The sequence below is a fragment of the Benincasa hispida genome, chromosome 12 (assembly GCF_009727055.1).
Source record: "Benincasa hispida cultivar B227 chromosome 12, ASM972705v1, whole genome shotgun sequence".
Classification (NCBI taxonomy): Eukaryota; Viridiplantae; Streptophyta; class Magnoliopsida; order Cucurbitales; family Cucurbitaceae; genus Benincasa; species Benincasa hispida.
In genome coordinates, this window is record NC_052360.1 from 74,819,266 (window position 1) to 74,891,354 (window position 72,089).

General features: G+C 31.0%; 5 protein-coding genes across 7 annotated transcripts; 1 reads left to right on the top strand and 4 right to left on the bottom strand.

The window, feature by feature from the left end:
• Window positions 1–312: 312 nt before the first annotated feature.
• On the bottom strand, window positions 313–2,463 carry LOC120092564 (CRIB domain-containing protein RIC7-like). Its single transcript, XM_039050685.1, has 3 exons — window positions 2,356–2,463; window positions 1,719–1,821; window positions 313–821 (listed from the first exon to the last, which is right to left on the bottom strand). Exons 1-3 carry the CDS (start codon window positions 2,434–2,436, stop codon window positions 478–480), a joined length of 528 nt encoding a protein of 175 aa, XP_038906613.1. The 5' UTR covers window positions 2,437–2,463; the 3' UTR covers window positions 313–477.
• Window positions 2,464–5,853: 3,390 nt separating this feature from the next.
• On the top strand, window positions 5,854–18,735 carry LOC120068177 (nodulation receptor kinase-like). 2 transcript variants are annotated; one of them, XM_039019883.1, is made up of 15 exons: window positions 5,854–5,990; window positions 7,316–7,880; window positions 10,006–10,493; window positions 10,606–10,756; window positions 11,057–11,128; window positions 11,224–11,292; window positions 14,907–14,978; window positions 15,125–15,196; window positions 15,418–15,473; window positions 16,058–16,284; window positions 16,547–16,673; window positions 16,759–16,827; window positions 17,623–17,812; window positions 17,928–18,060; window positions 18,174–18,735. In XM_039019883.1, exons 1-15 carry the CDS (start codon window positions 5,888–5,890, stop codon window positions 18,513–18,515), a joined length of 2,736 nt encoding a protein of 911 aa, XP_038875811.1. In that variant the 5' UTR covers window positions 5,854–5,887; the 3' UTR covers window positions 18,516–18,735. The 2 variants fall into 2 exon arrangements, with proteins under 2 accessions (XP_038875811.1, XP_038875810.1); XM_039019882.1 differs by having other exon boundaries at window positions 5,856–5,990; window positions 15,295–15,473.
• A 1,673-nt stretch (window positions 18,736–20,408) lies between these two features.
• Window positions 20,409–22,584, bottom strand: LOC120092922 (cytochrome P450 81Q32-like). The gene is made up of 2 exons (XM_039051166.1): window positions 21,634–22,584; window positions 20,409–21,084 (listed from the first exon to the last, which is right to left on the bottom strand). Exons 1-2 carry the CDS (start codon window positions 22,537–22,539, stop codon window positions 20,467–20,469), a joined length of 1,524 nt encoding a protein of 507 aa, XP_038907094.1. The 5' UTR covers window positions 22,540–22,584; the 3' UTR covers window positions 20,409–20,466.
• A 21,407-nt stretch (window positions 22,585–43,991) lies between these two features.
• LOC120092909 (cytochrome P450 81Q32-like) lies at window positions 43,992–46,015 on the bottom strand. The gene is made up of 2 exons (XM_039051154.1): window positions 45,078–46,015; window positions 43,992–44,766 (listed from the first exon to the last, which is right to left on the bottom strand). The coding sequence occupies exons 1-2, from the start codon at window positions 45,963–45,965 to the stop codon at window positions 44,140–44,142; spliced, it is 1,515 nt and encodes a 504-aa protein (XP_038907082.1). The 5' UTR covers window positions 45,966–46,015; the 3' UTR covers window positions 43,992–44,139.
• A 12,958-nt stretch (window positions 46,016–58,973) lies between these two features.
• On the bottom strand, window positions 58,974–70,214 carry LOC120068021 (cucurbitadienol synthase). 2 transcript variants are annotated; one of them, XM_039019689.1, is made up of 16 exons: window positions 69,999–70,214; window positions 67,713–67,892; window positions 67,455–67,544; window positions 66,133–66,415; window positions 65,383–65,549; window positions 64,932–65,234; window positions 63,610–63,732; window positions 63,364–63,486; window positions 62,454–62,552; window positions 62,273–62,329; window positions 62,105–62,151; window positions 61,711–61,854; window positions 60,707–60,884; window positions 60,508–60,588; window positions 59,349–59,432; window positions 58,974–59,218 (listed from the first exon to the last, which is right to left on the bottom strand). In XM_039019689.1, the coding sequence occupies exons 1-16, from the start codon at window positions 70,212–70,214 to the stop codon at window positions 59,108–59,110; spliced, it is 2,286 nt and encodes a 761-aa protein (XP_038875617.1). In that variant the 3' UTR covers window positions 58,974–59,107. The 2 variants fall into 2 exon arrangements, with proteins under 2 accessions (XP_038875617.1, XP_038875616.1); XM_039019688.1 differs by having other exon boundaries at window positions 67,713–67,901.
• Between the last annotated feature and the right edge of the window lie 1,875 nt (window positions 70,215–72,089).

The following is a 72,089-nucleotide window of genomic DNA, read 5'->3' on the forward strand; positions in this document are numbered from 1 at the left end:
ATTTTAAATTTGCTTCATTTTATTCTTTGAACTTTAAAAAGTGATATTTTGATCCTCTTTAAGAATGGAGTAAAATGAAAATAAAGGAATCAAAATGGTTACTTTTTAAAAGTATAAGAACCAAGTATAGACACCAACAGAAATAGTATTTAACCCTATAATTTTAAAGAATGGAGCTTCTGAGACCAACTTTGTCTTTTTAACTTCATCGATGGTTGTTCCTTCATTTTCATATACGCTTTAATTTAAATTACAAATTTAGTTTAGAAACTTATGAGGTCTCTCTTTTCGAGAGACACTGGTTTTGGGTAATATAGAATGACTAGTTTGAGTTAAATATGGGCATACACTGGTCTCTGGTGGGTATGGTATGGTAAAAAAGTAAAAAAAGTAAAAAGTAAAAATCCATATGGTAAAAGATATGAATAAGAACGATAAAAACAGTTAAAATGAAAGAACTAAGGGGTCTGACACAAATCAGAGTCCTTGGATATAGATATGGATCCAGTTCCGGAGGTGGTGCCAGGATCGGAATGAGGGGACACGTATGTTTCTGCAGGCAATGTGCGGCTTGGCTCTGCTTGTTTTCTTGCGTCGCCCGTTTCTTGGGATGTCGGGTAGGCTTGAGCTGGGCGAGTGGTCGTGGTCGGAGGACGATTCCTTTGACTTTGAAGACCGTCTTGCTTTTTGTCTCTCTGACCTTTCTCTACATGTCGGAGACTCCCCTGACGATGGATGTTTTGATGTTTTTGTTATGTCCCCTAAACTTCGTGCTGCTGTTGCTGATGAATTCGAACCTTTTTCTCCTCTTCTGCTACGATCTACATTCACAAGTTTACATTTTCTTCCATTTTTATATGTTCTCATTTTGATAATGTTTACGAAAATATTTCATAAATCTATAAATTCTCAATTTTGTGTGGACTAGGTCTCCAATAAATTCAATTTCTTTAAAAAAAAATGATTAATCTGGTATAAATAAATTTGATGTACAATACAAACTTTCAATTTTCTTGTGTTTGTAGATCCATTATTTTAAAATTTTTATTGGGACTAAATTTATAATTTTGAAAGTCGAAAATCATATATCAAAATCATAAGCCTCAGAATCTGTAAGCGGGAGTAAATTAATGGGTTGTATCTAAGTTTCATGTTCGTGTCAACTGTTTCTAAAATCATCTACCATAAACTTTCAATTTTGTGTTTAATAAATCTATAAACTCTAAAATGTCTAATAATAGTTCAAATTTGTAATTTTGTATATAATAGGTCCATGATTTATTCAAGGGTTTTTTTTTTTTTTTTTTTAAATTATTGATATGTTTTATAACACTAAGCTTTCAATTTTGTTTAGTATTAAATGTCAAATAGGGGAAGAAATAAAAAATGCAAGACCTAACTATTTAATACAAAATCATTTTAGAGATTTATTAGACAATTTATAAAGTTTAGTGGATATAAATTTAAAAATTCAGTCTAAGTTTATAAAAATTAGAAAAACGAACCAACTTATTTACAAATATAATAAAATGTTACCGTTTATCTGATAAACAATAATAGACACTATTCATATTTATTATCAAAATCATCATTGACACTTATAGACATAGATAGAAAGTAATATTTTGTTATATTTAAAAATATTTCTAAACGTTTTCTATTTAATTTAAGTGAAATAATATTATAATTATAATGTATAAAAAATTGAGTAAGCGTACCTTCAGACACCCATTTCACAGAAACGCCCTCTTTGATGTCTCCAGGGGCAGGAAGACACAAAGGAGCTGATGAAAACGATGGCGCTGTTTTAAATTCATTCATCTGCAAAATTACTTACCATTTATATACATATTTATATATACACCTATGTATGCAAATAAATAAATAAATTTACAACTAATTAGGACATAAATCTCTCTCAGTTCGAATCTCCCCTTTCATATAAATGATTTTGAATTCGATAAAATAATAATATTATCATTTTGATTCATGTTTTTTTGTAGTACAATTCCATTTTAATATTTTTACTTTGAATTATCTAATTTTAATCTATGTACTGAGAATGGATCTTGAATTTAGTTCATATATTTTCAATAAATTTTAAATTTAATTATTCGATGTCATTTTTTATTAAAACTTGATAATAATAATAAAAATTTTGGTATAAGAAAAGATACAATATGTGAATAAATTTATGTAGAAAATGCTAATTGAGACTAGAACTAAAATTGAATATTGTATAAATGAAATTGAATTAAAATGATATTTGAATCTAATAAGTCAATGTAGAAATAATGTACTAAAAAGTCAAAAGGTTCGGATCTTCTATCTGGTAAATTAATTTAAAAATCTTACCCAGCTTGGAGGATTGACAGAAGGACCATCCCAACCAATATGGGCAACATGCTTTACATCTGTTGGATGCCCAATTTGCATTTCAGCTTCTTTGTCATTGTCTGTAAACCCAAGATCTCAAAAATATAATGTTGCCATTCTAATTGATTTTTTTTTCTACTGATTATTTATTCCTTTTTTTTAAAAAAAAAAAAAAAGAAAGATAAATATAATAAATCAAAAATCTTTCTACTTGCCAAATATTTGAGATATATATCTTAGGCCCTTTAGAAGCCCCTTCACTCTGCTATTTGACATTCAGAATATATATATATATGATCTTATCTCCTTTAGCACACACTCTGTCTATGAATTATGCAGCTTCTCAACCCCAGATTCAATCAAATCTTCCAGTTTAATGCTGAATTATTATCAAAAAAAAGAAAAAAAGAAAAAAAACCAGTTAAGTCAATTCAACCATTAATAATAAGATAGATAAAAGAGAAATAGGAAAAACATAACGAAATCTGCGTATTAGAGATGACTATGTGTAGACGATCATCTCTATTCTGATCTTCATTTGTGAGGGACGAGACATTAATCATAAAGGCGTTCTGAATGAATCGTACGAAAGCTCCAAATAAAAGTTGAAAATTTTGTTTTGTCTGACCTCTAAATACAAGAAAGAAGGTGTGAGGCAGTGAGAAGCCATGATTCTGACATGTTGATTTGTTGGGGGAAAAGAAAAAATGGTTCTTGAAAATTAATTGGGGCAAGATTTTTGGAAATGGGTCAAGAAGCTGAGGAAGGAAGGAAAAAGGGTATGGACTATTGATTAACTATTTGTGTTCCAGAGAAGCTTATCGATAATTTGAGCTGCAATATTCCAATTCATTATTGTTTCTTTTTTTTTTTACCTCCACCAATCGAAATTTTAGCTACAAAATGTTTACAAATTTTAACCTTTAACTTCTATAATTAGCCTTAACTTTTACAGCTCTTCTACTCTGAATTACAGCCTGTGTTAACTCATCCAATTCTTTCCAGATTTATCAAAGTTTCTTATTTACCTATATACCCAGATTTTAATTTAAACTAATTCTTGACGTTCCCTTAACTGTCAAGGATAAAAATTATTTTATGGGGTATGAATATTAAATTATTAGATTTATATGTTTGGGTTTTAAATATTTGGGACAATTAATGTCCGTGAAGTTAAATATTTGCATTTGATTTATCAATTTGGTATATGTTGGTGCCAAAATACGGACACAAAAATTACGTATTTGGCCTTCATGTGACAATGTACACCTGCAAATTTCTAACTCGAAGATAAAGGGTTTGACCTGCAAGATTAAAAGATTCTGGTGTGGTGCTTGTAATACATGCTTCAATGCTTAAGTTAGCAAGGAATTTTTAGATTATAGTATCTTAGTTCTCGACTCTACCATATATTGATAATAATGTTGGTTGAACGAGGTCGAGGACGATGGCATGGGCCGAGTCAATGCCACTTTCCTCTATCCTTAGGTCACTCCTTGTCTTGGACTTTCCCTTTTGGCCCAAATCTTGTCATCATCATCCCTATACCCTTTGATAGGGGTGTACCAATGACTCGACAACCTAATATCTAATAGATATCCCAAATATTTGATATTTATTATTTTAGTTTTGTCCTCTTACATGCTTTCGAAGAAAATTCCAAGAGATCATCCAATATAGAATTGTTCTAAGCTAAATATATTTGACTAAGAAGTTTTTATGATTGAGTCACTGAAAGGAAAGATGCATTTTATCGGTATACATAGTAATTTTTAATTCTTTTAATTTTTTTAACTATACTTTTATATCTTTTAAATATTTTTTATTCTAATGTGTTATCGATTCATCATGCACCTCTTTTAAATTTGGGGTATTATAATTTCAACCGTTTGAAAACATGTGAAACAAACCAGCTTTAAACGGATAAAATAGTAAGAGCAATTGAATTATTATTAAAAAAAAGGTGGAATTATAATGGAGCACAATATGAAAATTAACAAACAAGGTTTAATCTTCTGGCCTCAAATATTTAATATTCAACAAATGGAAATGGATACATAAAGTGAAATTAGCGAATATTTAATCTGCAATCTTCGGTATGTTTATACATTAAGTTTTGGACGTTATATATTTTGTTCTAGTTAAATCCTAATTTATGGCCATTAATTAAATAAAATATGATCAATTACGGTACAAATTAACTCCACGAAATAATTGTAAGCATTAAATAATTGATCGTTCTCTGTTTTCGATTTTATATCGTACTTTCTGTAAAAGTGAACTTGAGGAGGTTTTCTAAAAACCATTTTATTATTTAAAATTTCAATGTATTTTATATTGGTTTAGTGATTTAATTTTACTTTTATATTATTCCCTTTATTTCAAATCAAATTACAAAACAACAATAATAATAAATCAATTCAAATTACTAAATGGGCATAGATGCAATTAATCAAACTATGTAAGCACGTAAAGAAAAATTACTAAAAGGGCATAGATGCAATTAATCAAACTATGTAAGGACGTAAAGAAAATGACGTTCAACAGGGCATTAATGGTGTGTTTGGCCCAATAAATTGTGAAGTAGGACGTCTGGAAGTAGGAGTCGTGAACTCCACTCCTTGTTTGGTCTAAGGAGTTAGTGGGTTCCACTATTAAAAAACATTAATTTTATATCTTATCAACTTCTTACATTGTGAGTCTCAAGAGTTCACAACTTCTTAGACCAATTAAGTATATACACACTACAATTGTTGTAAAGAAAAATTTAGACAAATTATTACAAATTGCAATGAACTCGAGAAAAGAAATCAAAATATCAAAAGAGAGGGAAAGGTAGGAAAAGAGAAATAAAAGAATTAAAAAAAAAACCACATCAACTAAATTTTATAAAAAAAAATTAATGAAAATTGTCACCTTATCACATTACACATCTCCATTAGTTGAACTAATGTTCTACCTAATCAAGTATTCATTTAGAGATATTTTTTAAATCCCAATATTAAAATATCACATTCTGTATTTTAAAATTTTAGATACTAAATAGATAACCAACTCAAATCTCAAGGAGAAGAAAAAATGCATTAGTACTCTTCCTTGTAGCATGAAGATGAAGGGTTATCCACCCAATATATTATTATTATTATTGTTTGAAAAAAGCCAATATATTATAAACTATAATTAGTCTAAACAATGTTAATTTATGTCTTTATCACCAACCCAAATTAATAATACTAGTCATACAAATAATTATAACTAAAAAATTGATTACAACCTTTGTTTTGATTCTAATAACCAAAGTTGTTGTAGGATGGATGCAAATTCCTTTATTCTCCTTGTATTTGCTCAATTTGAGGTCAACTCAACCTAACCCATTACCTTCCATCTTCTAAATCCTCTCTGAAAATCCTGTCCCTAAATTTGAGTCCATAGAAATATATATTGTGTAGATTATGATCAAAACAGTTGATTAAAGGTTTTGTTAGTCTCAAATGGAGATCAAAGCTTGGTTATGGAAGAGATCAAGATGATGAGAGGATTCTATAATTGGGGTTCAACCATTGCTCAGCTGCTTATTATCTTCATTCTCCTTCATCCAACTACAGCACAAGAGGGTTAGTAGTGTATTTTGGTTGGAAATTTTAGTCATTAAATACTTCCAATCTCATGAATTTCTTTTTTTTTTTTTTTTTTTTTCTTTTCAAAATTTCATTTGATCATGATTTTAGGTGAAGATAAAATGATAATTTTGTTTGTTTAAGAAAGTTGATGATTGTGGGATTAAATTGATCCGTGGAATCCTAGATCCATATAATGATTATTTGTGTTTAGTCTTGGAGGTTTGAAGGTCAAGAATTAGTAAGGTTATGATATTATATAAGATAAATGAGTTCCATCCCAAAATCAATTGACAATGAAAATAATAATTCATGCATCTTATAAAAATTGTGATGTTTATTGATTCTTTTGATATGGGATCCTCACAGTTATATCAAACGATTCCATCCTCTCTTCTAGAAACTAAGGGGTTTGTTTAGGAGGCTAGCATGGAATCATGATTACGATGAAATGTTTAAACGACGTTGGAATGAGATTGTGAAAAGTGAAAACAATAGAAAAGAAAGTTGGATTGAAAACGTGAGAATGGAATGTAATAGGGGTTACAAACCGAGCCCAAAGCCCTAAGTCTAAATTGGGCTTCGAATTACAAATCCATCACATTCTCGCTTCCTAAATAGGTCTTAATAGGTTAAATTGTAAATTTGGTCCTTTTAATTTAGAGAAAGTTATAATTGAATCCCTATGATTTATGATTTGAATTTAGTCTTTATCGTTTGATAAAATTCTCATAAATAATTTTTAGGGCAAATTGCAAAAACCACCTCTAAAAAATGGGGGTATAGTTATAATTATACCCTTAAACTTTCAATTTAAAAAGTTGAGCCATCAAATTTAACCTAGTGTTAAAATTAAACCTTCAAAATTACATAATTGTATAAGTTTGAGAGTTCAATTTTTATCATTTATGAGTCTAATTTCTATAATTATTATAAGCTTGAGGGTTCAATTTTTAACACACTTTTAGAAGTTTAGGAGACCAATTCTTGTAATTGAAAGTTTAAGAGTGCAACTAACACCATACTTCAAGGGTAGCTTTTGCAATTTGTTCTAATTTTTAAGATAGAAATTATTTATTGAGCAATGATTACACCTAACCCATATGCTCTTCACTTTTTTACCACGCAAAAAAAAATAAAAAAATATTTTTTTAAAAAAATAAAAATGCCACGTGACAATATTTTATTAAACTGTACTTTGAGATGCACCAAAATAGATGCATCCAAGGAAGCACCCAATTTTTTCTCTTATTTATAATAATTTTACCTAAATTAAATTAGAAGTTCAAATCCTGATATTCCACTCTCGTAAAATTATACAGGTTTTGTGAGCTTAGCATGTTGTGCAGACACAAACTACAAAGACAAAAACACAGGTATTGAGTGGAAACAAGATTCCCAATGGTTGTTCCCAAATGATTCATCAACTTGTGGAAACATAAACAACAATAATAATGAGAAATCTCGAATGTTTGGTAGTACTGTCATAGGACAAAAGAGATATTGCTATCATTTAAGCACTGTAAAAGGGCAAGAATATTTGATAAGGGGTACGTTTCTGGTGAACGAATCAAGTAGTAGCGGTGGCAGGGGCGGTGACGGTGACAGCCGGGATAATTGGTCGTCTTTATTTGGTGTTTATATTGGGAAGACGGTTCTGGGTTGGGTCAAATCCTTCCAAGACTCGGTGGTGATTGAAGGAAGTTTTAAAGCTGAAAGAAATTACATAGATTTTTGCTTGGAGAAAAACAATATACAAGATGAGGCTTATATGTCATATCTTGAGCTTCGACAACTACGGGATTTTAGTTATCTCTCAAGATTTCCATCTCACATTTTCAAACTCATTTCTAGACTTAATTTGGGAGAATCCATATTGGATATCAGGTATTTTATTCCCTTCTACTTTTTTTTCCCTGTGTCGATCGTGTATTTAAACTGTATCTATCTTTTCATAATCTATGGTAGAAAAAAATTCAAAATATTTAAGAAAATAAAGAAAAAATGGTCACAAAAGCTACGAAAAGATAGGTTTAACTTATGATGATGCTCAAGTATTTTTTTCTTCTAATAGGTTGGGCTAAAAACTATTTATTTTATCATTAACGAATTAAATCTTTTATTAGGTGCTTTATATATTTTTTTAAATTAAAATTTGGTATTGAGTAATTTATGTCGAGTTGCATTAATATATATCTAGATATAGTCAAACAAGTATGATTAAACTGATATTCAATATGTGTAAACAAGTAAAAGGTTTGTAGCTCAACAAGTAGGGATTATATATATATTATATATATATATATATATATATATATATATATGTTTTTTTTTTTTTTTTTGAGTGGGTCAGGAGAGTAAAAGAATTATATCTCATATGTTAAAGAACATTTGAGAAAAGAATTATATCTCATGTGCTAAAGAACATTTAAGTAGATAAAACATCAATTGCAATCTCAAATGACCAATGATTTGATCTCAAACCTCCCGTTGTTACTCAAGAAATTAACTCTATTGATTAGAGATTAACATGTATATTTTAATATTTTAATATCTATTTGATACAAAATTAAAAATATAATGTTAATATTTCGAAAGTTCATGGGCATATGATTAGATTAAAATTTAATTTTTAAATAAGCAAGTTGATGATGAGTTGTGATAAACAAGAGAAAAGAATTTTTTTTAGGCAATGAAAAGAAAATTTAATATAGGAAGGAAGGAGTTTATCTGATTTTACATTTTTTATTGGTCAAATTAAAAAGTTTAGTCCATTAAAATGGTGTCTTTTACATATCTAAACATGAAATAGTTTTTAGAATAGGTTGAGAGCAGTTTAATAAATCTCTAAATTCTAAAAATTCTGAGTAGATTGTTCCATTTTAATTTTGTATCAAATACATCTCTTACCTATTAGATATTTTTAAAAAAAATTATCTATTATACGTAAAATTGAATTTTTGCATCTAAAAAGTCCACAACCTTTCAAATCCGTGTTTAAAAATTTGGTGAATTTTAAAAACTATCTAATAACAATTAGACACAAACTGAAAATTGATATTAAACCATTTTAAAACTCTAGAATCTAGTAAAAACAAAATTGAAAATTAGAGCCCATTTGATAACTAGTTGATTTTAAAATTTTAGTTTTTGGAAGTTAAGCCTATAAACACTTATTTCTCCTCTAAATTTCTTATTCTACTATCTATTGTTTACCAATGTTTTCAAAAATCAAGTAATTTCTTTTAAAAAGTAATTTTTAAAAACTTATTTGTTTTTTTTAATTTAGCTAAAAATTCAATTATTGCATTAAAAAATACTAATCGTGGAAAGAAATTAAGAGAAAATAGACTTAATTTTTTTTTATATAAAAAATTCATAAACAAAAGGATTACCAAATGGTAGAGAGCGTATTTGGAATACCAACTTATAATTGGTGTAAAATAACTAAACTTCAATGATGTTTACTATTAAAGTTTGTACATTTATTGAGGATCTCTATCTTCTCCTCCTCCATCTGCACATTTATAAAAAAAATTCCATCTTACAACTATGCACCCCAAATATGAACTTTCAAACTCCAACATATTAACTTCGGTCTTTATAATTCAACTCAAGATCCCGAAACATCCCCTTAAGGATAAGTGAACTTGAAAATTCTAAAAGTAAACCATTTCTTATAAAAAAAATGAGGACAAATTATAAAACTATCCATAAAGTATGATGGTAGTTGCAACTTACAATTACACTTTCCAACTTTCTATTATAAAATTTGAGTACTCAAATTTATACAAATGTTAAAATTGAATCTTTAAACTTATAGTAATTATACAAATTTGTACCTGTTACAATTTTTACTATCATATTTTAAGGATGTTTTTTTGTAATTTGTAAAAAAAAAAAAAAAAAAAAAAAAACAAACAAACAGTGACTATAACTCTCTTGTCTACATTATATTCTGATATTTCACAGTCTCACAAAAAATTTACTAGAACGGTGTTGCAAATTTCAGATACCCAAATGACCCGATCGATAGAATTTGGAAAGCATCACCATCTTCCCAAAATGTAGGTCGATTCTTATCACAGCCTAATATCAACATCTCTTCCAATTCCAACTACAATGCCTCGCTTGGCGTTCCTTTGGAAGTCCTTCGAACTGCTCTTACACATCCCAACCACCTGGTTTTCCTCCACGATGACCTGGACACAGCAACTTACGAGTATCGTATCTTTTTTCACTTTGTTGAGCTCAACCAGACTGTTGAATCTGGCCAAAGATTGTTTGACATTTACATTAACAATGAAAAGAAAGCAATAAATTTTGACATTCTAGCTCATGGGTCCAATTACAAATGGGAATTTTATGACGTTCTGGCTAATGGGTCACTTAATTTGACCTTGGTTAAGGCTTCAGTCGGGTCTGAGTTAGGACCCATTTGCAGTGCTTATGAGATTATGCAGGTGCGCCCATGGATTCAGGAGTCTGGCGAGAATGATGGTAAGATTACGTTTTATTTGGCTATGAAAGCAAATAATGTTCGAGTTTTGGTTTTGGAACTTTGTTACTAATTGGCCAATTTTTCTCACTTAATTCATTTTCTGCTTCCCAGTTGAAATAATTCTGAAGGTGAGAGATGAATTGTTGGTTGCTAACCAACAAAATGAAGTGTTGGGTATTTGGTCGGGGGATCCTTGTCTTTTGATTCCATGGAACGGTCTGGCTTGTGACTCCATCAACGGATCCTCTGTTATCACCAAACTGTTAGTGGTTCCATTCTATTGTTCATGAGTTGTCTTGTGCTCACTTCAAGTATGTATTTAATTCACTTGAAATTGGAACAAACAAAGGGAAATTGTTGTGTTGGCAGGTTTTGAACTCAGATTCTCTTACCATACATGTTTAATAATTAACATTACAAACGTTTGAGCTATTATTGGTTCATTAGATCATCTAAGTTACTTCTTAATAATTCTCCCTAGTTAATGAGATGCTGTTACTATTTCCAGTGATTGATTGTTTTGGTGTGGGCCTTTATTCTGTTCGTTTGTGCAATTTTCCAGGGACCTCTCTGAGCATGAATTCAAAGGATTGTTTCCTGGCAGTTTACCTAAGCTGGCCCATTTACAAACTCTGTATGGTTAACTCACAATTTATTGTCTTTTCATCATTAATATTTAGGTGAGTAGTCTAAGTTTAACTTCAAAATGATTCTTTTTGTGGTATGCAGGGATCTCAGCAACAACGACTTCACTGGAAACATTCCATCATTTCCCACTTCTTCAGTGTTGATATCAGTGTAATAAGCTGATGTTTCTTTGTTTGATTTTGAACTTTCCCTTAACTCCCTCGATATAGATTTATGTTTTCTAATGAAGAAGTTATGTAACATTTAACTTTGTTGAATATAAAGTGTATCAAAATCTATATGCACTACAAAATTTCCCTTAGTGGTTTCCCTTGAAACTAAGGGACTTAGGTGATTGTTTATAGGCCTGGGGGTATGATAATAATTTACCTTACCCTAATTTTCTTTCATTTTTTTATTAAGGTTTGTTGGAGCCTATAAATAAGAGCCCTCATGTATCTTTCATATTATGTTAAAAAATATTAAAAAGGAGACTCTCTATCGTGGTTTTTCTTCCCTATTCTAGGGTTTTCCACATAAACCTTGTGTCTTCTATTTCTATCTTTTAACATGGTATCTGAGCATGGTGACGGAATCCTAGCCATCGTTGGCGAAAACCAACTAGTGCAAGATAACATTAGGTCTTCACCACCCCTGCTTCCACCATCGCCGCAAATGGAACCTCCAACTGCAGCCACCATTGCTGAGAACGCCATCGTTGCTGCCGCCGCCACTGCTGTCCAAGCCGCCATTGACCGATATCTTCAATCCCTGCAGATACGTCTGTTGCAACACCTGATTGGAAACCCTAGTGCGACCGCTCTCTTCTCCAATGCTGCCACCGTTGATTTTGGTCCTGCTGTCGGTAGCCGCTTCATCCAGCCACCGAAATTTGAAGCCGGTGCTCTTGAGTCTTCCGCCCACCACAGAGGCAAGTCACTAGCCGCGTATGATGTGCCGGCTACGAGCTACGGTCCAACTCCTAAATAGCCGCCAACTATATACATGCCGTCGTCGGGATTTCTTTCTCCTGCGCCACCGAGCTATGAACACCAAGGATCGATTTCCGACAATGGTTCAATAACAATTGGCTAATCTTCATGCAAGTTTTCAACAATAAATCGCTGCTCTTGGGGTAGCCCTAGGCACTTCCACAAACTTAAATTCAAGTGTTATTGAATTTAGACGTTCCTTTTAGTCTACCTCCAGAGAATCCGATAACCTCTTTATCTGCTTTAACTATTGCAAACTATTTGTTTGGATCTATGGGAAATTCCACAGACTTAATTGTAGGAGAAAAGTTAAATGGCGAGAATTATTTCTCTTGGTCTCAGTCCATTAAAATGGCTCTTGAGGTGCGTCACAGGTCTGGGTATCTAACTGGTGAGATACCTAGACCTAGACCAAGGGACCCTCAAGAGCACATTTAGAAAGGAGAAGATTCCTTGCTACGATCACTGCTGATTAATAGTATGTAGCCTCAGATAGGGAAACCATTGTTGTATGCTGCAACTGCTCGAGATATCTAGGATGCAGTTCAGAAATTATATTCTAAGAGGCATAATGCATCTCGTCTTTACACTTTGCATAAACAAGTTCACAAGTGCAAATAGGGGATGATGGATGTCACTTCATACTTTAATAAACTGTCCCTAATCTGGCAGGAGATGGACTTGTATCGTGAGATTATCTGGGATTGTCCTTGTGGAGGTGTCCAATATTCCAAAATTGAGGAGGTAGATCGTGTATATGATTTCCTAGCTGGTTTGAACTCCAAATTCGATGCAGTGTGAGATCGTATACTGGGACAAAGACCTATACCCTCTCTTATGGAAGTGTGTTTTGAGGTTCACCTTGAGGAAGACAGATCCAGTGCTATGAACATCACAACTGTGTCTGCTACTGATTCAGCTGCTTTTAGCGTGAAATTATCTGGTAATGATGGTGACAAGCAAAATGGGAAACAGACCTTAGTGTGTGAACATTGCAAGAAACCCTGGCATACAAAGGAATAGTGCTAGAAATTATATGGTAGACCACCGAATGGCAGACGATGCCCTCCAAATGACAAGCCCAATCCTGGTCGGGCTCTTGTGAGTGAATCTGCAAGTACTTTTCAGCCACAACCTCAGAAGAATTGTCAAAATGACTCTGCTATCTAGTAGCGAAGTTAAACACGATTCGGGTGCTTCTCTCTGTTGTAGTAAATAAAGATTGGCCTCTCCACCAACTTGATGTGAAAAATGCTTTTCTAAATGGTGAATTAGAAGAAGAGGCGTATATAAGCCCTCCTCCAGGTTTTGAAGTTCAGTTTGATCATCAAGTGTGCAAACTCAAGAAGTCTTTGTATGGTTTGAAACAGTCCCCGAGAGCTTGGTTTGACAGGTTTACTACCTTTGTTAAGTTCCAAGAGTTCACTCAGGGACATTCTGATCATACATTGTTCACAAAAAGGTCAGTATCTGGAAAAATTGTTGTCTTAATCGTGTATGTGGATGATATTGTCTTGTTAGGAGATGATATTGTTGAGATCACCAGACTGAAAAAGAAAATGGCAGACGGGTTTGAAATTAAAGACCTCGAAAATCTAAAGTATTTCCTTGGAATGAAAGTGGCTAGATCAAGAGAAGGGATCTCTATCTCACAGTGGAAATACACTCTTGACCTTTTAAAAGAAATAAGCATGATTGGATGTAGCCTGCTGACGCTCCTATAGAATTCAATGCTAAACTGGGAGATTCTGTTAACAAAGTTCCTGTTGATAAAGAGAGGTATCAGCGTCTAGTGGGAAAGCTAATTTACTTATCACATATCAGACCAAACATTTCCTATGTTGTCAGCGTAGTTAGTTAGTTTATGCAGGCACCTTATGAATAACATATGGAAGTTGTGAATCGAATCATGAGATATTTGAAAAGCACTCATGGTAAAGATTTAATGTTCAGAAAAACCGACAGGAAATGCATTAGGCCTATACCGACTCTGAATGGGCAGGATCAGTTATTGACAGAAAGTCTTCCTTAGGATACTGTACCTTTGTGTGGGGTAACCTAGTCACTTGGAGAAGTAAGAAGCAAAGTGTTGTTGCTAGAAGTAGTGCTGAGGTTGAATACAAAGCTATGAGTTTGAGAATCTATGAAGAAATCTAGTTGAAGAAAGTACTGTCTGATCTTCATCAAGATGGTGTTTTACCGACGAAACTCTATTTGTGATAATAAAACGGCTATTTGCATAGCCAATAATCCAGTACAACATGATCATACGAATCATGTGGAGATCGACAAACACTTTATAAAAGAGAAACTGGACAATGACAGTATCTGTATTCGATATATTCCATCAAATCAACGAGTTGCTGATGTTCTCACTAAAGGGTTATTGAGGTAAAATTTTGATTCATGTGTTAGCAAGTTGGGTCTGATCGACATCTACGCCCCAACTTGAGGGGGAGTGTTGAAACTAAGGGACTTAGGTGATTGTTTATAGTCCTGGGGGTATGACAGTAATTTACCTTACCCTAATTTTCTTTCCTTTTTTTTATTAAGGCTTACTGGAGTCTATAAATAAGAACTCTCGTGTATCTTTCATATTATGCTAAAAAATAATAAAAAGGAGACTCTCTATCGTGGTTTTTCCTCCCTGTTCTAGGGTTTTCCACGTAAACCTTGTATCTTCTATTTCTATCTTTTTAACAGTTTCAATTAGTTTCTTTTTCCATTATTTTCTCCCTAAATTGTAGTCAGGGTTTACAAGCTAAGAGGAATTTTAATTTTATTCATATCCAGGGATCTGAGGCACAATGATTTTACGGGAGAACTCCCTGAATCTCTTGCTTTGTTGCCACATTTGATAACCTTGTAAGTTGTTTCAGGATATTATGCAATCTTTTGGTATCTAAAACTTGTATAATTTAAACTGTTTCAGACTAGAGGCATTTCCCTAACCAAATCATGAACATTGTTATGAGTCTGCCAACTTTATCAGTGTTCTGATATATATGCAGAAACTTTGGCTGCAATCCTAACTTTGGCAAGGAGCTTCCACCCAGCTTCAACATGTCAAGACTTACTACAGAGTAAGAGTCCTTTCATCCACACTTGTATTGGTCGCATTTATGAATTGAAATGTATGCTAGATAATTCAACCGAAACTAAAGATTCTACCTCATTGCAGCTATGGAACATGTGATCATTCAGAATCAACATTTCCGAGAAAAGGAATTGTTATAGGAACAGTTGCGAGTGGATCAGTTCTATTTACCATTATTTTTTGTGTCATTTATGTGTACTGTTGCAGACAGAAATTTGTGTTTAGGGGAAGATATGACTTGAAAAGAGAGCTTATGATGAAAGGTGAGGTACTTTCTGATGACTCTCGCATCTTAAGATTCCCACAGAGAAAAATGATTTTTTAGTTTTTAATTTAAAGAAAAATTAATTTACCATTTTCAAATTCATGATCTGATTAGGTAGAGTTTCTACCATGATACTACCAAGAGATGGCATTTAAATTTACTTGGAATACATGTTAATGAATCACATTACGTGTTCTTTATATTTTCATCTGTATTCAATGAATTTAGGATTGTGATGAACAACTTCCAAGGTTCATCAACCTTCAAAGTTTGAATAATTTGACGTCGCCCCAAATCCCCCCCACCCCCACCAAAAGAAAAAAAGAAAGAAAAAGAATATAACAGAGTATGTTTTCTTTTATGATGCAAAGTTCCTTAAGAAAGTTATGCATGAATTAAAAACAAGGTTCTACGCAAAGATCATTAGACTCTGACTATCCATTATACTACATTGTGAGGAAGTGCTTCGCCATAATCCATCTACCTTTTTTCTTTTAAATATAAATCATCGGGGTGATATTCATCTGTGTATTGCGTTTGTGAAATACAGTAGTTACTAAGTGAAACTGACTTCAAATGCAGATATAATCATTTCTCTACCCAGCACAGATGATGCCTTTATAAAATCAATATGCATACAGTCATTTACTCTCAAGTACATTGAAGCTGCTACCCAGCAATACAAAACCTTAATAGGTGAAGGAGGGTTTGGATCTGTTTATCGTGGTACTTTGTCTGACGGTGAGGAAGTGGCTGTAAAGGTCCGTTCTGCCACATCTACTCAGGGAACACGAGAATTTGAAAATGAGGTTCGTATTAGAATCCCAATTTCTTTACTGTTATTATTATTTTTTCTAGTTCTCATAGAAAAACATCATTCTTTATTCTTTTTTGTTACTCGTCTATTTTTAACATTCATTCATTTAGTTGGATCAAGTATTGGACACAATTAAGTTGGTATATTTCTACAAAAAAAAAATTCATTACTTTATGTCGTAGATAGCTTCTAGAAAGCTTTCAATTATAGATGGCTTCTTACACCGCCTGAATTTGCTCATTTCTGAATTACAGCTAAACCTGCTTTCAACTATTAGGCACGAGAACCTGGTACCACTTCTTGGTTATTGCTGTGAAAACGACCAACAAATTCTTGTTTACCCTTTCATGTCAAATGGATCACTGCAAGATCGTCTTTATGGTAACTTTCATGTTAAATCATTTCCACCACCACCATATCCTCTTTCTTGTATGATATTATAAAACCAAAATTTTCAATCTACCAGGTGAGCTGGCGAAGAGGAAGACACTGGACTGGTCCACTAGACTTTCAGTTGCACTTGGTGCTGCCAGAGGCAAGTTGTATTGTAGTCATACATGATCATTTAATTTCCAATTCGTACTTGGACTTGACTTTGATATTACCGTTGCATTCTAATTTTTTTTGTTAGGTCTCTAATAGTCCAGACTTATATGACACGGGGAAAATGGGGCTAGTTAAAGCTGGTTAGAGAAGAGAGAATGTAAAGTCCCATGTTCAGCAATGTTATACAAAAATGGATTTTTTTATTATTATTATATTATTATTATTTTTTTTTGTGTGTGGTGGTGGTGGGAGGGGGGATTGGGCAATGGGCACTGTCAGAATGGCAATATCAAGAGAATAGTTGTTTGGAACAGAGGACTTGGTTGTCACACATTTCCAGTTCTAAGAATGCCTCGTTGTTAATGTTTAAACCCCTGATGATTGGATGGATGATGTAATTTTTGTACCAAGCTGCGGCAATGACCCGTGCAGTTATGTGCGAATGCCAATGTGGTGAATTGACCCACATGAGATTATTTTGCTGATGGCTAAAGAAGGAAGATGGCCAGAAGTATCGTAAAGTAATCCTACTAAATAAATTGTGTGACGAGGAATGGTCATCGCAGGATTGTTGCCTTTTCATAGTTATGGGAATTTGAGTTTGAAATCAAACGATCGTCTCCAATTCATTTCATCTTTAATTGTGGATTTTAGTGTAGAACATTGCCACCTTTCCTCAAAGAGAGAGCTTTTGAGTTGGAAACCATATCGATATCTTATATTTAACAGTTAACAAAATGGATGACGGGGAATTTCATGGGGAATTATCTCTTTACTTTTTCAGGTTTGACGTATCTTCACACATTTGCTGGGCGATGTGTTATACATAGAGATGTAAAATCAAGCAATATACTTCTAGATCATAGCATGTCTGCCAAGGTTGCAGATTTTGGGTTTTCAAAATATGCACCTCAAGAGGGTGACAGTGGTGCTTCCCTGGAGGTCAGAGGAACTGCTGGATATTTGGATCCTGAGTAAGCTTTTTGTTCCACTTTGGTTTTTGTTCACATCTTAATCACTCCAGAAAGAGATGAAAAATGGTTGATTAGTTTTATTTTTGTCAACTTGCAATTCATATTTGTTGTTCAGGTATTATACGACCCATCATTTGTCTGCTAAAAGTGACGTGTTCAGCTTTGGCGTTGTTCTCCTTGAAATCATATGTGGTCGGGAGCCTCTGAACATTCATAAACCACGCAATGAATGGAGCTTGGTTGAATGGGTATGGCCCAATTCAGAGATATCTTTATAAACTTTGAATTTGAAGTGTTTCTTAGTATTTGAAAAGTCATTCCAAACAGACCCTTCAAACTTATGAGTGGCTTTGAAATGCAGGCCAAAACTAATATAAGGGAGTCGAAGATTGAGGAGATTGTGGATCCTTCCATCAAAGGAGGCTACCATGCAGAGGCAATGTGGAGAGTGGTGGAGGTGGCATTGGCATGTATTGAACCTTACTCAGCCTATCGACCCTGCATGGCTGACATTGTGCGCGAGCTAGAGGATTCCTTAATCATAGAGAACAATGCTTCAGAATACATGAGGTCCATAGACAGTTTTGGAGGTTCCAATCGTTTTTCAATGGTTGTGGACAGAAAGGTAGTTCAACCACCCACTCCAACTCCGACAGAGCCATCACCAATCTCTCATGAGTTGGCCCCGCCCGAGCCAAGGTAGTCTTTGATGAAACTAGATAACTAGGTATTGCTAGGCTAGTTTAGTCTACAGATAGTGAGGATTCATGGACACCATTTGAGGAATGCTGAAAAAGTATGTTCGCACTTTCATGAAGTCTACTTGTTAGAATATATATGCGAGATGCATGATACATGATGCATTCCATGGTACATTTGTTTAGTACATTTCTAGTGAAGCTTATTTTATTAAGGTGCAAAAATGGTATGTATACATGTTATTTACTTTGTCCTTTTCAAGCATCCACTGTGATGTATAACAGGATAATTCCCTCCTTTGTAAGCGATTTGAGAAGAAATATATATATATATATATATATATATATATATATATACACCACGAGTTAAAAAGGTAATAACATTATAAAGGACAATATGATAAAAGATATTTACAATGACCTTACTTGAACATGATCTATTATATATGTTGTACAACATGATTTACTAGATATATTTTGTTGTCATTTTTTGACACTGTCTATTCCAAAAGAAAGCCCAGTTGTCGATCTACAGGATCCTAAAATTTTGGTGTTTGTATGACTAGCACGTAAGGTTCATGTGTGTGGGCGCGTGTGCTACCGTTTTTCATCCTTTTTTCCGTGGGTGTGGTCGGAATTTTCTCCTCTCTTGTTTGATCGTTTTGGTCACATAATATCTAATTTGTGGTTAGGTGAAAGAAGACTCGTGGGAATATTAGGGTTTTCTTTGGTTCAGATTTCTTTTGGTTTTAAATCTGATTTTGTGTATGTTTTAACCATAAAACAATAGTGGTGTCCAAATTGATTCCAATAGTATCGAAAGTGACTAAACACATGTTGAATGAATCTAACTATTATGCATGGAGAATAAACATTCATTATTTTATTAGGAGCATTAAGATGGATGATCACATAACTGAATAACCATTGATCTATGCTACTAAAATAACTTGGTTGTAGAAAGATTCAAGAATGATTATACATATAAAAAAATTGATTGAACTTGAGATTATTAGGTTAGTTAATCATCGAAATCTGTCAAAGAACTATTGAAGTACTTAGATTTTCTCTATATAGGAAAAAGAGAACATCAATAGAGTGTTTGGAGTGTGAAAAACTATTTATTAACCTGATTAGGGAGAGAAGTATCTTACAAGTTATTTCATGAAGGTGAAGATTACATGTGAAGAGTTCAATGCTTTGATATCATGTAAATGCAAAGGGTTGAATTTTCTCTATTATGGGAAACAAATTATTGAAGTATTTGGATTTTCGTTATTATGGGAAAGAGAACATTAATAGAGTGTTTGACAAGTGAAAAACTCTTTATCAACTTAATTAGGGAAAGAAATCTCTTGCGAGTTATTTTATGGAGGTGAAGATTACATGTGAAGAGTTCAATGCTCTGATATTATGTAAATCCCAAGGTTTGAAAGAATCAAAATAATCTATATCATTCACTGAAGAGATAAATATATATAATCTATAAAGTAACTAAGTAGGATAAGGTAAAAACAATATGATAAAGATATTTACAATAATGTTATAATGCAAATGTTAGCACTATAATATGCAACAAAAAAACAACTTAGCAATAATTGCATACTTCAAGTGACAATAAAAGCAATTGGTTTTTAATTTCTAATTAATTTTATTTTTTTGAAAATTAAACTCATTTTAACATAGGAGTTTCTTTATTCTATTATCTTCAACGGTGTTTTAAAAATCCATCCTAAGTTTCAAAAACTAAAGAGATAATTTTTTAAAAACTTGTTTTTACTTCTGTAATTTAACTAAGAATCCAAATGTTATCTTAAAAAAATGAAGTCTTTGGCAAAGAAATTGTGACAAAATATTAAAACAAGCATAAAGGAATAGCCACAAACCCATACAACACAAAACTTAAGGAAGATCTCTTTGCATAAGAGTTGTTATTTGATTGCATTTCAAAAAGTTTCAAAGCAGCTTGGTTGCAATTTCTCTTGCTTTACATAATGCTTCAAGTGGTTGAGCTTTAGGCATACTAACCCCAATTCCTTCAGTCATATCTACTTCCTTACCTTCAATACTCTTCCAATCAAAACATTGAATCAACAGTCCAAGACTCAAACCCAGCACTCTATGTGCCATTCCAGTTCCTGGACAAGCTCTTCTTCCCAAACCAAATGCTATCATTAACTTACTACTTCCATCCCCTTCCCCATTATTATTCTCAAACCTCTCTGGTTTAAAACTCATTGGATCTTCCCATAATGTGGGGTCCCTATGGATAGCCCAAGCATTTACCAATAAGATTGTGTCATGTGGCACGTCGTATCCTAATATGGTACAGTCGGCTGAAGACTTATGTGGCAGTAGGAGCGGGCCAGCCGGGTACAACCGAAGAGTTTCTAGGACTATACATCGTAGGTAACTTAATTTTGAAAGATCGGTTTCTTCAAGCAATTGATCTTCACCCAGTTGAGACTCTAATTCAGCTCTTGCCTTCTTCAATACTGATGGATGGTTTAGGAGATTTGACATTGCCCACTCTATTGTCACCGCAGTAGTGTCTGAGCCACCGAGTATCATCGTCTGTAAGATGAAATATGTTTGTTAGATGAAAAGACGATATGTATTCTTTCACGAATCGTATAAGTCTAGAATTGATGCAAGCCAGAGGTTCAAATCTCCTACCCTACATGTTATTGAACTCAAAGAAAAATACTTAGGTGCTTTTTAGTGTTGAAATGCTTGAATATGTCATTTAGTGCTCTGATTGACGAAGCATGGGATCTCATTGCTTTTGTTTTGAGCTTTTATTTTGGGTTTATTCTGTTTAAGGTTTAAGAGGGATGCTATATATAAACGCTCTATCTGTAATTTATTTTCTATACTTAGTTGCTCCTCAAGATAATAAAATAGTACACACCAATAGTGATCTTCTTGTTTGATTATTTATTTGTTGATTGTTTCTATCATCAAATTTAGGCTACACTCATGTTTGTGCATCCTACTCAATTGCCTAATCGCAGTTTGTCTTGCGACAGAGTCAAGATATTCCAACGAGTTGAAAACCAAGAAAAAGAATAGCCTAGAAAAACAGAATTTACATAGAGAAAGAGAAAGATGAGATGAACTAACCAAAATCAAGCCTTTGATAATATCATCTGTATAATACTCGGGCTGTGACTCTTGCAACTTAAGGAAATGAGCAACCATAGAATTCTCCATTTCTTCATTACTAATTTCACCTCTTCTATGCTCATCAATCAATCCTTGCCAAAATGCATCAACCCTTGTGATAAGCTTCTTTGCCCTCTTCATAAAACCTTGAATATCAATATACTTCAAAATGGGCAAGAAGTCAGCTGGATATGAAGACAAAGTAAATTCAAAAAGCTCATTCACAATAGCTTGAAATGTTCTTGCTTCACTACTTTTAGCTGCTTCTTCACCATAATATCTCTTCCCTGCCACCATTCTCATTGTTATGTTCAATGTCAATTCCTTCACCATTGATTTGAACTCCACTTTGCCAAAATCATCTCTCGAAGCTTCATATATCTTCCTCATTACTCTTCTCACTTCGTCTCTCCGAATCCCGGAATTCGTGTTAAGACGATTTGAAGACAATATTTCGAGTGCGCTGACACGACGAAGCTTACGCCAGTGATCACCGTAGGGAGCCGCTCCAAGGGTGGTGTGGTTGTAACTCAAGCACCGGCTCACGGCGAAGTCCGGACGGTTTGCGAAAATGATGTCGTTTTTGGTGAAGCATTCTTCAGCAGCCTGCATGGACGAAACCACGACGACTAAACGAGAGCCGAACCGAAGAGAAAGTACTGGACCATACTTTTGTGAGAGAGTTTGTAGTGTCCTATGAACTGGGAGTTTAAGGAGATGGAGGTGACCTATAATTGGAATTGAGGGTGGACATGGAGGGAGATTCTTGTAGCAATTTGATTTCAACAAATGCTTTATGATTCCCAAAACTATACCAATACTCAGAATTGAAATCGCTGAATATGCTAAGATGGAGTCTTCCATTTCCCTCTCGTTGTTGATCTCTTTCTCAGCTACCCTCCTTCATTCAACACATATATATAATTTGGCTTCATCATACTATTTTTAAATTTTGGGTCCAAATTATCTTTTTCATGATTGCAATCTGATTTCGGAAAATATATAAAATCTCGGTATTAATGTGTCCAATAATTCACTGATCTTGGTGTTAATCTATCCAAGATTTTATATGTTTTCCATATTTTACTTTTTTTTTTAAAAAAAATTTAATCTTTCCAAAAATTTAAAAATCAAAATCACATCATTGATAAATTGATTTGAAAATTTGAAATTTGGTTAAAGATTTTAAAATTTCATAAGATTTTGATATAATATTTGGTAAATATAAAGAAAATTTGAAAATATATCAAATTTGGTATATGATTTAGGAAGATCACATAATATTTTAGAAAAATTATTAGAATCTCTCCTAAAATGTACCAGAAAGGCTCAAAAGGGTAAAAAAACAATTGAGAAAAGCTATTTGAATGAGTTTTCAAAAAGAGTGGTGAAAACTTGGTGTTATTTCTGACAATTTTCCGAGCTTATAAAGCCTAAATAGGTATTTGATTCAATAAAAAAAAAAAATTGAGATCGAATCTAAAAATGATGAATAAAAAAGAACATATTTACTAATTAATTTTGAGATAAAATTCCAAGTTATCTAATAAGATTCACGTAGTATGCTCCTCTAAGTTATCTGTTTGTCTCTTATATAATAATAATAATAATAATGTGTTTGTCTGAATCTCGAAAGGGTAGTGATTTGGCGTGTATCACGTGTGTAGTGAATACCGATCATATAATGAAATATACAACAAGAAACTAAAATGGAAGGCTTGGTTAAGGTAATCGACGAAGAATGACCTCACTCATAAACCATTCACTATGTATATTTTTAATATAATGTTGGAACATTTAAACAAAATCTTGGTAAATGTCAAAATTAGTGAGTTGCACTATGAAGACTTATTGAATAATAAGATGTCACGATGTGACTGACTTATAATTTAATAAGTGGGTGTAGATTGAAAAATTTAATCATGATTAGATATAAATTTGAGTTACTTTTACCATTCCTTTTTAACTTGTCAAACTACATAGTTTATCATTACTTACCATAGAAAATTTATATAATTAAATAGTTATATATATTTTTTTAATTTATGATTTTAGAAAGATATACCATTTTGGTCTAATTTAACTTGCATAGTATTTATAATTTCAACCTCGAAATCAAACGTTCAATTCACCCTCCCCACATATTATCATCTTAATCTGATACTTATATGTTACCGATATAATATGGTTCTAGATAAAAGGGGTAAATGGTTCTAGATAAAAGGGGTAAATGATGGAAAGTTAGTAAAAAAACATATTTTATTTTATTTTTTTTTTTAAAATTAGCCTTGTTTTCTAATTTTTTTCTTATTCTTTTTTATTATGATTTTAATCCTTCTTAATTACACACTTGATTAGCTATTTTTTTTTTTTTAAAAAAAAAATTCATAGAAGCTAATTTGGTTCCTAAGTTTTTGGTCTAGTTTCTATTTAGTCCTTAGGTTTCAAAATGTTATACATTTAGTTCTTATGTTTTGAGATTAGTTTCAATTTAATACATAAGTTTCAAAATGTTACAATTTTACCCTTGACATTTGAGTTTTGCTACATTTTGATCCCTAAGTTTCAAGATTTACACTTTTAATATCAATTATTCACTAATTACTCATTTTCTTTCTTTAGTGTTAATTTATGTTAATAAATTAAAAATCAGAAAACGAATTATAATGAATTACTATATTTAATTTATTACGGAATCCCCACCTTTAACCCATTAATGAAAAAGAAAAAAATCAAAAGATAAGGCCATAGTTTCACTATTTTTTTTTTATCACTTTTAAAATTAAATTTAAAATTTCACTTCATAACTAATTTTAACTAATTAATAGAAATTGACGTCAATGAATGAAAGTGAATATTTAATGAAAAATTAAGATTAAAAATATAAAATCTTGAAACTTAGAGACCAAATTGAAACAAAACGCAAATTTCAAGAGTAAAATTATAACATCTTGAAATTCAAGGACGAAATTGAACATACGAAAACCTAGGGATCAATAGATCCAAAACTTAGGGATGAAAAGTAATTTTTCTTTTTATTTTTTTCCTAGTTTGAAAATATAGATAACACAAGACAACAAAGAAACTAAAATTATAAAAACCAAAAATTAATTTTAGTTGGGCGTGTATCACGTGTGGTGTATCATACAAAGAAAATATCACAATAATATTCGCATATTGCTGAATGGCCAAATCAAATGGCTACTCCATCTTTAAAAAGCTCAACACTAACACGTGAATCATGCTGAAGCAGGGGAATAATTGTTAATACCATTATTCCAATATTTACAGACAGTAATATTAATACCATTCAAATTAATCTTTAATGTATAATCATCTCGCTTTTTAAACTTTCGTTAAGGTAACAATTTAATTAAAATATAAAATTCAAACCAATTTTAGTATTTCTACTTACAAGAATTTTCAAAACCACTTCGATAACACTTTTTTAACCCTTTAAAATCGATTTTCATAATATGAAAATTACTTAGAAAAATGTGAAATTAAACCAGTATATTTTAGAGTGGTTTTATATAGACCACAAAAATGATTTATTTTAATCATTTCAAAATTGCTCCTAGATATACACTTATTCTCTATACTTAAAAAATTTGTAACTATTTCGAAAATGATTTTCAGTTCTTATGAAAATAAGTGTTAATTAAAATATAATTAGATTTCCTAAATATGTACATAAATTAGCCAACAGGTGAAGCTAGATTTAGTCGTGCTAAGCATGAAGTAAGTCATTCTCCACAAGATTGGAATCTCAAACTGGTGTCCCTCATCACATAAGTCAGGCCTCTCTATTTCTCTGGCTACTTTGATTTATCAAATTGGGACTTGGGCTCAGTTCAACTATGGGTTGTTTGTTATAAATTAGATAAAGTGCCACAATGGGTCAAAAGTCCTTCGATTACCGATTTACAGTTGATCTGTGGCATTTTTATTATCTCATAAACCTGACTTAATTACACCTACTGAACTCATTGGTTCTCCTTCTAGTATTTTCTCTATTCATCCTAAGCTCTTGCAAAGTCATCATGTATCTACATTGACAACACAACCATGACTCCACATCTTAATGGCCCAAGTCAAACATTAATTGAATCTTCATTTGGCAGCCGTATTCTTCGCCTGTTATCAAATGAGTTTCATGACATTGATATTCGTTATGCAAAAACTTCAGGAACGTAAGATTGAGATTGATGAAGTGTTACATGTGATGCGGGTAGTCCTATCCAGGACTAGTGGGGGTTTCTCCTCTCAAAGGTGAGAATGATTTTTTTAAGCCAGAAAGGGGGAAGACAATGGTGAAAACTGGAGACGGAGACTTAAAGGGGAGCTCCTTTTTTTTTTTTTTTTTGCCTGTTGGTTTTGTTTCGGTTGTGTTTGACTAGTTAAATGGTTTTGTTTGTTTGCTTTCAGTTGTAAAGACTTTTGTACTTTTAGTTGTTACTGTTGTTGTTTAGACTTTATTTCTAACAACTCTTTTGTTGTTTGGTTATCGTATGATTATTCTGTCTTAAGAAAATCTCAACCTAAGGGGAGAGCATGTTGGAGATTTGTTGGTTGGCTCTATATTTTGTCTAAGGCAGCTTGTGATGGTTTTTGCTATTGTCACAAATGAAGTTTTTGTTGGGGTTGATGCCCTAAAGTCTCGTGTCCTGTAGTTTGTAAAATATATACGAACATCTGTGATTGTTAATATATGATATTTACTTCACATCTTGTTGTTTTGCTCGGTTATTTGTTTTATTTGCTTTACCACAAACCAATAAACATAAAATCCCTAGTTATCTGTATGTGACTCAAGCATGTATGTGGTGACATATACGTGGATCATGTCTTGAGTGATAACAAAAAATGGTCTGTAGTATATGGATAAATGAGGGAAACCTTATTTTGGTAACGCTATGAATGTGGCCCGCTTTGTGGAATGATCACAAGTGTTGTGACTTGTCACAGATGGTCTGATCCTGATCATTCGTGTTGGGGACATGCGAGCGGGGGCGTCCTATATAAAGAATTTGTATAAGACCTGACCACGAAGTGTTAATGTCTCGTTATATAACACCGTTCATGACAAGAGACCTTCACTTCACTAGGATAACCATAGGTAACATGGCCTCAATCCTGCAGTGAGTTGAGAACTCTTACCATTGAGAAGTGGTCTTGAATTTGTATGGTGCGAGTGGCCAGGTCGCGATTCAAACCTTACCATTTTTGGGGATTCGTCTGATTTGGGAGTGGGAACTCAGCTACACAGATGGAATTTATTCCTTCTCTAAGGCGGGGTAAGTATGATAGATGACTCCTTAAGGCTGATTCCGGGCTGAAACGATTGTTGGAGCCTACACATTTCTCTTGGCCCGAAGTGTCACAATATTGGACTATGTGATTATTCATAGAGAGAAATCGGTGGTACTTAAGAAGTGGAATTAACTATAGGACAAAACGGTAAATTGGCCCCCAACTGTACTTACGGCATCTGTGAAGGTCACTATCATGATTGAATTATATCCCGAGGAGACACAGAATATATATTCTGGGTAAGAAGAGTTCAACTGTTGGTCTTTAGTGAACATAGCTTACAGTTAACGGATGGTAGATTCTCGTTACTAAAGAGTTAACAGCTATTCACGTACGTTGAAGAACTTCAAGCCACAGCTCCATTAGGATCACCTGGGTAGCTTGGATAAAGTCAGAGAACCAGTGTTTGGGTTTAATTTGAAATGTTCAAAATGACAAGAGAAGTTCAATTATATATGATAATTGGATTGATTAATTATATATGATATAATTGGCTAAATGTATGTTGATACTTATTTTGAGGAAATTAGATATAAATATGATTTATATCAAGTAGAGGAGAAAATACTATAGTAGATATATGATATCAAACTATAGGATATAAATATAATATGATTATATTTATTAATTAAATTAATTGATTAATTATTTGATAATTAACGGATTTATCCACGTTCGGATGTGGGAAGTGGGGCTGCGATGGTTATGGAACGGACGGATTAAAACAATGAAAATCATTTTCATTTTTATTCAATTCATGCATTCGTATTATCGTGCCCCAAAAAAATCCATGAAAGCAATCGCGAGAGCCTATACGTTAGAAGCTCGTCAATCTAAACGATCATCTGCCTCACGTTTTCTCTAAACGATCATATACATTTTTTCTAAACGATCGTCCAGTCTTTTCTACATGATCGTGTAGCTCTATTATACGATAAGAATTTCCGCTATATGATAGCAGAATTTCATCTTCCACTTGCTTATCGTCTACACGACGCGTTCGCCTCCGTCCTCTACCAAACTCACCAAAGCCCACTCTTTGGGCTTTTGACGCCAAGGATACCCGGATTTCTCTTGTAGTGGTGTTGTCCCCGCTGCAGTGTTCGTGTACTTTCTGATCGTGCTGTTACAGTTGACATACTCCCTGGGTGCTGGTAGATCCGTTGGAGGTTTCCGCTACTTAAGGTTCAGATGTTCGAAGAGTATCTTCATCTGATATGAACCCCTTCCATGATTTTTATTGTATTATGAGCATGTTGATAATTAGATTATATGCATAGCTGTATGTCTTGAATGTATGTCGTTTGTGTTTCGGTCACTGTGAAATCGGAGCGATCTAAACCCGCTCATGAAACTCTCGTTATGAGATCCTTCAGTTTCAACATCTGTCTCAGACAATACTATTTCCTGCAAAATATATTTCTTTCCTACTCTGAATAATCTCAACAGATGTATATTGCCTAAAATTTTTCTTATTTATGGCACAACTTATTTTAACTGAAGGGGAAACATATTTAACAGAAATTCTTTCCTTAATTGGCCACGGTTTTTAAAAGGAGAATAATGGGTTTCCTTTAGGGCCGCCCCATTTGTTCATTGTGAGAAGAGTGTCTTTATTTTTAATGGCTGAATTATGCAACATTGTGTTTTGATCTTTGCTTACTATATTCCGCTGTGTAAAATTCATCAATTGAATCATTCAAAAACTTGAAGATACCTTATGTCTTAGGGGAGCCTAAGACATCACTGAAGAGAATGGATTCTTGATCTTAGGGGAAGTCTAAGACTTCATTCTCGAGAAGGATTTCCATATCTTAGGGAGGGCCTAAGATTCATCAGTGAAGGGAGTTCTCTGAGTTACAAGGAAGATAATCAAGCTGAGAAGAGTCTCAGACATTATCAGAAGTCGAAGTGTTCAACACTAATATTATCATACTTACAGAGAACCTAAGTACTATAGAAAGAGAGTCTCACTCACACCTAAGGGGAGCCTAAGTGACTTATGAGTTGAGCCCTACATGAGTCACTGTAGTAGTCGTTGAATTACAAATAAGTACTACGTTATAATTGTTTGATTTTGTAATATTATTTGGATTGTCTTTCTTGGAACACTGCCCCGCAGATGTAAGTGGTTTATCGTCGAATTGGGTTATCAAATCCTGTTTGCCTTTACTTGTATTCTTACAATTAGTTTTGTTTGTTATTACCATGCTTGTTTGTGCTTTATATTTAACATCCGTGTTTTGAGTGACAAGTCATCTTATAGTTTATTTACAATCTATGAAGAACCTTGAGAAATTGACCAAGAACCAATAAAAGTTTTATGATGAGGTCTTAGTGGGTTAGATCTGTGAGGATTGGTCGCTTGTCGTTCGCCCCAGGACCATAAGTTTTGGAAAATCTCCAACATGGTTGAGCCAGTTTCTATGAAAAGATTTCAGAAAAAACTAGTTTCAGTTGAATTTTGTCACCATCCACCATATAGTGTATCATCATTTACTGCCATCAAGGTCGTACTAGCCATAAACTGTTGTCGGCCATCGTTAAAAATGATGCTCTCGTCGTTGGAAGTAATTCCAATGCATTATGTGAAGGATGAAAATCAAGAGTGTTGCATGGTAAAGTGAATGTGAGAATTGAAGTAAAAAACTACGATGACGGATTCACCTTTTTCAAAATGATGTTGTTTCAGGCTTTAACTTCTTTTCAACTTTTTATGATGGCGAAAAATGCCATTGTAGTTCCCTTTTTGGTGACCAGTTTTACTCGTTATGATATGGCTTCTTTTTGCATTGGTTTATAATTTACATTTTTGACATTTGATGATGGTTTAGAACTAATATTATAGTTTCATTTTTTTTATGACAGACAGGAACTGCCATCATAAGTAAAAATACAAAAATTGTCCTCAAAAGAGGCGTTTTTTCAAAACCGACATCTAAAGTCCATCCGTAATCATTCATAAAATGTCAACTAACATCAAAAGCTAAAATTTTTATAATGGAACTATTTATTATTATACAAGGACTAAAAAAATATTACTTTATATATTTATAGCTATATTACTTTTTAAAATAAAAAAAGAAGGGTTATTATTTTAAATGTCAAAGTTGCTAAAATATTCACATATAGTAAAATGTTACTATCTATCAGTAATAAATATTGGTAGACACTGATAGAGTCTATCACTAATACTGATAGATATTTATCACTGTCTATCAATTTCTATCATTGATAGACAGTAACGTTTTGTTATATTTCTAAATAAATTGGCTCATTTTGCTATATTTTAAAAATAATCCGAAAAAGAACCTCCTAACTATCTAAATGAATATATATATATATAATATATATATATATATATATATATATATATAATAATATAATATATAATATATATAAAACTTGAAATATTTATTAAAAGTTTTCTAAATTTGAGTTAAAATTCTTTAAATGCAAAATTAATTCAATTTCTAAATAGAATTTACCAAAATTCCAAAGTCTCTTTAGTAGTCATTTGGTTTTTTAAAAATTAAGTTTATAAACATTACTTAAAATTATAAGTTTCTTTGTTTATTACCACTTTCTACTAATTATGTATATAAAAACTAAGCTAAATGATAAAAACTAAAAAAAAGTTCCTTAAACACAATCGTTTTTGTTTTTGGAATTTGATTAAGAAATCAAGTGTTTATTTTTAAAAAAAATGTAAAATATTATATTTAATTTAGAAGAAAATAAGTAGAAAAATTTCAAAAACATGAAAAGTAAAACAAAAACGTACAACGAGATTTAAAATATCTACCTCTATTTCTATGTGTTGTTGATACTATATAATATAACAAAATATTAATTCATATTAGTTATGGAATTTAAATTCTGTTAAAGAAATGAAAACCGTATTTACCATGTAAAGATAACCTTAATGGAGAAAAAAAGTCTAGCTAAATTATTTACTTTAAAAATTTAAAAAAAAAAAAAAAAAAAAGAATATGAGTTATTTTATAAAAAATTTTTCAAACTCATTTAAAAAAACTGATTTTATAGTGGTAAACTTAGAGATGTTCAAAGGGAAGGGATTGGGATGGCTTCCCGGTCTCCATTTTTCATTCACTTATTTTTCTACCAATATTTTCATTTAATTGTGTAAGAATTGAAAACGGAGATTCAAGTATAAAATTAAATTTATTTTTCATTTAAATATTCTAGAAAAATTCAATTAAATTATTTTTTTAAGATAATTTTCAATTAAATTAGTTTAGTTTTTCCTTTTTATAATTTCATTTAAATCTTTAATTGCTAATGAATCTTCCTTAATTTTTCAGGAAAATTCTTTAAATTTTTTTTAATGAAAATTCAATAAAAATTTATATTTAAGTGAAGAATTTTTTAGACAATCTCAATTTCGTGAATGATGAATTTTTCCCATCAATATATTTAGTTATTGAGAATTATGAAAATATCAGATAAAAATGGTGATGTTAATAAATATTTTAGAAAAATGTATAAAACAAATAATTTAAAAAAAATTTAAATTAGTAAATAGATAATTAGCTTCGCGAAAGAATCGTGTGGCGCGGTGAAAGGTTTCCCGTTGGGCGGAGGTTTCTCGATCAACTATCTTACTTATCAAAGCAAAGGGCGGAACGCATCTTGGGTTTCGGGCGGAGAAGAGCGGACATGGGGACTCAGCAAAAAGAGGGACCCTTGAGCATATTCTTATAGATTCGTTAGAATGATTGGCTCCGTCAGTATAGTATCTCTGACGCTGCCAGTATATATAAAACGTAGTTAGCAGAGGTCAGTCTGTCTGGCGTCTTCCCATTCTGACTTCTGTAGGTTTCCCGGTAATAGGGAGGTAGAACCACTCTATTGTCCACTTCTAATAAACGTGATTGACCGAATTCTAGATCATCTTCTGGAATCGTATAACTGTCAAAAGTGAGTGACTGTTCATCTAGCCGGGAAGAGCCTTAGACTTCCGCCGGAGTTCCCGCAGGGACAGGCCAAACCAACCCAGGAACTTCACCAGCAAATCGGAATTTCGTACTTCTGTCGGATCCTCCCTATCTCCTGATCGAGCTTGTTTCAAAGATGAGGGAAGGCACGGGGAAGAAGGTACTTCTGACCAACCCGCGAAGGGTTGTGAAGTTGGACCAGGTACGAAGAATGAATCTATATCTGTGTACGGAAGTTGCTGGCCGGCGGCCGCTCAACTGTTCGAGCGTTTTCCTTTCTCCTCTTTGGCTTTGAAGCTATAGAAACAAAAAGGCTACTTACTAGCTTTTCGGGAAGCCCAACGAATGTCAGATGCAAAGCCCCGAACCTCTCCCTTTTTTTTATTTCTTTTTCATATGATCCCGGGAACGATGACCCAATGCATGAGATGATAGGATAGCGTATTTTTTAAAACAAGTGAAAATGTTTATTATTTATATTATATTCAGACATTTTGTTACTTTTTTTTTGTTTAATTCTTATTTTGGTCTTTGAACTTTGAATAATGTTCTATTTTGGTTCCTAAATTTTTAAAAATATTCATTTTAGTCTCTAAACTTTGAATATTGTTTTATTTCGATCCCTAAACTTTTAAAATTAATCGTTTTAGTCCCTGGACTTTTAAAAAGTACTTATTTTGGTCTCTACTATATTAAGATTTTGTCAACTTTTTAACCGAATGGCGAGGTAGTTTATATTTTTGGATGATTAGACTACCAAGTAAGTTAGCTACGCTAAAAAATCTAGAGTTTTAATTTTGAATAAAGGTGGTAAAGCAGGAGAATATAAAAGACATTTTTAGTTCAAAATTTTAGTCGTTCAGTATTTTGGCATGTTAATGGTTGACATTTTACTTCACTTTCATATTGTTCGATACATCCAAAAATACAAGTTCCGTTACATTTTATCATAGTTAACATAATTTTTAATATAGTAGGGACCAAAATAATTTTTTTTTAAAAGTTCAATGACTAAAATAAATGTTTTAAAAGATCATAAACTAAAATAATATTTTTTAAAAGTTCAATGACTAAAATAAATGTTTTAAAAGATCATAAACTAAAATAGAATAAGATTTAAAGTTAGTCGTTGGACAATCAAAAGCAAATCAGTTGGTTCACGTAGTGTGGGATTTTCGATGATTGGTCCTGAAAGCAAGTGGTTTGGCGTGCATCACGTGTGGCCGATACAAACACATATTATAGAAATCCATTATTGTAAATAGCTGCGGCTGAAAGAGAATCTAATAACTTTATTAATAATTAGGTTTAAAATCATGTTTTAAATTATTTAAAATTAACTTAATATTTATTTTTAAATTTTTAAGGATAATTTTCATATCATCAAAATTAATTTTGAATGATTAAAAAGATATTTTGATGTGAGTTTGAAAATGTTATGAATTATTTTAACAATCACGCTCAAACATATCATAAGATTTTTTAACGAATCTATTTACATGAAATTGCAATATTTTTTCTTCTAGTTTAATAATTGTAGGGTAAAAATCAATATTGACATTTAAAATAGTAATTGATATTTTATACATTCAATTATGTTTGGATTGATTACCATACTAAATTAGTGTATGTTTGAGAGTGATTTTGAAATTATTAAAACTAGTCACTTCGAAACATATTATTAATCAATTTAATATTTCATTTTACATTTTTAAATGTAATTTGTATATTATTTAAATTGATTTTAAATTATTAAAAATATGTTTTAGAACGATTTTAAAATGAAAAAAAGTGATTTTAATTATTTCAGAATCATTTCCAAACATATCCTAAAATGCATAGTTGATTATTCGATCGTGCTCCACATTTTTCCACTTCCCTTCAAACTTTAATTCCACCCATTATATTCAAGTGTAATTTAGAAGTCAATTTTGATCAAATTGACTCACATTTGACTAATAATATAAAATTGTTCATAAATTATATAGATTATAACTACACATCCAACTTCTTAAAGCAAGAATAGTTTAATTGTAAGTACATATTATAGTGATGAAATGAAGTACTTTATTTTAGATTGTGTTTCTAAAAGATTATTTATTATAGAGTTTCTGCTTCACTTAATCAACGCTATAAAAAAAAATAGCTTTCAATGATTAGATGATTATAGATTTTTCTTCTCTCTGTAAATTATTTTTGGACACGCTCACGCACATGGAGGTCCATTTTCAATGTACTATTGGTCTTTTGCCCGGTTCTCTCTTAAATCCGTACAAAAATTTTGGAAGCAATATTTTTTGTCCTATAAAAACTTTGATTAATGTAGTATTTCACATTATAAATTATTTTTTTTGTGTTAAATTAAAATATACTTAATATAGTAAAAAGAATAAAGTAATAAAAAAGAAAAAGTAATAAAGAATCTAATAATTGTATTAATATGAGCGATTTTGAAATCGTTAAAATTACTTTTATCAGGTTTAAAATCACTAAAAAAGAAAAATACATAATTAAAAAAAATGTAATTTAAATTTTGATTTATATTATACTGTAAAATAATTATTTTACAAAATTTATAACATAAAATATGTTCACAAATTAATTAACAATATATAGTTAAGATTCAACCTAACGTTAAGTTGATAAATAAAACTATTTTTATAGTTTATAAATAGTGTAATTGCAATGGATGAAATTTTTAGGGATGATAACTAAGTGTATAACACCATTTTTAAAAAATTACAAATATAGTAAAATTGCTGATAAACTCTTACTAACAATATGATCTATCACTGATAGATTTTTATCAGCAATATGATCTATCACTGATAGATTCTTACTGGTGATAATTTATCACTAATAAACTATCTAAATTTTGCCATGTTTGTAATTTTTTACATTATCCTATATCTACTTATACTTTGGGCTTAATTTTATATATTTGCAACTGTCCCTTATAAATATAAATTAAATTACAAGTTTAATTTCTAAACTTTGAGCTTTGTGTCTAATTTGATCTTTGAATTTTCAAAAGTGTCTAATAGATCCTTAAAATTTTAAACTTTTGTCTAATAGATTATTTAAGCTTTCAATTATTTGTCTAATATGTTCTTGACAAATTCAAAAGATTTTAAAATTAATTAATCTATTAGATATAAATTTGATCTTTATGTCAAACTAAATCTTATACTTTCACTTTTTTGTTGGAGTAAATTTGTGATTTTTTTAAAAAAAAACTTTGAATATTAGAAAATTTTAATAGATTAGTGACCAAAATTTGTTATTTTGGAAGTTAATGAACCAAATAGATATAAAACTCTAGTGAAACATATATATAAAAATATATGCTAATTTTTAAATATGCTAGGAAGCACATGAAAATATCTAACCATAAAAACATATTATCTTTGAATCTAAAATCTAAGTATGCTATATAAACACATAAATGCAATATTGAAAACATAAACTCGAATATTTCTTTGGTTGAGTACTTTGTTTTGAAATATATGTATATCTAATTTACTCGATTACAATATTGCAAAAATATGATTTACTTAATTAGCACATATACAATTGTTTTAATTTTATTTAATTTGGAAAACAAGTTATATATAAAATAAAATAAATATATATCAACGTAAATAATAATCAGAAAAACTACATAGTGAAAAAAATTAATTAAATTACTTTCATCCCCTACTTTTGATTTGATTCATTTTAGTCTTAATACCTTCAAATTGTTCATTTTGATTTCTATACATTTAAAATATTTATTTTAGTCTTTGTACTTTCATCTTTGGTTTAGTTTGGTTATCGAATCTTTTAAAAGTAGCCATTTTTATCCCTTAAAAATGAAATTACAATGAAAAGGGAAAGTACCAAAATGGACACTTTTTAAAAATACAAGGACCCAAAATGATCATTTTGAAACTATATGGTAAAATGAACTAAAGTTAAAATTATAGAGATCAAAATGGATATTGAAATTAATGGATCAAAATGAACCAAAACTAAAAGTATAGGACAAGAATTATAGTATTAAACCAAATATTAATAAATGACAAAAAAATTGAGGAGATATCATGCGAAGAATATTATAAGGAATTGATTTTATCAATTTCATACCAAGCTTACACTTTGTCTCAAACTAATTTGTGGCATAAATCAATCTTTTACATTGTCTAAGGTCAATTTGTGACCAAATTTCTATTGACCAAATTTCTTTGGACTATAAATAGGGTAGAGACCCTTATTAGCATAATTACTTTATATCTATATTGAATAGATAAACCTTAGAATTATTCATGCTAAATTGTCAATAATAAATAACATATTGGATTCCATTGAGAAACTGATGATAGCTTTAAGATGACGATAGATGACTATGGTCTTCCTCAACCAAAACTCTGAATGCCCTTAGTGGGGTCTCTTTCTAGATGGAATTCAAGAAAGACTGAGTGCTTATTGTTTTGGTATATTGAGGATCATAGCTCTAAGGTCTCTTTATATATTAGTTTAATTAGGGTTCAAACCTTAATTAATTAGGAATGAGCTTCTACCCATTAAGTCCATACTCAATTAGGAAACTAGGGCCTTAATTAACTAGATCACATAATAGGGCATAATCTAATAAAATAACCCAATGTGATAAAATATTAATCCACATACATAGCCCATACTTTAATTATACGTATTATTATTTAAATAGTCTAACAATCTCCCACTTAGGCTATGTCTGTGCATCTAATGTAATTAAATCACATAAATCTTAAGCATGCATAAACATGTTATTTCAATAATAGAATTTTCCTTTAATTCAATCTGGTCCATCTTCTGTATTAGCACAAAATCAAGGCGGCTTTTATCTCTATCCTTATAACTAAACCTTCTTTGATCACCAATTTCAATACATTCAATGACATAGATCAAGTATGGATGGATAGCGTGGAAACTACATGAAAAGTGATGTAGATCATGCCTGTTTTCAACTGATCCAAATTCCTTAGTGAGATCATTCTTAAAAACTTTAAGCTAAACCACATGCATGATAAACAAGTTCAGATAGTAAAGCATAAACCATCAACTATATTCTATATAGAAAATAAATTAAGGTCAAAGAACATCCTCAATAACAAACCTGTATTAAGCCATAGAATCAGAAAAGTGACTAACACCAATGTGAGCAACATGCTCATGAAAATTTTTAAGTGATAAACCTTCAGTCAATGAATCTGCCATCATAGAGTTTGTTCCTATGTGTCCTATCAAAATTTGACTATCCTGAACTCTTTCTTTTACAACCAGAAACTTCATGCCTACATACTTTGACTTCGTATTGCTTCTATTGTTGTTGGGATACATCACTGCAGACTTATTGTCACAAAATAATTTTAGTGGTCTTTCTATGCCAACCACTATTCATAGCCCAGTGACAAAATTTTGCAACCATATTTCATGATTGGACGTCTCATAACATGCTACAAACTCCATAGCAATTGTAGAAGAAGGCATAAGTGTTTACACTTTTATAGGATACAGCTCCTCCAGCCAACATGAAGATATAGTCTGAAGTGGATCACAAAGTGTCTTGGCATTTAGCATAATCGGAATCAGAAAACCCAATGATCTTTAAAACTTCTGATCCCCGATAAGTAAGTATATAATCTTTCATTCTCTGCAAATACCTTATAACCTATTTGGCTGCTTTTCAATGATCCATTCCTGGATTGCTCAAATATCTGCCTAACACTTCAATTATGAATACAATATTTGGACGCGTACATACTTGAGCATACATTAGACTTCTAACAACTGATGCATCGAAAACCTTCTGCATCTCCTTAGTCTTGGGTGTGGTCTTGAGGCATTGGCCTAAATGAAATTTATCACTCTTAGCGACCAGGATATCTCTTGGTGCACAATCTTTCATGTCAAATCTACTCAAACTCTTTTTAATGTAATTCTTTTGTGACAATCTCAAAATACCTTGAGAACGATCTCGTAGTATTTCAGTTCCTAATATAAAAAAAGCATCATCAAGATCCTTCATCCCAAAATTTCATTTTAAAAATCTCTTAGTGTCATACAATAAACCTACATCATTACTTGCTATGAGTATGTCATCGACATATAGCACCAGAAATATTGATTTACTCCACAAGCATCACTTGGCCGCTGACTCCACAGGCAACTCTGCATTGATATACTTGTGTGAGTAATAGCACCAGAATCTACCCGCCAAGTTGTTAGGGTTGATGTCCTAAATCTTGTAGGGTCCTGTAGTTTGTAAATAACTATATGAACAAACTATTTGTGATGTAATAATATGAGATATTTTATTCACAACAGTCTATCAAATATGAGATATTTTAGTTGCATTAACCACAAACATATAAACTAAAATCCCCGGTTATCGTTGTAACTTAAGCATGTATGTGGAGACATACAAGTGGATCGTGCTTTAAGTGATAACCTAAATGGTCTGTAGTATATGAATAAATGAGGAAAACCGTATCCTGGTGACGCTCGAGTGTGGCCCGCTTTGTAGATATTACAAGTGTTGTAAAGTGCTACAAATGGTTTAATTCTGACCATTCATGTATTAGACATGTGAGTGGGAATGCTCTATAAAAAGAAGTTTGTATAAGACCGGACTATGAAATGTTTAGTCTTGTTATATAACGTTGTTCATGACAGAGACTTTCATTTCAATAGGATGACCATAGGTAACATGACCTTAATCCTAAGTGAGTTGGGAACTCTTGCCTATGAGGGCAATCCTTTGATTTGCATGGGTGCGAGTGGCCATATCGCCGACTCAAACTTACCACTTTGGAGATTCGTCTGATTGGGGAGCTGGGAACTCAGCTACACAAGACGGAATTCACTCATTCCCTAAGCAAGAGAAAGTAGATAAATTGCTTCCTTAAAAGTTGATTCTAGGGCTTGAATAATGTGGTGCCACACCTTCTCTTGGTTCGAGAAGTATTTACTCATAGTAGGACTATGATGTATTGTTCATTAAAGGAATCAGTGGTACTTAAGGAGTTAGATGTAATTACAGGGGCAAAACAGTAAATTAGTCCAACTGTATTTACGAGCGGTTTGTGAAGGGTAATTGTACTGTTGATTGGTTATATTCAATGGACACAGAAATATATCTGTAGCGCGAAGAATATAACTGTCGATCTTTAGTGGACTGTCCGATAGTTAACGGATGGTGGATATCGTGATCAAAGAGTTTAGTCAGTTATTCATGCACCGTTGGAGCTTCAAGCTATAGGTTCATAAGATCCCCTTGGTAGCTCAATATATTCATATTGAGAATCAATTTTTGGGTTAGTTTAAAGTGTTCAAATTAACAAGAGGGAATTTGATTATATATGATATAATTAAATTGCTTCAATTATATGTGATATAATTGAATTGATGTATTAGATACATTAATTGGAGGAATTAATATTAAATGCCATAAAAGAGAAAAAGAACTATGGTTTATATATTGCGTGAGATGTGATATTAAAACTATAGGTTATAAATATATTATTTATTTATAATTAAATCAATTATGGGATAATTGGTCTTGGATTTTTCTCTTAATAACCAACTTAGTGGGAAGTTGTAATCAGTTATGGTAACTGATGGATAAAATGAAAGTCGGTTTCATTTTTTTCAAAAAAAAAGGATTCATAATTGAACGATAAGTGAATGCGCATTAAGAAAAAGATAGCTATACGATAGCTTGAGAGAGTAAACAATCGTGCTTTGAACTTTTCTATACAATAGTCGCTCACTTCTAAACAATCGAGTACTTAAGACTACATGATATTCTCTTGTCTGCTCCCACTTACTCTATCGTCTACACGATTGTGCAATTCCTCCTTCCCTCTACCAAATCCATGCCGAGCCCACAACTCCTGGATTCTCACACCGAGAATACCAAGGTAGCCTCGTGGTGGTGTCTGCTTGCTGTTCGAGGGTTGAGTGTTACTTGTTTCTGTTCGAGGATATTGTTGTGCTATTGAACGTTTGTGCTGTTAGATCGAGGGATAAAAGAAAAAAAGTTCTTCAAGGGTATGTTCACTCGATCTTTAGTATTTTCCTTTGTAAGCATGTTGTAATTTAAAGTTTATGCATAACTATTCTTGTTTGATTGTAAATGTGTATGTCCTGTCACAATGGGGTTGGAACGATCTTGTTTCCGCTCACTGGTTTTCTTTGTTAAGAGTTCTTTAGTATCTGTAGGTAAAGAAGCTAAGTTAACTTCAGAATAAACCAAAGTAAAAACTTTACCCTTCTTTGCACGTCGTTTAGCGTATTTGGGACAATCTTTTTTGAAGTGACCTTCATTTTTGCAGGAAAAAAACAAGGATTTTTATTATCCTATTTCTTGCTCTTATTCTACTGAGATGTCCCTTTTGTAGCACCCGTAGACTTTCTTTTCTTCTTATTACGAGAGCTAGTTGCCAAATGAGCACTTTCTGTTCTTTCTCTCTTAATCTTATCTTTTTCTTGTACACATTATGAGATAAACTCATTAATGCTTCATTTATACTTCTGAGTATTATAGCTTATCTTAAGTTAAGTAAATTGTGCAGGAAGAGAAATAAAATGCCTTTAATTTACCTGCGAGGTTAGACATTTTTATAATGTACTCCCTTATGTTTCCATTGCCCTTATATCTCATAGTAGTTAAACAAGTCAAAAGACTACTTACTTCCTTTTTTTTTTTTTTTTTTTTTTCATTTTTAGCAAAATATTTCTTAATTTGAGCAAGAAATTTATTGGCATTTTCACTTTCCATGGTAGAGCCCCGAAAAGACTCAAGAATGGAATGCCTAATGATCATTAGACACAAAAGATTTAATGATTCCCACTTCTCTATATTAGTTATATTCCACTATAGAAGTAGGTTTATCGGTCCTTAATGCAAAGTTCAAATCCATACATTTGAGAAGTATCTCTAGGCTTTTCTTCTAAATCTTGAAGTTCGACCCATTTAACTTAGGGATTGAACCCACCAGATAATTGAGTAAGACCAATTGAAACAGAAAACAACAAAACATATACTCACAATTAAAATATAACTAAATAATTTCACATATTTGGTAGGCTCATTTTACAAGATACCTAGCACTGAATGGAAACCATCGAAGATTTCACAAGCGAGGATTGTTCCCATTTTAGTTTTCACAAAATTCATAAATATTACATATCAGAAAAATATGCATTAAGAAACATAAATTACAACATGCTTTTGAGGGAGAGAATTAGGGAAGAAGAATTACTTACCCTTGAAGAACACATTCTTCGCTTAAATCCCTCGGTTCACGATTATGAACGTTTCGACCTAGACCTTGATCTCCAAACTAAGACACCATTACTTGAGAACCCTCTATATTCTCTTGGGAATGAGAATATGCAAGAATGGTGGGCTCTGTACAAACTTTTGGAAGAGGGAAAGAGAATGAGAAGAAGAAAGTTTTTCCCAGAGAGCTTTTCTTTGTGACCCTGAGGAAGAAGATGATCTTCTAAATTGTTTTACCACTACATGTTTTTTGCTGAAAGAAATTAGGGGGAAGGAGTTGTAACTCTCTCCCTTTAATTAAATAAAAAAAATTAGTTTAATTAAATTAATAACGATATATCTATAATAACTACCTTATTATATATATACTATATGTTATATCAAATATGACACATAATCTATAGTTTTATATTGTATAAAATACAATATAATATGTAGTTTTATTTTCTCTCAACAATGCATGACATTTAATATAAATCAGATTTATACTAAATTCAGTTATATGAATCTCATCCATATAATTAATATTCGAATCATATTCAAATATTTGATTCCTCTCAACTATTTATGGTATTTAACATAAATCATATTTATATTAAATTTAATTATATGAATCTCATTCATATAATTATTATTTGAATCATATTTAAATCCTTTCAAAATCCTTTATATTATAATGTATCCAATACATTATATTAATTATATCACATATAATTAATTTAAATAATTATATCAAATGTAATTAATTTTCCTCAATTAATTTGAACAATTCAAATTAATCCAAAATTAATTCTCAATTAAATCCTTGTTAAGCTACAGAGGGGACCTTATGGACCTGTTCAATGAAGCTTCAATGGTACTTGGATAATTAATTAAACTCTTTAATTAAATTACCCAACATCCATTAATTGTCGGTCATTCCACTAAAGACCGATAGTTGTACTCTTTGCAATACAGTGTCCACCGGATATAACCAGTCAACAGTGCAATGATCCTTCACAAATTACTCGTAAGTACAGCTGGGCCAAAACCACTGTTTTGCCCCACTTACATCTAACTCCTAAAGTAGCATTGATTCTTCTAATAAACAATAAGTCATAGTCCAACTATGACCAAGTCTCTTTAAGGCCAAGAGAGAGTATGGCCACATTGTTCAAGTCCAAAATCAGCCCTTAAAAGAGCAATTTATCTACTTACCCCGACATTAGGGAATAAGTGAATTCTGTCTTTTGTAGCTGTGTTCCCAGCTCCCCAATTAGACGAATCCCCAAAATTGTAGGCATATTAAGTTGGTAATCTGACCATTCTCACCCATACAAATCAAAGGACCGTCTTCATAGGTAGGAGTTCACAACTCACTCAAGATTCAGGTCATATCACCTATAGTCATCCTGGTGAAATATAAGTCTCTACTATTAACGGTGTTATATAATAAGGCTAATCATTTCGTGGTCCGGTGTTATACAAACTCTTTGTATAGGATATCTTCGTTCACATGTCTCTACATGAATGATCAGGATCAGATTTGTAGCACTTTACAATACTTGTAACATTTGCAAAGCGAGCCGTATCCGTAGTGTCACTCGGATAAGGTACCTACTACATATCATTTAGGTTATTATTTAAATAAAATTCACCTCTATGTCTCTACATACTTGTTTAAATTATATAAAATAACCTAGGATCTTAGTTTATTGGAATAAGTGTATACTCATAAAATAACAATTATTTTATATAATGTTTACAAACTACGAGAATATAAGAGATTTAGGACATCAATCCTAACAAGCACAACATTGGTGTCTAGCCTTTGGGTAAAGACACCAACTGTAAATAGTACTCTCAATGTAATAATCAAAGTATTGACAATAAACTTTGTCAAAAAATAACATTTCTTTGGACCAACTATTTTTCACATGAGCAATCTTTATAATTGTCACATACACATTACCACATGCATACCCACAATTTGGTCAAATAATTATCTTCCTTTGGACCGATAATTATCTGCATAAATCTATGAATATGCACATCTTATATTTTAGAATTAAACTAATCTAGATAACAAAGGCTACTTTAGTAACATATTATTTTGACAAATCAAATCTAAAATATAAGACACAATAATATAATAATATTATTGTATAAAAAAATAATGGAAAAAGAATACCAAATAATCTTTACCAAAAAATACCCAATAATTGCATACACATAATACAATTATTTCAATACAAACATGTGAATATCACCAAATGTCATCAATCAAATTTAAATTCACCAAAATATCAATCAAATTTAAATTTAAATTTACCACATTATCAATCAAATTTAAATTTAAACCACAACACAACATGATTAATCAAATTTAAACTTAAATACACAAATGATTAATCAAAATTAAATCGGATTCAAAATATAATTAATTTTATCTAAATTTGAATTATCAATCAAACTTTAGATTCAAATTCACAAACTTATCAATCAAGAACTAAGAACCATTGGCAAGAACACCAAACTATTGATCAAGAAGACTTAGAAACAGGAACAAGAAATTCAATTGGCAATTGACCGAAAAACCGAGGTTGACGAGATCCTCAATTGACAATTAATCCAAATAGTTGAAAAAATCAATATTATCAAACTATTTAAAAATAAAAAACCACAAAATATTTCAACATGAAATCGATAAATTCAATATTAACCTCAAATCGACAATTCAATATCACTATAGAGTTGCAATATCACTCGATTCAATCAGAATCCTTTGGCAGCAAAGACATCTCATTAGAATTCAACAAAGTGGTTCCCATTCCTCACTTGACTTGCAACATTAACAAATTATTTTCAACATGAAAAGTGTCTAACATTCAAAAAATACACCAACAATTAATCTAATGCAAGGTTTTTCATGATGGGACGAGCTCTACACAAGGCCTCCAATGGCTCAACTTTAGGCATAGAGATCCCTTGACCTTCAGTCATGTCAATCTCCTTTTCACTCACTCTCTTCCACTCAAAGCTCTGAATCAATGAGCCCAAAGTCAAGCCCACCACACGGTTGGCCATCCCCATCCCAGGGCAAGCCCTCCTTCCCAATCCGAATGGCAAGAATCCGTAGCCATTGTTGTTGCTGCTACCTCCTCCCTCACTTTCAAATCTCTCAGGTTTAAAGCTTGTTGAGTCCTCCCAAACTTTGGGATCTCTTTGAATGGTCCATGCATTGACCATCAACATAGTGTTGGCAGGAATATGGTATCCTCCTAGACAACAACTACTCGATGAAAAATGTGGAGCTAAGAGCGGAGCTGGTGGATAAAGGCGTAGTGTCTCTGAAATTACATTTTGAAGGTATGGTAGATTACAGATATCTTCTTCATCTAAGAGTCTGTCTTGTCCAATTTGTTTGTCAAGTTCATTTTTTGCCTTGTTTAATACTTCTGGATGGTTGAGGAGATTTGACATTGCCCACTCTATTGTCGCCGATGATGTTTCGGTTGCTGCTGATAAAATTGTCTGCAAATTCAAAGAAAAACAGAATATGTTCAATGTCTTTTTTTTCCGTAAATTTTCAAAACTATCCACGTTAGACAAAAATTGTAATCTACATTAAAATTAAAAATATTAAAATTAAAACATAGAAACTTTGTATTTAATGTGACTTAAATATTAAAGTTGGAAGACTATGTTATTTTGAAAATCGAATAACCAAATATATATAGATCTAAAAGTTGAACGACTAAATTTGGAATCTAGACCTTTTTATTTTTTCTTTAGATTAGCCAAATTTTTACTTAGCAAAAGAAGAAAAAAATCTCAAGACTTACAACGATAAGGCCTTTGATAATTTCATCGGTGTAATAATCAGGCTGAGTCTTCTGCAAACAGAGGATATGGCTAATCATTGTATTCCCCTGTTTCCCATCCCCTTGATTTCTTCGATGTTCATCCACCAAATTCTGCAAGAACAAATCCATATCTTTCCCAAGATTTTCCAATCTTTTGGCATATTGCCAATCAACCCATTTCAAGAATGGCAAGAAATCCCCTGGATATGATCCCAATTGAAACGATTTCTGCATAATTTCTCTGAATTTCTTCGCCTCTTCCAATTCACTCACCTCTTCCCCATAATACCTTTTTCCAGCCACCATTCTCATTATCATGTTGAACGTCAACTCCGAAAACGGAGTTTTCAACTTCACTTTTCCATACTCTGTTCCTGAAACTTTGTACAATTTCCTTAGCAAAATCTTGATCTCTTCCTTCCGGATTCCGGCTGACATGTTCAACCGAATGGACGACAAGACTTCGGTTGCGCTCAACCGTCTTAGGTTGCGCCAGTGATCGCCGTATGGGGCGGCTCCAAGAGTGGTGTTACCGTAGCTGAGGTACTTGCCGGAAACGAATTGAGGGCGGTTTGCGAAAACGATGTCATTTGTTGTAAAGCATTCTTCGACGGCGGAGGTGGAGGAGACGACGACGACAGGACGAGAGCCGAGACGGAGAGTGAAAATGGGGCCGTGGTTTTGGGCGAGAGAGTGAAGAGTTCTGTGGATTGGGTGTTTGAGGAGATGAAGATGGCCAAGGATGGGGAGAGCCAGAGGACTTGGAGGGAGATTTGTTTTGGTTGTGTGTTTTCTGTTTTGGAACAAGAATATGGAAATCAAAGCCAAGAAAGTAATCAGAACTGGAAAATAGGTGGTGGTTTCCATGGAGTCTCAAATGAATTTGTGAGATATTGAGGATGAAATGGGTTATTATTGATAAAGGAAGCATATATAACAAGATAGTATTCATTGCTCCATCTCCACTTAAAAAAAAAAAAAAAAAAAAAGTAATTAATTCCCGCCTTTGATAAACAACGAAAAAAATAAAAACAATTCGATTTTTGTAAAAAAATAATAATAATAAAAATTGTTGTTTTTAAATAATACGAGATTGTATCCGAAATTATGTAAAAAAAACATGAGAATATTTTCTGGTGTTGAGGGAATTGCACGTATCGAGATTCAAAAAGGAATTGATCGGAAAGAATTATTATTCAAACATTAATTGGTCGTGTAATAAAAAAATGAATCAAAATATTTACAAAAAACATAACAAAATTTTAGAACTATCAATGATAGACGCTGATAGTCTATTAGTGTCTATCAACGTCTATCATTCATAGTTTCGAAATTTTGTAAATATTTTCAGCAGTTTTACCATTTGAAATATTTTCCCTTAAAAGATCTCTCTACAAAATTTTATTTCATTGCAAAGGGATAGGCACCAAGTTTTTTTTTTTTTTTTAAAAAAATAATAATAACTCTTTTTTCTTGAATTAATCAATGATAATAATTGCTTAAAATATTATTTTGGTTATGTATTTTGGGTTTTATTTTCTTATGAAAAATTTTTGCATATGGAAAAAATGTCAAACTATTTAAAAAAATAGAAAAAAAAGGAAACACTAATAGACATTTATAGACTTCTGTCAATGTCTATCACATAATATGAATGATAGAGTTCTATCAATTTGTATCACTCATAGACTTCTATTAACCTCTATTAAGAAAGATTAAATTTTGTTAATTTATATAAATAGTTTTTCTTATTTTTTTATTTATGAAAATTACCCTTTCCTTTTAAACCTTATACTTCAAAATAAAAAAATAAAAATAAACATCTTAGAATTTGTTTTTGAATTTTTAACCATTTTTTTTAAGAAAAAACTTTTAACGACATAAATATAATCAATTAAAGTTATCTTTTAGGGGCACTAGCAAGAATAGCAACAAATATTTTTTTAAATTACAAATTCAGCAATGATTTTTTAGAATTTGCAAATGTAACAAAAAAAAAAAAATTAAAGCAAATTTTCATTTTTTATTATTTCAAATTTATCTTTGTTGGTGCATCAACATGTATATCTGTAATATATTTATTTTATATCTAGTATATCAATCATTTGATATGCATTATATTTGGTATATCATTTGACTAATCTATCAAACATAAATTATATAAGTTATATAATTGATATATCAAAATTATCATTCATGTATTGCCATATTTATCAACAACAAATGTTTGTACATTTGTTATTATTCATGGACTCTGACTGATATACCAAATATAAAGTATATAAGTTATACATGAAATGTTACCGTTTAAATAAAAATTTAAATAAGCGTCGATATACTATATATTGATTCATCTATACAATACTTAAAATGAAGTTAGATCATGATGATATACTATCAATACATTTTTAAATGTATATTAAATGAATTTCTAATGACTGTTGTTAAATACATCTAAGTTATAGTTTAAATAAAATTTGAATGAGTGTGTTGGTAAACTACTGATACATAAAATTGTAATTTGAGCTCATTATGATGTATTATTGATAAACCAATGATCTACATTCAATTCATTTTGAATTAGTACTAATATACAGTTGAAATGTCAATGTTATACTTTTTAGTATCCTTCTGAATGATATACTTCATATTTGAAATATTTGTTATACAATTGATATACCAAATCAAATATAACTTATATACCATTAAAATCATATAAAAATTTGGAAATAAAACAAATTAACTAATATAATTTATATTTAGTATATCATTTGACAAAATTAATTCAATTAACATTTACTATTACATCAAAATTGAACTAATTGGAAGAAAATAACTCTATATCAAAAGGAAACAAAAATAAAAATAATATTTAACATAATCGAACAAGCAACATCGACCATGGCACAATTAAAAGTTATGATATATAAGTTGTATAAATGATATTCTTTAAATAAAATATATTGATTGATTGATACACAAAATATAAAGTATACTAGTTGACTGATATACCAAATTATAAAGTATATCAAATATACATGTTGATACAAAAATGAGGATAAAGTCATAATAATAAAAAAATGGGGAATCCGGTTCTTTTTTTTCTTTTGTCATATTTGCAATTTTAGAAAACCATTGTTATGTTTGTAAATACCCTTATGTTTTATGCTATTCATTGCAATTTTTCTTTTTTATCGTAATTAGTTAAATAATAATAATAATTTTCATACAAGGAAAGAGAAAGACCCTATGTGATTATATTTTCACAATTTATTAAGACAATACTAATAAAGATATTTTTTTGGAAGAAAACCAACAATACCTAATAAGATGGACTAATCTTAAGATTTATTAAAAGTATATGAATTATAAAAAAAAGTAGATCAAAATGAAATGAAAGTCAAAATACAGGAATCCAAATAATATTGTTACCTAAAGAATTTAGTCGTCGTAGTTTTAAAAAATAGAATTTCATAATTAGAATTTGATAAAACTATGGATAATCTTTCCATGTATGTAATACTTCTTTAAATGCATAGATTGATATATTATTAAAAATTTTGGAATCAAATAGCTAGATAATGAAAAAGTATTCATTTTTCATTTTCTCATCTTTCTTTATTTTTTTCTTTACTTACAGAATTATGTAATAATTTTTCTTCATATTTTGATTGGATTTGTGAAGAGACATAATTTCATTTATGCAAAATTGAGCTGATTTTAAATAGAATCAATTGAAAATAACTAAAAATTACTAATGAATTGAATAATCTAAACTGATCTACTTGTAAAATTTTAGGCTTGAAATTGATACAACCTTCATAGTTTATAAATATAAACTGATTTTTTCTGTTCTTCTTGACCTGAATATAAAATTTCAAAATTATAATAATGTATAATATATGATTAAAAAAAAAGTTAATTTTTGCTCTAGATTTAGAGAATAATAATAATAATAACAACAACATCATTAAATTGGGCACTCAATTTAACATAGTAGTACACTAAAAACTAAAAAGTTTACCTTCTTTTCAATTCTCATTAATTCACTCACTAGTTTCTTTTTTTTTTTTTTTTTAATTTAATTAGAGAAGGACAGTGCAAAATCTCCACAAACTTACTAATCTCAATAAAATAAAAATTCGCAAAAAATTAACAATAAAGTAAATTTTGCCTAAAACTGATAATTTATTTTATTTAAAAAAAAAATAGTTAGAGAAAGAGAAAAAAGAGGATTCATGGGTCATTTTGACGTTTAGTGGGAGAGTATGAAGAGGTCGTTTGGCATGCATCACGTGTTAATGAAAATTTTACTAGCTGTTCGCGTTAGGCTTTTAGAAATGATTTTAATAATAATAAAATAATTCAAATAAGGAAACAATTAAATTTATCGGAATTGGTTGAATTTAATCTTTTTACTTTTAATTATCTAATTTTAATTTATCTAGTTTCTTTTATTGTTTTGTTTTTTTTTTTAATCTTTTAGTTATTTTACTATATTTTTTCACATATCATATATCTTTACCTAAAAATTATTATTATTATTATTATTATTTAATTTTGGTAAATTTAATGTACTAAATTTAAGATTGGTTGAAAATACAGTAAATAAAATTACATGAACTAAAATCGAACAAATTTTGAAGTAAAGAAACAAAAACAGTATTTTTAACAACAACAATAATAAGGTTGTCATAGAAACAATGATATAATAACAGTTATGAATTCATATTTTTTAGTACAACAACTATAGAGGATGGGGATTAAACCTCCAACGTTTTAGATTAAACTGCATGCATGCAAATATCACTTAGTTAAGTTCATTTTAGCGAAATATTAAAGTTGTTATAAGATAACTAAATCTAATTATTAGTCTAGTGGTCCGTTATTTTCTATATGTAATTAATTTTTGCTTCACCTCTTTTTGTAATTGGCTATATAAAGTGATTCTATATAATTAGCAATACACAGTCCGATTTGTATTAATAAAAAAACATATTTAAAGGAAAATAAGAATTTTAGTAAAACTAAAATCAATTCATCCAAGTTTCCTTGGCTGTCGCATCGTGATTCACGTTTTCTGCGACCTTCGAGTCGTCATGGTTTTAAAAAAAAATCTTTTTAAAATAAGTTTATAATAAATTTTGAATTTGATTGGACAAATAATTAATAAATATTTGACATCTCATGAAATAATGAAAAAAGAATGATTAAATTAATATATTTATTGTTCAAGTTAATTTTTAATAAATATCAAATGGGATAAATGAGGTTGAAATTGTTTGAGAGGGAATAAAATTTTTGACTTAATACATTTCTAATTGATTCTAAATTTTAAATAATTGACATGAAATTGAAAAGTAAAAATAAATAAATAAAAATAAAAATTCATCAAATTATAATGCATATGATATATTTGAAACAAAGTTTGTAAAATAAAATTGATAAAAAAAATTATATATTATTAATTATCTTCCAAAAAACATAATTTATTGTCTCATAGGATAATTCTTTGATGATTCGTCAATTTCTTGGATGAATGTAGATGAATAAAAAATAGTTTCGATTTTATCATTTAAATTTGCATATTTACCATTCACCATTTTCAATTAAATATTTTTATAATACCACTTTAATACTCTATAACTTCGTTGACATTACATAATGAGGAAAAAAGCTTTAATTCACGGAATCATGGGAAGGGAAGTAATAGCCAATATATGGTATTTGGCTATGATTTTTTTTTTTTTTTTTTTTTTGTTGAAGATTATTTTTTGTATCTTCATTTATTTCATTCCCACATCTTCCTCTTTCTACATTGTATTTCTTTTTTCATCTTCAAGCAAAATAAGAAATGCAAACAAAATTAAATGAGTTACTAAAATCCACGAAGAAGATTATGGGGGAAGAGAGAAAAAAAAATTAGTGCTTTGAGTTTTCTTCTCTCACATTTGTCAACGATGGGATGAGGAAAAAAAAAATGAAAAAGGAGAGAGGAAGGAAACAAAAATTTAAGGGGTTAATATAATTTTTATACTTATATTTAAAACGTTATGAACAAAATGTTGCAATACATATAAATAGCAACGGTTTAGTTATGTGTTGCTAAAAAGCTGCTGCTATTGTAAAAATCTTTGTAACACCTGTCAAACTGCTGCAAAAAAAATTGTTGCATTAAACATGCTTTCTTGTATTGCAATGAACATATTGCCCTAATATTTTCATGTAAATAAACTCAAATCAATAAAATTTTGTTTGACAGGTATTGCCCTAATATTGCCCTTAGGGCAAGAAGTAATCATGTCACTTAGGGCTGAAAATGCTGGTAGATCGCCCTCCATCCATCTTGATTCAAAGGAAAAAGAAAAACAATCTCCCCCACTACAGCCTAGTCAGAAAACTCTATCGCCGCACCATGAAGACTCAAACATTGAGATTATTTCCTCGTGAAGAGAGTTCCCTAGGTTAGGTGTTGATGAAAATAAGCATCCTCCCATCCTCCCATAAGAGCCCATCCTCCCTCGTTTACTAATCGAACCTAAAGAAAAAATACCTCCAACACCACTTAACAATAGCAATGGCAAGGCTCCAATCATTGAGAAGCTAGTGATTGCAGGCACCCTATTGCCAATGCTTATCCCTGATGACCCCAGCCTCCTTCCCCCCTACTACCTTTCAAAAGGGAGAAGGATCTGCCATTGATGAGGATGGTAGGTATTGTTGAGATTCATGCCCTAAACTTTCATTGAGTCCTGTAGTTTGTAAATAAATGTATTGAACAAACGCTTGTGATGTAATAATATGAGATATTTTCTTCACTGTTGTCTATGAAACATGAGATGTTTTAATTGTTATACCACAAACCAATAAACTAAGATCTTTGGTTATCGTTGTAACTTAAGCATGTATGTAGAGACATATAAGTGGATCATGCCTTGAGTGATAACTAAAATAGTCTATAGTATATGGATATAGGAGGAAAACCTTATCCTAGTGACACTACAGATGCGACACGCTTTGTAGATAGTTACAAGTGTTGTGACCTGCTATAGATAGTCTGATCCTGATCATTCATGTGGAGACATGCGAGTGTGAGGTGTCCTATACAAAGGAGTTTGTATAAGACCGGACCACGAAATGTTTAGTCTCGTTATATAATGTCGTTCACGACAATAACTTTCATTTCACTAGAATGACCATAGGTAACATGACCTCAATCTTGAGTGAGTTGGGAACTCTTGTCTATGAGAGTGGTCCTTTGATTGTACGAGTGGCCAGATTGTCGACTCAAACCTACCACTTTGGGGATTCGTCTAATTGGGGAGCTGGGAACTTAGCTAAACAAGATGGAATTCACTCATTCCCTGAAGTAGGAGTAAGTAGATAGATTGCTCCCTTAAGGGCTGATTCAGGGGCTTGAACGATGTGGCGCCACACTTTCTCATGGCCCGAGAAGTGTACACTCATAGTAGGACTATGATGTATTGTTCACTAGAGGAATCAGTGGAACTTAAGGAGTTAGAAGTAATTACAGGGGAAAAAGGATAAATTGGCCCAGCTGTACTTACGAGTATCTATGAAAGGTTATCGTACCGTTGACTACCTATATCCGATGGATATATAAATATAACTGTAGTAAGAAGAGTGCAATTGTTGATCTTCAGTGGAGTGCCTGACAGTTAACGGATGGTGGATCTTGTGGCTAAAGAGTTTAGTCAGCTATTCATGTACCGTTTGAGCTTCAAGCTACAGATCCATTGAAGGAAATTAGAAACGCGATTTCCGTGAGCAGTAGAAGCAAGACTATTCCAAATTACAATCATGAATCAATAATACATTTACAGTCGACTTCAATACAAGCGGTTATACAAATATACAGAGAAATTACAGCATGAACATCAAAAGTACAGAAGGAACAACTGTACTAACAAAGGTAGAAGTGTCTCCACACTCCGATACGCGACCACTCGAACAACAGCGACCACGAACACTCGATCTACACGACCGCAACACCGCACGAACACAACACGAACATTTCGCACTCGTTTTCAACGATCTCCTCGAACACGAACTCTTCTGCAACAGCGAACAACCTCCGTAACACCACGAATGGCCTCTGGAAAACCCCGACGATGTCGAGTTGAGTCTGACACCACCAACAAGGCGACTTTGATATTCTCGGTGTGAGAATCCAGAGGGTAAACTCTATTCGGACTTGGTGTAAGGCAGACGAATGGAGGAAAGAACGATCGCACACACGACTGGACAAGTGGGAGAAGTCGGAGTCCTATCGTATAGGTCGATGCCCCAATCGTTTAGATAAAACTATTCGATTGTCTAGCAAAAGCTATGTGATCGTCTAGCAAAAGCTATGCGAACGTCTAGTAAAAGCTATGCGATCGTTTAGCTCTATCGTCTAGCTTGGTCGATTCTACACGATCGTTTACCTTGGGCCAACAATCATCTAGAAAAGCTATGTGATCGTTTAGTAAACACTGCACAATCGTTTAGCTAGCACCTACATGATCGTTTACCTAGCCCAGCCGTCGTTTAGTAAATCTGTATTTATTTGACGACTTTCATGAGTTTCTTTTCGCCGGGGAGAAAACTTAAAACTTTTCAAAATTTTGTGAAAAAAACTTCTCTTTTCAAAATTTTGTGAAAAAAACTTCTCTTTCAAAATCATGGGCTCCAACGATCCGAGATTAATCGGCTAAACTCATTAGACCGATCTAACCCCCATTCGTTAACTAATGGGTCACTCCACTAAAACCCATAGTTGAACTCCTCTCACTGTAGATATATTATGTCCACTCGATATAACCATGATTAGTAAGTTAACCCTTCATAGGTATTTCGCAATAACGACTGGGTCAAATCTCTGTTTTACCCCCGAAATTACCTCTTGTTCTTTAAGTCCCCACTGATCCCCTAATGAACAATTATTTTGTGATCCAATCAAAAAAATTGAGTCCCTCTCATGCCAAATGAGAAGGCGAGATCCCTTGTTCAAGCCCCAGAATCAACACTTAAGGGAACAACCTCTTTACTATCCCTAAAGTGGGTAGGAGTGAATTTCCTTTTGCACCCTATGTCTCCAACTATCTATCCAGTCTTATCCCTGAAATGGGAGTCTTATTGAGCTGACGCTGTTGAGCCAACCCTTACCTATGCAAATCTAAGGGTAATTCCAGATAAATAGGAGTTTATAGTTAGCTCAGGATTAAGGTCAAGTTACCTAGGTCATCGCTTTGAAATAGTTAGTCTTAAACAGTAAACAACGTTACAAAGTAAGAGTGACTCATTTCGTGTTCCAATCTTGTACAAACTCTTTTGCACAAGGACACCCTCACTCCTCATATTCAACATGAACGAATTAGGATCATTTCGTTTGTAGCACTTTACAACTCCTTGTAACAATTACAGAGTAGGCCGCATCCAATAGTGTTACCAGAATAAGGTACCTAACCTTATCCATGTAGATCATTTTGACTATTTACTCGAACCTGATCCACCTTTATGTCTCCACATAAAGTTCAAGTACTCATCCAATAGTCAAGGGACTTTTAAGTTTATTGGATTTCTGTTCAAGCAATAGATTTATTCAATAAAATCTTTATTGAATTTCCAGAATAAGTTCCATTGTTTACATACCACGAGTTTTAGGACATAAAACCCAACACTTAAACCTATAAAAACACCATAACCCTTTCTTTGGGTGGTTCTAATATGGACTTGATGGAGATAACTAAAACCTTAAAGATCCATAGCCGTTTCTTTGGGTGGTTCTAATATGGACTTGACAGATAGTTGCAAAAATCTTCATAACTCAATTTTGAGTGGTTTGTCTTTTGACAAACTTGATGAAGTTGGTCCAGGTATGGACTAGATGTGAAGTTTTCGAAGCTTAGTTTTGAGTGGTTTGTTGCGATAGACTTGATGAAACACAAATATGAATGTGATTGTGTGGTCGTCTTCTATGAAATAGTTTAAGGGTCTCTTTCTAGAGCTTTCACGGTGACCCAAAGTTTATGTGCATGACCTTATATAACACACTTTATATCACATAATCAAGGAAAATTTAAGGAATAAAAACATATTGTGGGGGTCTCAACCATAGTTAGTGAAAGCTCAAGAGGTAAACTCACTTTCTCTAATAAGGTTATTGGCCTACTTCATTGTGCATCAATTCAAATCGTAAGGTATTGATGTTTAAGTTTGTTCTTCTTTCTTACTCAAAAATTGGTTTTCAAAATATTTTGTTATTTTGCTTTGTTTACTATACCAGTCATTCGCAGGGGATTGTTGGGAATGACTTTGGGCCTTTGGCCCATAGCAAAAGGAAAAAATAGTTTTTGAGAGAAAAGAGATAGAAGTTGTCCTACATTGGAAGATTTAGGCTTGGCAAGTGGGTATATATTAAATATATTCAAGGGAGCTTCCGTGGTGTGGTGTAAGTATAACCCTTTCACCGCTCGCACGTGTCGCCGTCTATTCTGTCGGATGGATGGACGGGTTCGGGTAATCGCACTTGCGTGAAAAAGAAATAATTTTTTTTACTATTTATCCTTTTAATTTTTTATATAAAATAATTTTTATCACTGTTAAATGTTTTATTTGCCAAAATAATTGTGTTAATTGGAATTAGTTCCATAACGTCTTCCTCTTTTTAAAAAAGGTTTGAGAAGCTTGTGGATACATAAAAAACCTAGCTTCTCTCATCTTCTCTGCTTTCTGTTGCCCTCACCATTTATGAGCTAAAATTTTCAATTTATTCCAATTTGTCCTTCAACAAGTGCACGTCAGAGTCCAAATGTTGTGTGAACTTTGGGGAGCAACTGGCTTCTTGCTATACAATCCCAAGGGCGCGTCGTTCTTGCTTTCAAGACAGTGGTTTTATCCACGATACAATAAATCTTCATCTAGGAAAACAAATTGTTGTTCATTACTCAAAGAAAGAAAGAAAGGAAGAAAAGCTTTAAAAAAATTAAAAAAATTGCAATCCATATTTTATTTAAACAAAGATGGATAGAATTATTGAATAAAAAAGGTTTTGGGTTATATCACTTTTTGGGTTAAACAAACATAGATAGTGATTCTATGTCAATTTATACCCTTGATTTTGGGGTTATATCACTTTTTAGGTTGGTTTAAAAATTTTTTTTTTAACCCGATCCAATTCAATCTATGTAGCCCTGTATAACAACTAGAATGTTAAATGTTAGAAATAGACATAGAATCATGGGATAGTCAGACGTCATGTTAATATTAGTTTGGCTCAAAATCAATTTAAGATCCCGGATCGTCGATAATTGTGCAAACCAAACTAATAAATAAAAGACCCAAAATTAATTAAACAAGATAAAAAGAAGATGAAAGAATAAATATATGACAAACATAAAAATTTAAAAATATTATCGACTTAAATTTTAAAAATTTAATATATCTACATTAAAAATCCAAAGAAAAGTAAAGATATAACAATCTTAAAAGCCCAACAACCGAAAAGAAGCTTGAAATAGGTGTGAATTTGTTGAGATATGGTAACAATATTTGTTTAAGGTTTCAGATGTTATCTGAATCGTTTTTGTATTGGTGATTTTTGTCATGTTGTTTCTAAAAAATGTTGATTCTGCAAAAATATTTTTCTTTTCGGAATTCTCTATAAGCAGTATTTTTTAGATCTATTTCCTTTTTCTATATGCAACTGTTTTGAAAGTTAAGGTTGCTCATCTGTTTGTCTGTTGTGTATATTTAAAAGGTATTATTATGTTCTAGCAATGATGTGTGTATCCGGTCACGATTATAATGTTAAGCTTTGGAAAGAAGAAATTCAGTTGCATTGTTTGGAGATATACTCCAAGTTATTCATTGCATTAGAAGTGTGATTCAATCAAGAAGAGATTCTCAAGCTTAGGGGTAACTTAGGCTATCCGAGCGAACGAGACTTTGCTCTAAGAAGGAAAGATACAGTTCATGTGAGAAGGAGTCTTGCGACTTGAGGGGAGCTCGAGTCTAGCTGATAGGGAGTCTATGTCTTAAGGGGAGCCTAAGACATTCTTCACTAATATTACAACTCGGGGGGAGCCTAAGTTACGGTAAGAGGGAATCTCACACCTATGGGGAGCCTAAGAGAAAAGTCAAGTGGAACTATTCAAGAGTCACTGTAATTGTCTTTCTACTACATATTAGTAAAACTTTGTAATTACTTACCATTTGTATTAGTGAAGTTATCTTTTCTAGGCACTCTACCTCCCAAACATAGGTGGGATTCACCGAACTGGGTTATCAATCTATGGTGTTCTTTTATATGTTGTTTATCTCCTAAAAATTGTTTGTGGAATATTGTAGCATTGCTTATAACATCATTAACGTGCAGTAGATACCTCCATTCAATTTTCAGATATATTATGCATCTCTATTCAAGTTATTATCTAATGCTATCACTTGTTGAGATATCTTAAATTAATTGCATGGCAGGGAAATTTTCTTTTGGTCACTAATTCCTTTCAACTTAAGGTTTATGTTGATTCAAATAGGGGATCATGTTTGGACACTAGACGTTACATTTTTTTAGACAACTCACTTGTTTCTTGGAATTCTAAGAAATAACCATGATTTTATACATCATCAGCTGAGATAAAATACTATGTGTTGGCATATGTATAGAATGAAATACCTGGATTTCACACTTGTTAACTAATCTCCATGTTGTTTCCTTTGCTCGAGCTATAGTTTATATTTTGACAATATTGTTGTCATTCACTACAATAATTTTGGCTTACAATATTAGTTCTTAATTAATATAAAATATGTATGATGACAGATTATAAATTGCTATTGTGGTGGGTATCATCATAAGGTATGATGACATAATAGCTATGATGGTGATTAAAAGTCGCCATAAAAGTTTTTTCGTCGTATAGGAAAATAACTTCAGCCAAAACAACGTTGTTTTTGGCATTAAAATAAAATCGATTTTCCACCTTTCGATGACGGTCGAGAACCGCCATTATAGCTGCATGTTTTGGTAAGGATTCTTAATCATCATCATTGAACAGTATTTTGCTCGTGTTTTTAAAATCTTCCCATGTTCTTTTTCTTTCACTTTCAGTGGTGCTTTAAAATCGCCATTATAATGTACTCTTTAGTGATGAGCGCAAACGGTCATCAAATATGAATATTACGCAAAGGTATGAAAATTTTTGTTAAAAGAGGGGCGTATAATTTTTCCAAGGTTGACATCATAAATTCCATCTCTCATCGTTTATATAAAACGTCAATTGACATTTAAAACCGAAATTATTGTAGTGTATAATAGCTACCAATTGAACTTTTCACGATCTTACTAAATACACATGATAGCGATCATCTACTGCTTTGTTCGAGATAAGATAGAAAGCAGTGTTTTTTAAGGTTTTGTCTAGCTATTATATCTAATCACCTTCAGCAGATTGAGACATGTTCACAAAGGCTTTACTAGTTTCTACCCTTCATCCTTTTTCAGTCAAGATGGATATTTTTAATATCCATTATTTTCCATCCTATGGGGGTATAAAATAAATATGAAATTTATGGTTTTGTATTTTGCTTGTACGTTGTTTAACCTCTTTTAGTTACACTTGTAATATTTCTCTTTATACAAGTTTATGTGTATATATTGAGAGGTATCCTCTTCTAGAACTTGAAGAAGTGACATAGCTTGATCACAATCATCGAATATTACGTTAACACAAGCATAACTTTAATTAGTTAAGATATCATACACCAAATATTTCGAATCCCGACTCCAATATTGCATTTCTTGGCATCAAAGCAATAATTGAAAAGCAAGAGAACTAATACACACCTGTTGAACATTTTGTTTGGCAAAATAATATATAGTTTGTGTATTATATTAGATGAGATAATGAAACAAATTAAGGTGAAAATGGATATTCTGATACATTATTATATATACGACAATAATGAAAATGAAGTAGAATAATGTTTATGTAGTGTTACATATATTATTGAGTCAAAACCCGATGGGAATACTCTCCAAGAGCCCAAATGGGAAAAATGTTTCGGTATGCAGCATATGTAATCATGCAATTTTTATTAAATACTCCCATGATCTCCTGTAATATAATGTTTATGCAAAAAATATATATAATGTTAAGTTAGGAATTAATTGTATATGAGGAAAATGGATGAAATTAAATATATATATATATATATATATATATATGAAGAAATTATTATATATACCTCTTGGGGGAAATCACCATTCTCCAATTGGGAATTGATTAATAATCTTGCTGCACGGTGCAATGGTGCTGGGTCTCTCTCAGCCTATCAAACAAAATTATTAGCACATGACGCTATTAATACTTATATATAAAATCTTGTGTGGTAACGACGTAATCTTTTAACATGGTTTTCATTTTTTTTTTTTAAATATATCCACATTTCTAGTAAGAATTCAAAAGCAAAGCTAATTTTTTAAGTCTAGTTCGATAACAATTTTGTTTTTAGCTTTATGTTTTTAAAATCTATGTTTATTTAGGCCTCGTTTGGTAATTATTTTGGTTTTTTATTTTGTTTTTTGAAAATTAAGCCTATGAACAATACTTCTACTTCCAAATTTATTCCTTAGTTATCTATTTTTCACCGATGGTTTAAAAAACCAAGCAAAATTTTGATAACTAAAAAAAGTAACCTTAAAAAAGTTGTTATGTTTTTTGAATTTGGCTAAGAATTCAATCATTGTACAATCGTGGTAAGAAATGTGGATGATATAGGCTTAATTTTCAAAAACAAAAACAAAGTTATCAAATGGGGCCTTAATTTCTTCATAATTTATCAATTATAATTTTCACATTTGTTAAAAAAAATACTTGCATTCCTAATCAAATTCTAAAATTAAGTACAAGTTTTTTAAAACTATTTTCAAATTTTAACTTGATTTTTTTAATATCAGTAAAAAGTGAACAACAAAATATAGAAATTGATGAATAGAAGAAGTGTTCATTTTCAAAAACTAAATAATTATCCAACGGGACTTAAGTTTTAAAACATAGTTTAGATTTTCAAAATATTTGTAAAAAAGTGGAAAACAACGATAACAACAAAGAAACTTTGGTAACTACCATAGTAGTGAAAATAGTATAGTTTAGAGCTAAGATTTTTAGTTTCTAAAAAATTCTACTTCTTTTCTCATGATTTCTTTATATATTCAAATTCAAGAAACAAATTTTTATAAACCACTTTCCTTAACTTTCAAAACACAATCTTAAAGAAAAATTAGATAACAAAAGGAAAAAAAAAAAAAAAAACCAATAAATAAAAATAATATTTTGTATATTTTACTTAGGTATGAAACGGAATTTAAATGATTATTAAACCGGAGTATTAGAATAGAATTTACCTGGCCAGCTTCAATGAGAGCCATGAAAACCCAGGCAGTATTAACCAAGTGTGGTTTGTTTCCTTCGAGATTGGTATAGACCTACCCCCATAAAGAAATTAGAAAAAGAGAATTAATTTATTTAATGTAAATTAAAAAAGTAATGTATATAGAAGAATGGAAATTAGGATATGATAAAATAATAAAAAATAAGGCACACCTTATTCTGACATGAAAGGTAACTCTCTCCCCACCCACCGGCGGGCAACTCCTTAGATAAAAGAAAATCACAAGCCTTGCGAATGGCAACACAATTATTATATGTCCTTCCCGCAGCAACCAATCCCTTTATGCCAAACCACCCTGCATACGTGAAGCATACCCCCCAACATCCATACCTACAAACAACCCACCCACCAGTGACGGATTCAGAATTTTTGTTCGAAAATTTATTCCAAAATTAATTGAAATATTTAAACCACCTTTACCAATCCGTAAAAAAACGGTGTAATAGTAATGGATGCAAACATAATTAGATTTTCTTTTATCATATTTACTTACAATTATGAATTTGTCACATTTACGATTCTCGTAACCATTGTTATTTAGGGTCAAATGGTAACAATAACAATAAATGAAACAAATTCATTCTTTCCATAGTGTAACAGTTAATGATATCGGCTATGGGTCCCATGTAATTTTGAAACGCAATCAGATTGATCACCTTTTGTGCCTCAATTGAATTGCGTTCTTCAATTACACATTTGCAAGTGGATCCCGCATTTCATTAACACAAACGTAATCAAATGAGACCCACTTTTGAGATTTGTATTGATTTATTACGTTTTTCCTTGAGTAAATGTGACCTAAATTCTAATGAATTAGGATATATCAAGGACATAGAGCTAGGCTAGAGGACTTTCAACACTCTTACCACCATTTCAATGAACAATACTTGAGTACATCTTAAATTGTACTCATTTTTATACAGCCAACTCCAATCACATAATAAAGTTAAATTGAGATAAATTGTGCAGTTGGACAATTGAGCGAGCTACTATAAAGATGAGTACAGTCTATGACGCACCTAATTTTTTTTTCATTCCAATAAACTATTTATGTTACTTTTAAATTTTTAATATTAATATTATATTTTTTTTTAAAAAAAAAAATTGAACTTTAGTTTTATCAATGGAAAAGCAAAATGTTGGTAAGGAAACAAACCAAGAGCCATCCTTTCTTTGCATATTTTCTAGGAAATTGGCTGCCTTGGCAATAGCAATATCAATCTCTTTGGTCCTATGGCCTGGATGTAACTTCTTAAACAACATCAATGCTTCCATTGTAGCTGAGGTGCATTCCACATATCTGCAAGGATGACATCAAACTATAATATAAAGAAGCACCGTTTCGTTTGATAATCATTTTATTTTTTATTTTCTATGTTTAAAAATTATACAGGTTTCATACGAGTTTTTTTTAAGTTTATCACACTCTTTAAAAACCCACATGTAAATTCAAACCAAATTTTAAAACCATAACCTAAGTTTTCACAAAAAAAATCAAAAATAAAATTAGTTATCAAAACAAGCGTGCGTTACTACATCCACACACTTACGGATAATCGATGACGATATCTCCAAAGGTTTCAGCAGGGTTGATCGACTGAAAAAAACACGAAACCATTAACAAGAACAATAAACCAACATTAGATTTTATAATTATTATTGTGCATAATAAAGCTAATATAGCATGAGGTGGTATTATTATTTCATGACAATATTACCTCCAACCAAGGGTATGATCTTGTCAACTCGTATGACGCAAATCCACCATTTCCATTCTGAATGCATATATATTTCGAAGATGTAAAATAAATTAATAAAATTAAACTAGATAATATGAATAAAATTATGTAAAATATAATCAAGAATATTAATGATGTGTGGGCAAGTAATTAAACTCACTTGTAAAGAAAGGAGAACATTTACAGCATCGAAAAGGCGATTCTTTTCTAATGGATCCCCAACTATTTTCGATGGAAGTTTCGATAACATCAAACAAGCCTGCAATAGCCCAAGTTCATGAGTAACTTGTTAAAGTTTATTGACGTAATTAAATTTACTACAATGACTCACCCACTTAAATTTTTTAGTTTAGTGGTGATTTACCTGATATTAGAACAAAGAAGTTGCGTTCGATCCTAGTAACTTAAAAGTTTGTTGTAACAATCTCCTCATTTCTAATTATTGCAATATTTTTAAAGAATTGCAAATATAGCAAAATCTATCAGTGATAAGATGCTTACTAGTGATAGACCCTACTAGTTATATGATCTATCATTGATAGATTTTAAAGATAAAATCTAAATTTTGCTATATCTACAAATTTTAACGAAATACATATTGTTCATTCTCCAAAATCTCTAAGGTTTTAATTTGTTTTTTTTTTCTCCTTTCTTTTCATTCATGGGTATTCTACAAATTTCTAAGCTCCCAAGTAATCAATTGGTAATTTAACATAGTATCTCAAAATAAAGAGGTTTCGTGTTTGAATCCTTGTTATATAATTCTCTCAAATAAATATTAATTTCACTCCTTGGGCTTTGTACAAAAATTAGTCTACAAGTAAGAAATATGTATTAGAAAAATATGAGATTTCACGACGCCTCTCCATTTTCTTAACATGGGTTGATATTCAACATGTCTTTTCAAGACAGTGTCGCTTTCAAATTTACCATATTTATATCGAACACTTATTTGGACTTTATGTGTTCTTCTAATATTATATTAGAAAAATATGAAGTTTTTATCTCAAAATCAATTGACAATATGAGATCATGAACGTGTGACCGGATAATTGAGTGGAGTTTGATACCTTTAATCCCTCCGCTGTACAGTCAGAGATGAGCCATCCATGATCTCGAGTTGAAAATGGCCAAGCACCTTTATGAATGTGACGGAACCAAACATTAGGATCTCCAGGACAGTCCTGTTGGATCTGTAATAAAACCAAAATATTAAAAAAAACAAAAAAAACCTCGACAATGACGAATTCTATGCATATATATCATTATTATTCCTGTACATATAGCAATAATTTGAACAAACACAAAATAAAAACCTGAGAATCTTTAACAAAATCATGTGCTTTTTTTAAGGTTGGGCCAAAGGTGTCTATAAGTTTGGTGGATATGATTGCTTGGATAGAGAAAGCTGTGTCCCACAACTGGCTCCCATTGTAACCCTGCATATGCACTTAATAATTAACCACTTTTTCTTAATAATCAATTTGTTCATCTATTATTATTCATATATCACTGGGGAAAATAACCATTTTGGCTTTTAAATTTCAATTTATTGATTTCTTTCTTTTGTTATCGATTTTCTATCTATGTATTTAAAACTAAAAAAAAAAACTGTAACTTTTAAAAAGTTAAATTACAAATTTAGTTTATAAACTTTCAAGATTTGTATCTAAACAGTTCTCAATTTTCAAAATTTTAAATTTAGTTATTGAGCTATCAATTTATTTTTAAAAAATATATGTGATCTATTAAACAAAAAAAATTGAAAATTTTCTATTCCATTGGATATAAAATTCAAAATCAATTAATTTTAAAAAAAATAATTTGTTTGGAACCTATTAGACATAAAATTAAAAATTTAGGGACCAATACGTCACTTTTGAAAATTGAAGACCAAATAGATACAAACCTAAAAGTTTGGTGATAAATTTCTAAATTAACCTTTTAGATCCCTTTTGATAATAATTTACTTTTTTTAAAAAAAAGTTTATAAATACTATTTCTATCTATTGATTCTTTTGTTTTTGTTAGTCACTTTTTTTAAGACCATTTTAAATAACCAAGTCAAATCTTGAAACTAAAAAAATAGTTTTTAAAAAACTATTTTTAGAATATTTTAAGACTAAGCTTTAAGTTAGGAAAGATTAAAACCATGATTAAAAATAAAAAAATAAAAAAAAAATAAAAAAAAAACTTGCAAGAAAACAAGTGTCATTTTCAAAAACAAAAAATCACTATAAAAAATGGGTGCTTTAACGTTCTATTTGGTAACCATTTGGTTTTTTATTTTTGTTTTTAAAAATTAAGCTTATAGATACTACTTTTACCTCCAAATTTTTTCTTTTGTTATCTATTTTTTATCAATGACTTAAAAAACCAAATCAAAATTCAAAAACTAAAAAAAAATAGTTTTCAAAAACTTGTTTTTGTTTTTGAAATTTAGCTAAGAATTCAACCATTATACTTAACAAAGATGCAATAGGAAATAGACTTATTTTTAAAATCAAGAAACAAAAATCAAATGATTACCAAATGGGACTTAAAAAATTCATGAAATTTGGTTAAAAAGTGCCAAAAGAAAAAAAAAGAAAAAATANAATGAAAAAAAAAGCACGATTATTTAAAACAGAGTTGAAACCTGCATTCTCATGCCATCTTCAGCAACCCAGAGATAGTCAGGGACTCGTTGAAGATGAAATTTGAAGGCATCTGAGTAAGGATCTTCAACCCAACAACAAAGCATATTAAGTACTTTATTAACAGGCCCAAGACATATATATCGACTATTTTCATCTTCATAGTGAATATGTTCCATTGCACTTCTCAATGCCTTTTCCCTCAGTCTTTTCCCTGGCCAACGACTAAACATTGGCTCATATACATGGTAAATTGTTCCCCACAGAATATCTTGCACCTTCGGATGTGGATAGTACAGATCCTCCTGCATCCCGACGACCAAAGAAAGCAACAAGTATAAACAGTAGAAAAATCGACACATAGACTCACTTACGATCCACAACTAAACACATTATTCGAGAGAAGATATCTGAGTTTCAAAGTTTACATGAATCTTTATATATATGTGTTACCTTTGCACATGTATTGCGAGATTTATTCCAGTCTATTTCATGATATGGAACCGTGTAAATCTCTTTTCTAAGGGATAAAATTATGGATGTGATTGGCCCAACAAATCTCTTTCCATATAAGTATGACATCGGAAGATAAACCATTCGACAATGGCACCACATCCTTCCTGAAAAAATATAGGAAATTCAAATAGTTTAGTGTATGTTTGGTAAACATAAAAATTAATCTATCTTTTCATATATGTGTTTAGTAGTAGTGGTATAAATTAAATTTTATTTCAAAACTATAAAAATTTTGCTTTCTCCAACGCCATACTAGAGAAAGGGAGGCAGAATTCAATACGTCGAAAAACTTTGTGCATTCTTGTAATGATAATTGTTCAAAAATTAGTTATTATTACTCGAGTTGAGAATGTAAAAAATTATTGATTAATTTATATGAATTTTTCCAGTTAAAAATTTGTATTATTATTATTATTATTTTAATATCATATAATTTATAACACATATTTAACTTAACAAAAATGAATTATGTTTATAACATGTTATATTTGTTAATATTTTATCAATATTTTAAAATTCAAAATTTGAATATACAGAAACATGAAGACATATATTTAGATCATAAAATTCAAAAACAATTTTTATAAATAGAATTTAGATTCACTACCAAAATTTGAAAGCATAAAATAGAATTTAGATTGACTACCAAACGCTTAATTTAAAAGAAAAAGAATTGACATTGTGTACCGGGATGAAATGGTAGGGAATAAGGGAGTAACCAAAATTCAGGTGGAAGAGGATTATTGCCACTCCATTCATAGACTCCAAGTACAGAGAGCCACAACTTTCCCCAAGAAGTGATTGCGGTGGCGCCGCCGTGGTCCAAGATCCAACGACGAGCTTTTGTCATTTCGCCACCCTCTCCGTCATCAGCGTCTTCTCCAAGCAGCCTAAGTGCAACATAATTCAGTACCGAACCAAACATTGTGCTCGAACCTTCGATGTGCAAACCCCATCCCCTATCTTCATTCTATATATGCACCACCAATTTGTCAGTCTCTAAAAATTATTCAATGAGACCGTCACAATCTAGCTGACTTATATTAATCATTAAATATATAGATTCTAGAATATGCATCCTCCTATGAACTATTTGATACAAAATTTGAGATATTTTTCGATCACTCATACATTCGAGGTCCAGTTTGATAATCATTTTGATCCGGTTTGGTAATCATTTGGTTTTTTACTTTTGAAAATTAAGCATATTTCATTCCTATTTCATCCACATTTCTTACAATGATTTGTATTTTTTTTAAGTACAATGGTTAAATTCTTAACTAAATTCAAAAAATAAAAACAATTCTTATGAAAGCTACTTCTCAAAATTTGGCTTTGTTTTCTAAACCATTGGTGAGAAGTAGATAATAAAGAAAGAATGAAAATGGTGTTCATAGGCATCATTTTTAAAAATAAAAACAAAAAACAAAATGGCTACCAAACAGGCCTTCGCTTTTAGTTTTTTACTTTTGAAATTTATGTTTTTTTTCTAGCTAAATTTTACGTCGTAAATTGAACTCCTAGCTAAATTTTAAAAATACAAAAACTACAAGTTTTTGGTACCTATTTTTTTTTTTTTTACTTTTCAAAATTTACGTTTTTTAAAAAAAGTATGAACAAAAACTAGATAATAAAATATAGAAACTTATGGGTAGAGTTAGTGTTTAATTATAAAATTAGTTTTCAAAAACTAAAAACCAAAATCGACTAAGGCTCGGTTTGATAACTATTTGATTTTTGGATTTTAGTTTTTGAAAACTAAGCTTATTATCTTTCTTTTCCTTTTTCTACCAATATTTATAAAAATCAAGTCGAAATTTTAAAAAATATGAAAACAATAGTATAGAAATTGAAAGGAAACATACGTAAAATTTTTCAAAAAAAAAATCGTTATCAAACAAGGCCAAAATCTTTTGCTACTGGCGGAGAAAACTATAGTTTTTTTTTTCTCTTGTAGGTTCAATAGTATAAAACTATATGTCACATTGTAGAAGTCGGATAACACATGCCTGATGATTGTAAAGATATCTACACATTTCTTGGCGATGGTGCTTGGATAGAACAGAATTCAAAACGCCAGTGATATAAAGAGCAATCACCTGTTAGTAATTGAATAATGTTAGTGTAAATACAAATTTTATATATGTGGGGACAAGGGACTATTGGTTATAAATATGGACAGATTACTACCATTTACAACTAATAGACCGTGACATTTTTGTTATATTTAAAAATATTTTAAAATAAATTTTCTTTTTTTTACTTACTAGACCCGGAAGTAAAAACATGGGCCCTCCAAGATCCGAAGCCCAATGGCCATCGCTTGTTTGTATGGCTGAGTAGAAATTTAGTGCCTTTTCTAATGTATTCTTCACTGCTTCTTTCTTCACATCTTCCCCTTCTTTCAATTTGATTATTCCTCCAACTTTGGCATCATTTGTTATTTCCTTTTCATTCTGTACACATAATAAACCTTTACATGTCTCACTTTCATTTCAATAAATGCCGTCTTCGTTTGGTTATTGTTTAGTTTAGTTTTTTTTTTTTTTTTTTATCAAAATACTCGAGGATAGAAAATCAATAGGTGCACTCACACATCTCAACTAGGTTAAGACATCTTTAACACCCTCATCATATACCGAACCGTTAGCAATTGATTGTATTTCTTTAAAATATATACAAGAGAGAGTTTCCAGAGTCATAACAAGCATGCCAAAAGGAGAGGTATTTGGTTTTTAGATTTTGATATTAAACATATTTTCTCTCCATTTCTTACAACGGTTTGCATGTTTTTTTAAGTAAAAGAGTTTAATACTTAGTCAAATTCTAAGAATAAAATTAAGTTTTTAAAACTACTTTTATTTTTAGTTTTTAAAAATTGGCTCGATTTATTAAAACAGTGGTAAAAAATAGATAACAAAACAATAAATTTAAAGGTGGTAAGGATGTTTATAGATTTAATTTTTAAAAATAAAAAAGGGAAAAAAATAGTTAACAAATAAGTCCTAAATTTACTACATTTCTAAAGTTTTATATCTCGATAGAAATTAAAGTCAAATTTTGTACTCATTTGTTGATAACAGTGATAATTTGTAAATATGTTTTGACGACGAAAAATTTATCGAAATCAAGCTTATATTTAGTGTGATTTTCACACTTTTTTAAGAGAAAAATTAAACAACACATTAAGTTTCAAAATTTATTAACACCACAAGTAAAAATAGTTGTGGCTATCAAGTAAATATCTGGTTGAAACTAAATTATTATTAATTAATTATGTTATGAAAATATTTTTTTCTCATAAATATATAAGGTCAAGAATGATTTTTTTTTTTTTAACTTTTATAAAAGTAATAATTTGATTTGTAGCGAATTAATATTTGTTATGTATTTTCATTCATGAAACAATTTTACTCCATGTAGTACAATAAGCTCATGTATCTTAAAATCCATAACAATTTAGTCTTTATCATGAAAATTATTGTTAAGATTTAATAGAAGTTTGTACATTGGTAGATAAATAAACTAATTAAGAACCCAATAAGTTTGTATGCTACAAAGTCTAAATAGTTAAATAACAATAAAACTCAGCCATTAATTTTGATGAGATTTTTTTCAACATGATTAAGGGTGTGTTTGGAATGCATTTTCAAGTATTTAATCTAAAAATAAGTCGTTTTAGAAAAAATTGGAGTATTTGACAATTGCTCAAAATAACTTTGAAGAGTATTTTCAACAATTTTTGTCAAAAGTGTTTTTTTAAAAAAAAAATTCTCAAGTCAATTCAAACAGATCCTAAGTCATTGCAAATTTAAAAATTAAGTGAACTAAATTGTTGCATACCAAAATAACATGGCTAAATTGTTAAAAAAATGAAGGTATAAAGTATCGTTACAAATTAAAGTATAAGGACTAAATGGTTAACTTCATGAAAGTTCACAAGTACCAAAATTAAATCAATTTCTAAAAAAGCTAATGACATGTTTGAGAGTAATTCTAAAATTGTTAAAATATCTTTTATTGTTTTTAAAATCATTCGAAAAAATCTTTTCCTAATTTAAAATTAATTTCAATAATACAAAAAATGCATCTAAAAGTAAAAAATTAAAGATATATTTCAAAATCTCTCCAAAACTTGGAGAGAATCTTAATTTAGAATGTCCATTAGACCGTAAATAAACCCTTTAGTTTTAATTTTTAAAATTAAGAAAAGGAAATTCACAAGGTTGTAATATGCAAAAATAAATAAATAAATAAATAAACATTACTTTGATCCTTATATTATTTTGATTCTCATTCAACACTCTTTAAAAAATTCTACTCTTTATAATTCTAAAATGTATCAATTTTCTTCCTTAATTTTAATATTTATTTCATTATTAAATAATCAAAATGGACACGTTTTTAAAGGTAGATAGTGAAAAATAAACCAAAATAATGAAAATAGAGAATCATTAAAAGAAATGAAAAATAGTTAGGTACATGTCGAGGATGAATTACGGTTGTGCATAGATATGTATAATAAATTTGAAAAAAAAAAAAAGGGAAAGAACCTGAATGGCAAGAAAGAGATCGGAAGATTGCTTTCGATGGAAACGATTATTACGAAAGTGGTTGTTCGCAATCTGGATTTGGTGCAAGTGCTTTGGAGTAGCATTAGCATCATCACAAAACTCCCAGATTTGGCGTCCTAAGTGATTGCTTACACTCTTCATCCATTTCTCTTCTTTCTCCCCAACACTCTCCCTTCCCACTTTTAATCTCCACATTTTTCTTTTTTTTCTCTTTTTTCTAATATATATATTTTTATCAACTCACTCCTTTGCCTTTTAAAATTGATTTTCTTCCACGTTAACAATTTTAAACTAAAACTTCGATGCCATCTACGACACTTATATATAAAATCCTACCAACCCATGCACTTATTTCTTTTCTTTTTTCTTTTTTTCTTTTTTTTTTTTTCCAATTTCATATAACATTATAAATTCGATTATAATGTTAGATATTATATTAAATTTTCCTTCATCTACGAGCTTAAATTTTTGGATCAATCGGTGATTTAAGATGGTATCAAAGTAAGTGGTCCAAGAAGGTTTTGTATTCAAACTCTTATAATATTAAATTTGTATTCACCATGAGTTTGAGCTTTTGGGTTAATTGTTATAGAAATATGAAATATAGATGTTAATGGATATTTTTTGAAATATTATAAAAACAAATAAAGTTACAAATTTTAATTAATAAATAAATATTTTAAGATTTGTAAACTAACCGTGTGTTGTTATTTTATAATGTTTTATGGATTTTTTTACGATATAATAGAAATATTGATTCACTTCTCTCTTAAATTCGTGGGTGTATAAAAATATCGATGGAAATTATAAAGATGCCAACAAAAATTTGACACCATACATAGAACTTATGTTTATATAAGAGTGTTTTTCGAAAGGTTAAAATTATTTTCATCTGATTTAAAATTAATTTGTTATTTTTAAAATTTTTAAGGTGATTTTTATATCAGTGATTTTGAATCGGGAAAATGGTTTTTTTTAATAATGTTCAAAATTACTTTATAGTGTGTTTGTAATTTATTGAACTGAAAAGAGAATAATATTACCTTGCTTCCTTGCAAGAATGCTAATGGAATTTCAACATATCTAAAAATATCTAAATCCCTTTCTAAAATTGCCTAAATAAACTATAAAGAGCAAAAATTGTAGTTTTGGTTTTTTATTGCATGCATAAATGACTGAATACTAAAACAAGATATTCAATCCAAAATATATAGACTAAAATCTCACTAATTCAAATCCTAACAAATGACAAAAAAAAAAAATTTAATAGACGAAAATAAGTCGTATTAATAAGTAATAAAAAGATCGGATCAGAAAAGAATCTGAAAAATTCGAGCGTTGACGTATTTTCATCAGGGCGACTAATGAGATTAGGAAAAGAGAACTCATTTTCATTAACTAATTATCAACTAGACCCAGTACGGTATTCCTTCGAATCCTGATTATGATGCTACCAATAATTGTGTAATTCACATATGGCACATATGTCTTCTCCCATCAATTAGTACTCGTTGAAGAAATAATATTAATTATTAACGACGAGATCTATTATCGTTTTTTACATGCCCCCGGAAATTTCGAGTGGGTGCAAATTCTCCAATTTATGACCTACCATGCGATCCGTGATATAAATAGGCATTCGGGAGAACCAGCTAGCTCTGGGTTCGAGTGGCATTTCACCCCTCACCACAACTCATCCGCTGATTCTTCGACATCAGTCGGTTCGGACCTTCACTTAGTTTTCACCAACGCGAGTAAGGAGTCCTATTGAAACCAAGAAATATAGGCCTGCCATCCACACCAGAATAAATGCTGTTTTCCGAAAAAACCTGCTAGTGAAGGAAGACCTCCTAAGGATAAGAGACATAGGGCTAAAGAGATTTCACCTCATACGGCTCCTCGTTCAATTCTTTTGAAGTCATTGGATCCTTTTCCTCGTTCGAGAATCTCCTCCCTTCTTCCATTTCCGTCCCGAAGAGTGACGGGACCAATTCAGTCACGTTTTTCATTCATTTGGAATCTGGGCTCTTCTACGTCATTTTTTATTTACTTATTTTTCCCTCTCTTTTT

Bases quoted from the DNA above. Each gene is read 5' to 3' on its own strand.
- LOC120092922 (XM_039051166.1), bottom strand. From the start codon at position 22,539: ATGGAAGACTCCATCTTAGCATATTCAGCGATTTCAATTCTGAGTATT. The intron at 21,085-21,633 runs GTTAGTTCATCT...TTCATCTTACAG, and splicing joins TTATCAAAGGCTTGATTTTG to ACGATGATACTCGGTGGCTC.
- LOC120068177 (XM_039019882.1), top strand. From the start codon at position 5,888: ATGGAAGAGATCAAGATGATGAGAGGATTCTATAATTGGGGTTCAACC. The intron at 15,197-15,294 runs GTAAGAGTCCTT...ACCTCATTGCAG, and splicing joins ATGTCAAGACTTACTACAGA to CTATGGAACATGTGATCATT. The intron at 15,474-16,057 runs GTGAGGTACTTT...CTTCAAATGCAG, and splicing joins AAGAGAGCTTATGATGAAAG to ATATAATCATTTCTCTACCC.
- LOC120092564 (XM_039050685.1), bottom strand. From the start codon at position 2,436: ATGCAAATTGGGCATCCAACAGATGTAAAGCATGTTGCCCATATTGGT. The intron at 1,822-2,355 runs GTAAGATTTTTA...GTAATTTTGCAG, and splicing joins CTGTCAATCCTCCAAGCTGG to ATGAATGAATTTAAAACAGC. The intron at 822-1,718 runs GTACGCTTACTC...TTGTGAATGTAG, and splicing joins TGTGAAATGGGTGTCTGAAG to ATCGTAGCAGAAGAGGAGAA.
- LOC120068021 (XM_039019688.1), bottom strand. From the start codon at position 70,214: ATGTGGAGATTAAAAGTGGGAAGGGAGAGTGTTGGGGAGAAAGAAGAG. The intron at 66,416-67,454 runs GCATGTGTTATC...GTGCATATATAG, and splicing joins GATATCTTTACAATCATCAG to AATGAAGATAGGGGATGGGG. The intron at 62,152-62,272 runs GTAATATTGTCA...TGTTTTTTTCAG, and splicing joins GATCATACCCTTGGTTGGAG to TCGATCAACCCTGCTGAAAC.
- LOC120092909 (XM_039051154.1), bottom strand. From the start codon at position 45,965: ATGGAAACCACCACCTATTTTCCAGTTCTGATTACTTTCTTGGCTTTG. The intron at 44,767-45,077 runs GTAAGTCTTGAG...TTGAATTTGCAG, and splicing joins TTATCAAAGGCCTTATCGTT to ACAATTTTATCAGCAGCAAC.